The sequence below is a fragment of the Haemaphysalis longicornis genome, unplaced genomic scaffold (genome assembly GCF_048455015.1).
Source record: "Haemaphysalis longicornis isolate Haplotype H1 unplaced genomic scaffold, Haemaphysalis longicornis Haplotype H1 scaffold_10, whole genome shotgun sequence".
In the NCBI taxonomy this organism is placed as follows: domain Eukaryota; kingdom Metazoa; phylum Arthropoda; class Arachnida; order Ixodida; family Ixodidae; genus Haemaphysalis; species Haemaphysalis longicornis.
The window spans coordinates 46,791,042-46,863,130 of record NW_027526204.1 but is presented as its reverse complement, the minus strand read 5'-3'; the positions used below and the strand labels follow the sequence as shown (position 1 = coordinate 46,863,130).

The 72,089-nt window shown below is 48.5% G+C and overlaps 1 protein-coding gene across 1 annotated transcript; it reads right to left on the bottom strand.

Annotated features, from left to right (window-relative positions):
- Positions 1–30,313: 30,313 nt before the first annotated feature.
- LOC144159816 (uncharacterized) lies at positions 30,314–58,251 on the bottom strand. Its single transcript, XM_077691495.1, has 4 exons — positions 58,102–58,251; positions 43,095–43,218; positions 33,583–33,725; positions 30,314–30,514 (listed from the first exon to the last, which is right to left on the bottom strand). Exons 1-4 carry the CDS (start codon positions 58,249–58,251, stop codon positions 30,314–30,316), a joined length of 618 nt encoding a protein of 205 aa, XP_077547621.1.
- Between the last annotated feature and the right edge of the window lie 13,838 nt (positions 58,252–72,089).

Sequence of the window (72,089 nt, the reverse complement as noted above, 5' to 3'; positions counted from 1 at the left end):
AGTAAAATGCGTATAATGAAGGGTGTCAGACAAGAAGACACAATCTCCCCAATGTTATTCACAGCATGTTTACAAGAAGTATTCAAAACATTGGGATTGGAACAGGTGGGAGTAAGGGTTAATGAAGAATATCTCAGTAACCTCAGATTTGGTGATGACGTTGCCTTGTTAAGTAACTCGGGGGAGGAAATTGCAAAGCATGCTTACCACACTGCACAAACAGACTAGAACCGAGGGCCTGATAACTATTATGCAGAAAACTAAAGTCATGATCAATAACCTCGGGATAAAAGAACGGTTTGTGATAGGTGGCGGGGCCGTGGAAGTAGTAAGCGAATATATCTACTTAAGCCAATCGTGACCCCGGATTCCAATCATGAGGCAAAGATAATTCGAATGATAAGAATGGGGTGTAGTGCATTCGGCAGGCATCCTCAGATAATAAATGGCAGCCTACCATTGGCCCTTAAGAACAAAGTGTATGACAGCTGCATCTTACCGGTACTCACCTACGGGGCAGAAACTTGGACGCTCACTAAGAGGGTTCAACTTAAATTGAGAACGACTCAGCGGGCAATGGAGCGTAAAATGATAGGTATAACATTAAGGGACAAGACGAGAGCGGAGTGCGTCAGAGAACAAACACGTGTTAAGGACATATTAGTAGAGTATAAAAAGAAGAAATGGACGTGGGCAGGGCATGTTGTGCGAAGGCAAGATAACCGCTGGTCATTAAGGGTAACAGACTGGATTCCTAGAGAAGGCAAGCGTTGCAGGGAGCGGCAGAAAGTTACATGGGCAGATGAGATTAAGAAGTTTGCGGGGATAAATTGGTCACAGTTGGCACAGGACCGAGGAAATTGGAGAATAATGGGAGAGGCATTTGCCCTGCAGTGGGCGTAGATAGGCTGATGATGATAATGATGATGATGATGATGACCTCAGTAGCCTCAGATTTGCTGATGACGTTGCTTTGCTAAGTAACTCGGGGGACGAACTGCAAAGCATGCTTTCTGCACTGAACAAGCACAGTAGTACCATGGGCATGAAAATTATTATGCAGAAAACCAAAGTAATGATCAGTAACCTTGGGACAGCCAGCGGTTTGAGAGGGGTGGCGAGGCAGTGGAAGTGGTAACCAAATATAACTACTTAAGCCAAGTTATAAGCCCCGATCCCAACGATGAGGCAGAGATAATTAGAAGGATAAGAATTTTCTGGAGTGCATACAGCAGATATTCTCAGATAATGAATGGCAGCCTACCATTGTCTTGGGAGAAGAAAGTGTATGACAGCTGCATCTTACCGGTACTCACCTACGGGACAGAAACTTAGAGGCTCACTAAGAGGGTTCAACTGAAGTTGAGAACGACTCAGCGGGCAATGGGGCGTAAAATGATAGGTATAAGATTAGGGACAAGAAGAGAGCGGAGTGGGTCAGGGAACAAACACGTGTTAAGGACATATTAGTAGAGATTAAGAAGAAGAAATGGACGTGGGTAGGGCATGTAATGCGAAGGCAAGATAACCGCTGGTCATTAAGGGTAACAGACTGGATTCCTAGAGAAGGCAAGCGTTGCAGGGAGCGGCAGAAAGTTACATGGGCAGATGAGATTAAGAAGTTTGCGGGGATAAATTGGTCACAGTTGGCACAGGACCGAGGAAATTGGAGAATAATGGGAGAGGCCTTTGCCCTGCAGTGGGCGTAGATCTGCTGCTGCTGCTGATGATGATGATGAGCTCAGTAGCCTCAGATTTGCTGATGACGTTGCTTTGCTAAGTAACTCGGGGGACGAACTGCAAAGCATGCTTTCTGCACTGAACAAGCAGAGTAGTATCATGGGCATGAAAATTATTATGCAGAAAACCAAAGTAATGGTCAGTAACCTTTGGACAGCCAGCGGTTTGAGAGGGGTGGCGAGGCAGTGGAAGTGGTAACCAAATATATCTACTTAAGCCAAGTTATGAGCCCCGATCCCAACGATGAGGCAGAGATAATTAGAAGGATAAGAATTTTCTGGAGTGCATACAGCAGACATTCTCAGATAATGAATGGCAGCCTACCATTGTCCCGGAAGAAGTAAGTGTATGACAGCTGCATCTTACCGGTACTCACCTACCGGACAGAAACTTAGAGGACCACTAAGAGGGTTCAACTGAAATTGAGAACGACTCAACGGGCAGTGGAGCGTAAGATGATAGGTGTAACATTAAGGGACAAAAAGAGAGCGGAGTGGGTCAGGGAACAAACACGTGTTAAGGACATATTAGTAGAGATTAAGAAGAAGAAATGGACGTGGGTAGGGCATGTAATGCGAAGGCAAGATAACCGCTGGTCATTAAGGGTAACAGACTGGATTCCTAGAGAAGGCAAGCGTTGCAGGGAGCGGCAGAAAGTTACATGGGCAGATGAGATTAAGAAGTTTGCGGGGATAAATTGGTCACAGTTGGCACAGGACCGAGGAAATTGGAGAATAATGGGAGAGGCCTTTGCCCTGCAGTGGGCGTAGATCTGCTGCTGCTGATGATGATGATGATGAGGTCAGTAGCCTCAGATTTGCTGATGACGTTGCTTTGCTAAGTAACTCGGGGGACGAACTGCAAAGCATGCTTTCTGCACTGAACAAGCAGAGTAGTATCATGGGCATGAAAATTATTATGCAGAAAACCAAAGTAATGGTCAGCAACCTTTGGACAGCCAGCGGTTTGAGAGGGGTGGCGAGGCAGTGGAAGTGGTAACCAAATATATCTACTTAAGCCAAGTTATGAGCCCCGATCCCAACGATGAGGCAGAGATAATTAGAAGGATAAGAATTTTCTGGAGTGCATACAGCAGACATTCTCAGATAATGAATGGCAGCCTACCATTGTCCCGGAAGAAGTAAGTGTATGACAGCTGCATCTTACCGGTACTCACCTACCGGACAGAAACTTAGAGGACCACTAAGAGGGTTCAACTGAAATTGAGAACGACTCAACGGGCAGTGGAGCGTAAGATGATAGGTGTAACATTAAGGGACAAAAAGAGAGCGGAGTGGGTCAGGGAACAAACGCGTGTTAAAGGGACCCAGAAAAGCCTTCTGTAAAAGTTACAAAAGGCCTGTATTGTCACGTAGCACCAATATAGCGATGCAATGCCGTTGGAATTATTGATCTACATTCAGTATTAGCTGCGCCAGAAGCAATTAAATGCACCTCTCCCCACTTGCCGATCGACTCCTCCTCCCTCTCTGCCTCCTTCAAAGCAGCTAGCTTCATTCCTCCGCCTAGGCTCGCGTCAATCACTGCGGACCCGCCTTTGCCGCCTTTGCCTCGGGATCGCGCAGGAAGGAGGAAGAGCAGCCGGAAGCCAATGGCAGTGACGCCGCCGGCGGCCGACCTTGCCGGCGATTGGGCGAATCAGGGGGCGCCTTCGCCGTTGCGTCAGCAGCGATCGCCGTTGCGTCACCCGAGGTCGGCTCGCTGCGGCGTCGCGCTCATCGGCTGAGAAAGGCGATCTTCAAAAATTGTTTACAAATTATCTGTACAACGTATGGGGCTCACACTTGGCTCAAAAATCCCCCGTTATGTGTTCTACCACCTGAATGCATTTGATTGCCACCTTCACAAAGCTTTTCGGGGTCCCTTTAAGGAGATATTAGTAGAAATTAGAAAGAAGAAATCGACGTGGGCAGGGCATGTAACGCGAAGGCAAGATAACTGTTGGTCATTAAGGTAAACAGAGTGTATCCCTAGAGAAGACAAGCGTTGCAGTGGGTGGCAGGACGTTGGATGGGCAGATGAGATCAAGAAGTTTGCGGAGATAAATTGGTCACAGTTACCAGAGAACCGGGGTAAATGGAGAATAATGGGAGAGGCCTTTGCCCGGAAAGGGGCGCAGATAGGGTGATGATGATGATGATGATGATGATGATGATGATGATGATGATGATGATGATGATGATGATGATGATGATGATGATGATGATGATGATGAAGCCTTCACCGGTTCTTTGCCTCACGGGCATCGCTGCTACAGGGCGAGTGTTCACAAAACGTTTCAATGTCCTCCGTGGCGGCAAGCAGTTCTTCATCTATTTCATCGCATTGCTCATTTACATCACCATTCTCAGCGTGCCGCAGCTTTCACCGGGACGGTCGCACCCCCGGGGGGGGGGATGACCCTGGACATATAGGTAGGTAATTGTGAGCAAAGAAGCCCCTCGCAAGTTGTTTTGAGGTGTTCTCAGTGGCAACTGGTATTTGCAGCAGTGTCAGTAACTAGTCCAGGGTTTTTGCGAAGAACACAACAAAATATAGATTGTTAAACCAACACACGCACACACACACACCAAAATACAAAAGATTACAGACTTAATTAGACCCATCAGGTAATTTCAAACAAAACTTCCGCCAAATGTACATGACACTGATAACTACAAGTTCTAAAGAAAGTACACTGAGATTTTCCTACCAAAGGTTTAATGCGATAAAGCGTTGTCCGCATGGCAGCATGTTTTCTGGTGACGATGCGGGGGAAGTGTTGCGGGCCTACGATGAAGTTGTCGCGTGTGCCGCAATGTCGGCGAGGGCTATGCGTCGTTATAGTGTACAACGGCCTGCAAGGCACCTGCTCACGATCGGCCGCCCTGTAGCAGCGGGCAGAAGGCAACACCCCACTGCCGGTCGACGACGGGCAGCAGGCAGCGGGTCGTCCAAGGGTGGAGCACGCCAACCGTGCGCGCCTCCACGAGTCAGGAGTCGCGCCTCAGCCCAAGGATGCCAAGGCTCCAGGTAGACTCCTCTCGAGCTTGGATCCCGAAAACCCGACGAGCTTCGTCTTCCACTTGGACGTCGCGCTCCTCAAACCTGCTCCGTTCACTCCTTTTGGCGTTGTTCCCCGTTACAACTTGGCGTCTCCAGCTTCTTGCTTGTGGCCACTTCCAATTTCTTCACGTGACTCTCTCGTGTGTCTCACCGCTTGTTCGATCTCAGTGCAACCGCAATAAGGGCAATCCCCGCAGCCCGCATTCGCGGCGCGCGTACTGCGTGGGTATGTCTTCGCCACGTCATCGTCGTCATACCAACGAGAGCCTCACGTCACATATGCCCCCATTAGAGAATTTTTTTTACTAGAGCAACTGCACATGGAGGTCAGAAAAAACACTCGTGGACGATCGTAATGGCGTATCCAGTTCATAGCACTGTCACACGCGTAGAGCAGAATCCGGCCGTCGCATAGTTCTGGAGGTGAACCGTCACGCGATAAGTAGTTCACATAATCGCTCTTAAAACAACCCCACGAAAACATGAGTCCATAGAAGCTGATTACGCTACAATAATAACCTAACACAAAAAATTGCCGCCAATCCACTCGGTGAATGTGGTTGGAAAGCAAAGCTGTAAACGGCACCCACAACGATACCCATGCGACATCACATAGATTCACTCACGTCGCTCTACAAATCGCGAAACCAGAGAGAAGTGAAATCCACTTAACCACACCATTTATTACTTCAAAGAGATATTCTTCCTCAGGTTAAATTATTGCATGAGGCATGAACGGTGGTTGTTTGAGTTGTATTGGTGTAGCGCATGAGTGGAAACTTTTTTTATAAAATCAATGCTCAACCCCGGTGTCAGACGATCTCAATTCTCCGTCTCTGCCGTCGCGGACGGAGGCGATGAGATCGGTGGCAGAGACGGTCGAGAGGGAGGAGGAGGAGCAGCAGGAGGAAACACTTCTATTCAGATTTCTGAACGGCCCAGAGTACGGCCTAGGGGAGTGGTTCCTTCTTTACTGTAGCCCATATTCAGTCCGCGCCGCCTGTGCCCTGTCCACCATGTCAAGTTGGGTAGGTAGAGAGAAGCTGGACAGCAGCATCTCCTATTGCTCTTGTTAGGTAGTTGATAGAAGGAGAGGAGGGTGCTCAGGGCTAAAGTAACACACCCCGATTATGTGGCAGAGTGTTCCTACTTAGGAGCAAAATTTACATGCAGCGTCGTAGCCCTTTGGGTGCATTAAGTCAATACGCGTCCGGTGTAGGAAGGAGCAGGATTGTATGAGCCGTAAGGTAGTTTGTTGTTCTATGGAAAGTTCAGGGTAAGGCGAAGGCAGAGTCTGCCTCAGAAGGCGATAATTCTGGGTTATGTCCCTGAATAAGACAAGCGGGTCACTGTCCTCGTGCAGCTCCATAGCAGTGGGGGTGAAAGTGCAGGCTTGGTGGGCGTATTCGTTGCACTCCATGGAAGCGTGAGAAGGTGTCCAGATGAGCTGAATGGAACCATTTGGGGAATGGTTTTTTAGCACACGCAGTGAAGGTCGGGACCCCAAATCCGACAGGTAGTTCCGGTAGGCTTGTTGGGAATTGGTGACTATTATACAAACCCCTGGTTGAGATCCAAGGCGATGGCTTCCTCTTCTGCAGCCATCATGTCTTCGGTCTTGATTGAGGCACAAGCAAGCAGGTTGGTTATCGAGGTATCCACGATGATGGCGTACTGCTTCCCTCTGTGTTTGGAGGCGTTTGTGTAGATAACTGCATGATCCCCACCGAGGGTGGTGTTGAGCGCTTGAGCCTGGGCTTGTCGGCGACCCTCGTCGTCTGAGGGGTTAATATTTTTAAGAAAAGGGAGCAGACTTCTTGTCGCCAAATGCCCAGGAGTACATCAAGTGGAGTGATATTATGTGCTGCCCAGCCAATCCGGTGAAAGATTCGGTAACAAGCCGCAGTTCTGCTCAAGCAGAGCTCCTGGATAGAAAGATGACCCACTCTCAGCTTTTTAGAGCCCCGTGCTAAGCAGCCTCTCTGGGGGCACTCATGGGAAGACAAATGGCTTGCTCAACCGCCTTTCTAATCATTATATAAAGCATATTTTTGTCATCCTTGCCTAGAAAAAGACAGGGGGTTGACGTAAGTGATTCTGTAGAGGACGAAAGCTAATCAAAAGGTATCGGATTCCTTGAGGCCTCGCTTCTTGTGGCAACTCGCCGAATCATGTGTATGATTTATTGATGTTGTGTTTGACGCACTGCAAGGATGCGTTACTCTTGGTGTTGGCCTGAAGACGTAGGCCCAGGATTTTGATGCTGGGGCTTGGAGTGATGGCCTGGCTATCAAGAAATATTTGAATGTTTTTCTTGAGGTATCGTTTGGCGTGAGGGCGGACGACAAGGAACTGATATTTTTTACGCGAACACTGGAAGCCACAGGCCTATTGGCGTATTAGAAGTGAGATGCCATGGGTTAGTGTGAGCTTTGTTTAACCGCTATCGCGTGGCATTTAGCGAGAATGCAGGGGTTAAACCCATACATTTGCTTGGTCAGTGCACCACTTGTCTTCCCCCCTCTCCGCGTGGGCTCGTAGCTAAATCGTTAAGACTACGGGCTCTTGCTTTGTTACTCTGTTAGTTCCAGGTTCGATTCCTGGTGGTGCTGTAAATTTTTCTATTTGTTTACGGGAGATTTCTGATGACACCAACGGTCGCGAAAGACCCTTGGGGAGGTAGAGGTAAAAAGCTTTGCTTTAAAACATGGTAACTACCATTAAACAGGGCATGCAGAAGAATACACAGGCCAGAAATAAACCAAACAAAAAGCAAGCCAGGTACTTTGTTTCTTTTCCGCCAGTGGCTGCAGTGCCACTCTGTATCCTTTATAGACACTTCTATCAGAGTAAGGCCTACACTTCCCATTTAGATTACCGGCTACGCCAGCCGATGGGAACGCACTGGTATTCTGTCAGCACCATGCGTGCGGGTTTACACCTCTTTTGGTGAAACCCTTCAGGGAACAGCCAGTGGGGTGAGGTGAGGCTCTTGTTGGGACGACGACGACGACGTCGACGTGGCGGGGACATACCCCCGCTGTACTCGGGTACGAATGCGGGCTGCAGGGATTGCCCTTAGCCCTCTCGGCCCTGGCGTCATCATTTGACTACACAACACATGATATCATCTAGCGCTTTAACAACAACACGAAAACTACTAGTTTTCAGTGCGAGGGTTGGTCAAGGGTGCATCTTGCGGCAGACGTCTCCATTGGTGAGTTTTTGCAGAGCTGGACGATATCAAAAAAAGAAGCTTAAGTGTACACAGGGTATGACGACGGCTGTGTCTAGAGTGCCGTCTGACGGTATTATAAGCATTCCACTATATCGACGTCCTCCGGCGTTTTGTAACAAAATTGCCGCGTCTGGCACTACATCGCTCTAGATAGCGTTGTTACGAATGGACCAGCGCCGCAGTACTTCCCCGCATCACTCCTCGGCTAAGGTGGCTAGAACCACCTTACCTCGGCTGTGCGGCGAAGCCACTCGTGAGCCTTCGAAAACAGGCGCAATCATGTCGGCAACAAGTTGCGACAAAGCCTCGTCAGACGCTTCGCTCTCTGCGCATTCGGCGGCTGCCTGCGGCGGCTGAACTTCGGCGGCTGCCTGCGTGGCTCGTCTCCACGCTCTTCAAGGACACAGAGGCCCCGTCGATCGCAACGGAGTCCTCCTCTCTCCCCTCTCTCGGACTCAACGTGCCCGAGGCTATGAACGGCTTACGAACTTGTTGTGCGTGTTCCAGCCTGTTGGCGTTTGACCGTTATCGCTTTTGGGTATAAATAGAGCTGCCCAAGCGTTGTAAACCATTCCTGTTAGAGCAGCGAATCGATGTTGTCGCTCTGCTCGAGTTCTGCATTGTAACCTCGCCCGTCGGGGCATTGTTCTTTGGCTTCGGCTCACCTCTCGCTATGAAGTAAACAGTTACGTTAGCCTACGGCTTCTGGACTTCTTCACGGCTGCAACAGCGGCTGGCCGCTCGCATCATACACGCTACCACTCGTATGTCGGAGGCCACGGAGCTCGGATCGGGTGCCCCCGCCCGGTTGCAACAAGTGGTGGCAGCGGTGGGACGCCCGGTTGCAACAGCGTAAAGAATAGCAACCTAACCTAAACATAACATAACATACCCTAACGCAGACAAAGAAATCGTTTAAAACACAAAAACTAACCTAAGGCACAAAAATTATAGTTCGATTTAGAGATGAAATAAAAACCAAAAGTGTCACCAACCGGTCTCAAACCATGGTCTTTGGAACCAAGAAGCTAAGACGGTGTTGATGCTACACTACAAGGCACTACAAGGACAGGCGCTTTACTCGTGCTAGCTTAGTCTTTAATATTCGAATGGCGTCGGACGGCGCTCTAGCAATGCTGCAGGGATCAGCTAGAGTGCCGTGGGACGGCACTCTAGGCACTGCGTATGACGACAGGGCGCGTAAGAGAATACGAATTTCGGTTTTAGAGTGCCAGAAGACCCCAGGCCTTGCCCCAATAACCTCCCCCTCCTACAAGCAGTGGGTTCACCGCCTGACGAGCCCGTACATAACATACCCTAACGCAGACAAAGAAATCGTTTAAAACACAAAAACTAACCTAAGGCACAAAAATTATAGTTCAATTTAGAGATGAAATAAAAACCAAAAGTGTCACCAACCGGTCTCAAACCATGGTCTTTAGAACCAAGAAGCTAAGACGGATCCTCTGCACTACAACGACAGGCGCTTTAACTCGTGCTAGCTTAGTCTTTAATATTCGAATGGCGTCGGACGGCGCTCTAGCAATGCTGCAGGGATCAGCTAGAGTGCCGTGGGACGGCACTCTAGGCACTGCGTATGACGACAGGGCGCGTAAGAGAATAAAAATTTCGGTTTTAGAGTGCCAGAAGACCCCAGGCCTTGCCCCAATAACCTCCCCCTCCTACAAGCAGTGGGTTCACCGCCTGAAGAGCTTAAACCTTGGGATCCAGCGTGAACTGTTGAAGAGGGCCTGGACTGCCAGCCGAGCTCAGGGTATCCCGGAATAGGGAAGCCCCCCCACCGGGCGGGTGCCCTAACATCTGCACCAGCTTGGCAAATAAAGATTTCATCATCATCATCATCATCATCATCATCATCAAAATGTCAGCAAATCTGTGAATACTTGAATAACCAGTTTTACATTTTTTTCTGTAGGATAAGGCTGTCGCGGGTTCTACGACAGGAAGAAAAAGAAATCATCGTTACGAGCAAAAAAAATTTAATTTCCTTACGAGCTAATAAAGTGTCGCGCCCGTAAATTAAAAACTACTTCCACTATTTGCGTAACTTTCCGTTTCGGTACTTCTGAGGCCCAAAGGTGTACAAAAACCCTCAGACGAAGAATTTTTGCTTGAAATAAAAAATCCAGAAAGGGTTATTGCGGTTGCGCCGCGAAAGAAGCAGCAGCAAGCCACACGAGGGAGTGACGTGGCCCAATCGGAAGCGGCCACAAGCAAGGAGCGGGAGAAACCATGCTGAAACGGGGAAGAACGCCGGGAGGATTGACGGGGCAAGTTTGAGTAACGCGACATTCAGGTGGAAGACACGGAGCTTGTCGGGTTTTCGGGACCCCAGCTCGAGACGGGTCTATCTGGTGCCTTGGCATCCTGGGGCCAAGGCGCGACTCCTGACTCGTGGAGGCGCACAACGTTGGCGTGCTCCTTCCTTAAACGACCCGCTGCCTGCTGCCCGGTATCGACCAGCAGTGGCCGGTTACCTCCTACCCTCTTTTACATGGTGCCCTATCGTGAGCGGGTGTGGAGCAGACCATTGTTTATGAGGACAATGGTGCGTCGTGCTCAACAACGTTCCGGCCCGCGCGACGACTTCTAACCGCGATAACTTCTTGATCTAACTAGTGATTTACGTAGCGGTTTTTATGCCTGAGAATTCCACAACTTGTAGTTCAAGAACTGCATCTTCTGGTCGAAGGAACTCTGCCACATGATGCCTTGGGGAGTGATCCCGTCTCGGGGCGCCACGTTGTCGTACTCACTGTGAAATTGCCGCACAACTGACAAACCGGTCGAAGCGACTTCTTTTTTACATGGTCTTGATAAAACTTTTTTTTTTACTTTGAGCGTATTTTTGGTAAGCGCGATGAATGGCTGACTTGTGCGGGACATTGGGATTTGTGAAGCCACAAATGCACGGCGGTTCCAGGCCCCCCTGGAGGGCAGGAACATGCGTTTAGTTTCAGATACCCTAATATTTTTGTGCGTATACTACAGTCAATTACGGCTGTTCTACTATTATTTTTGTTATGTCGACAAATAAGAGATAGCAGACCCGCCGAGTGCGTTATATCTAAGCACCCTTTCGGGTCCAGTGATTACGACCAACATATGAAAATTAGTTTCATTCGACAAATCTCGAGCTTGAAACAACTCCAAGCTACACGCAGTTGCAATATCGCGGTGCCTGAGATGTTTCTATGCGCGTGAATCAATGCTGAGTCTCTGCAATTCTTGCACTGTTCCTCCCAGTTTCACTGGCTTTAACAGTGCCTTCATGTGTACCCAATAAGTTTTTTACACATACCCAATACTGCAGTTTAGTTCATGCTTCTACTGATTAAAATAGTAATAAGTAATGCTATTGAATTATCATTTACTATTTTGGTGCACCGATCAAGGTATTGCCTCTCTATGCGGGCGGGATTTCGTTAATAACGCGATTAATTATGTACTATTATGACGAGGCATAACATAGGGGGGGGGGGTAAAAATGTGTTGGATATATTTCAATTTAAAAACTAACACAGTCAAGAGCGGCCATGTAACAGGAAGGGGCAGATAAACGAAAAAAAGTAAATAGAAAAAGAAATAGAAAGCAAGTGCACATTGCACATGGTTTGTGGCTCAGATAATCTATGCATAAAAAGCGTTTCAAATGGCTTACAATGAAATCGTTAATATGAATTGTTGCAATGTCCTATGGTAATCGATTCCAATGAAAGATGGCCGAAGACAGCGCAGATTGACGGAGATTAGTACATGCAAACAATGGGACGACATCTAAACGCTCAAAAATGCGATGGGTACGTTTGGTATGCGATGCAGCAAATGCCGACGGACTATGATAGAGCCGGTGGAAGTGACATAATAATCCTAGTAACGCTCGTTTTTCGAAGGAGGCAGCTGTAGAGAATCTTTAATGGCAGTGATTCTAGGTGTTCGGTAATAGTTCTTAGGAATGCAACGTGCCGCTTTATTTTCCAAGGCCTCCGATTTTTTAAGTATGTCTGGTTTGGATCTCAAATTTCTGCTTTATTACACTGTAGTATTAGGTTACTTATCACTATTACTACTTTTATCACTGAGCAATTCGCTCCCTCTTTCAACTTTCTCTACGGTTTCGTTTAACCAGTTGCTAGCTGAATGCTTTTGAAACTTCTGTTATTTGTCAGCCAGTTCTTTTTAGTGTGCAGCACATAAGCGCCTGCTCCTATGGTTCCACTGCGCCTCCATCCCTCACTGTAACCAAGCGAAGGATACAGACACCGAAGACGGAAGATAGAAAATCACCAAGAAAGCGGTGGGGGAAAGTATGGCAAAAGTGTGAGGGGGGAGCAGTATGCAGAAACGGCCAGAGACATTTTTTCAGGCGGCGACGCGTTGCGATATAACCGAGGGAACGAACAGTCCGCCGAAGGCAGAGCTAGCACGACAGCAGAGAATGAAAACTTTGGTACGACCCCGCGGCGACGCGGTGCGAGGCAATATCAGAGTATATATCGCGCTCTCGTGCGTCCGACGATGCGGCGGTCACTTCATGAGGTGCAGCAGCTATGCACCGTGGCCCATAAGACTGCCGTTTACCCTGAGTAGCAAATTACGCAGTAGGGAGTATCGCAACCATCAGCCTGTTTTTTTTTTTTTGCTCAAAATATGCCGTTTTATGCCGGGTTGAGCACAAGAAGTTCTTGAAATGGGCACAAAACTGTCACCTTTGCAAAAAATGACGTGTGACAGAACTGTGATAACCTGATAAAAGAAGCCGCATGCAAAAGTAACTGTTTTTTTTACTGCGAGAGGTCGTAAGATTTTCTGAAGAAATGTTGTGTGTCGTAGTACCCCTTTTCTTTGTGGCACAATCAATAAAATGTCAATTTCAAAACTTTTCTGGCGTACCTTGTTAAGAGTGCGTTGCCTTCTGCTACACGTTGGCGTCTCAGGAGCATTATCTGTCGTTGCTGTGCATGGTTGTGTGAATTCCTGGATAAGCGGCGCGAAGAGGCCGCGCGGATACGTTGGATACAGATTTCCCCCAGAGACGTGACCGGATGCTGTTGTATCCTAGAATATAACACATCCGATGCGGTTAGTTAACCAACACATCCTCCCAAGAAGCTGTGAATAGCAAGCCGGACTTGCAGACACTACAATGGGATTGTGCTGTTTTTTTATGTAATAGAAAATTGTAACATACGAGATATTTGGGTCTACCTGCAACAGAGTAGGGAATGTGAATGTCCAGATCCATTATTTTACATAATACTAGAGAGCCATTCAATGATATCAGCAGGACAACTGCGAGAATAATTACACACACGGATGTATGCATACATAAACGAATAATATTTTTACTTGGCGGCACAGCAGATTACAAAAACCATGGTTGAAGATGAACAATGTATTTACAAGATGAGACAATCTTTTTCCAGAATTTCGTGGCGGCCATATTGAAAATCGCGGTGGCTGCGCCCCACACACAGCTTTTTCTTGTCGCCATCGTTGATGGTGGTGGGCCTGCGAGCCATGTGGATTGTCCGCCAGGTCCGGTAACTGCATATATTATACACTATACCGTGAGAAATACAGAAGATTCGAACAAGACGTCTGCAAGAAAAAGTAAACCTTTAACGTGTGTGATAATGAGAATACTCTGAAAATACTCTGATAATGAGATAAAAACAGTAGAACAACTGTTGCTTTAGGGCAAACGCACACGCCAGTAATGTTAAAATTGTTAAATTCAGTAAGGTTCCTTCAGTTCCACGAATTGAAGAAACAGCCAAACAGTTTAAACTGGTTTTTCAGAAACACCGTTCTGGGCTGTAGACATAAAACTAAAATAGTGCTTTTTGTTTATGCTCACTAGAAATTGGTACCCAGACTTCCCTCGTAACTACACATTTAAATTCAGCACGAAGGCATACATTGGAGCAAACGAACAGCGATAATAAGATCTTCGAAGAAGACATTAAGTGGCTTCGCAGAATTTCTTGTCACACTCCTCAGTAACTACTTCGCTGAAGCAACACAACAGATGAGGGGTGTTCGCTGTGCCATCATGATCGGAGTACGGGTACGTCGATCCCTCATTAGAGCAAGCCGACAAAAAGCGGAAATCTTTAAAAAGAGGGAGGCTAAGTATCGTAGAGTAATCTTTAAACAACGTGGATACCAGAGATTAATTGCGAAAAAATGACGAAGCTTGCACTAGTTGGGCAAGACTAGCGAAACAACAAACCTGGCGGCCCTGTTCCTTCGTCGGACAATCGGCAGTTGCATCATCCTTCATTCATTCACTTATTTTGCACTTTCTTAACAATAACAACAACAGAAAATATACAGGAAGCCGGGCAAAAAGCTGCTCGCGGCCAGCTTGACAGGGACACAACTCCCTTTACAAAGCAGTGGGGCACATAGGGAACAATTCCGGAATTTCTTATTTGCGGGTAAAAAAGCAACACCAAGCGAGGAAAATAAAATTGGATTGAATTTCTTTTATCGTACTCTTTACGTTCACAGAACAAATCATGACACTGGACAGTTGCAGTGCAATGAAAATAAGAATAAAGCAAAAAAAGACTATCATCTATTACATAGTTACAACTTTGTAGCATTTAGCTTCGGGGAAAAAAGTGCGAGATTCTGCACCATAAAGAAAATAAGAAAACAGAAGTGCAACACATTGGGGTACCGTAACAAACGCAAAATGGCAAACACAAACGTAACAATGCGCAGTAATTCAAAGAAAGGAATAAAAACAACGGTGTTTACAAATGATTGTCAAGGTAATAATGTTTGAGTTGAGCAGGTGTAATGCTACGTAAATTAATTCCTTTGGAGGCGAATTCAGTTAGATTTCGTGGTACACGGTTGTTAATCATATCAAGGCCGTGGTTGGTCGTACAAAACGGAATCAGCCAATTATCCCTATTCCGAAAAGTATACCCAGTTTCAGGGACACACTGCAAACTGGTTAGAGATAAAAATGTTGTGCTATTGTGCTTGAGGCTGTGTTTGTACCTGATGATTAGATTGAAATGGTATAAAGAAGTAAATGGCAAAACTTTTATACGGATAGAAAAGGTGGTCAACGGGTGAATGGTAGCTTAGGTTTGCTATGTGCCGGAGAGACTTTCTTTGGGCTGAGTAGATCTTATTTATATTTTGTTTTGACGCAGTTCTCCAGACCAAAGTGCAATAATTTACCTGGGAACAAAAACGTGCTTTGATAACTAATACCTTAAATTTCTCAGGTAAAACATAATGGACTCTGGACGAGCACCTAACATCTTAGCCAGAGAACTAAGTACTTGGTTTACATTCGAAGTCCGTGACATATTCTGATTACAGATCACCCCAAGTGTTTCAATTTCTGACACTACTTCGATGTTGTTAAAGCTAATGTGAACAAAGAACTGATGATATCAACGCTTCTGGGAAAGAGTAAACACAACTGCTTTGGTTTTGGCAGTGTTTATTTGAAGTGAACTAGCCGTACTCCATATATTTAGATTGTGCAATGTAGCGTTCGCAATTTGGCAAAGTTCATTCTGATCTTTAGATTGTATAAAGACGGTCGTACTATCGGCATAGATAATAAATGTAGCTTCAGTGGCTATGCTAACGACATCATTGACATATAAATTAAAAAGTAATGGCCCGAGTATAGAGAGAGAGAGAGAAAAGGACTTTATTTACAGTAGCCCTGCTCCAGGGGGATCACCGCACAGGGTTCCGCCCTGGTCGTGAAGGCAAGAGCTGGAGCACTATCTAGCCCCCGGAGCGTGACCGGGCGGGGCACGAGGGACGACCCGGCCATCACTAGGACGTTCGGCGCCCGTCTCGGCCCGCCGCTGTCTGCTCAGGGCTGTCACCAGCAGCTGGACCACCGTTCGTTGTTCGAGAAGGTTCGTGGACACCAACCCAGAGTTTATCCTCTCGGGTAGAGTCTGTGGGTACCCTCGACGTTCGTGTTCATTACACCCCCACAACACATGTGGCAGATCTGCCAGCACTGCACAACACACACTGCACGTTGCCGACGCGTAATGTCCGGGCCGCACATGTCTCGCCAGCGCGGGAGTAAGCACTGTGCCTGTCTGAAGCCTACGAAGATGGACTTCTTCTTCTCTGGAGAGACGGTGATGCGGCCGAGCCATGCTTCGACGCTGCTCTCTGTACCATACGAGCAAGTCACTATAATTAGTGATTGGGCAGGGATCTGTCGCCGGAAGTTGTCGAGACGGCGGAGTGCCGGCTGCACGGTGCGTGAGCTCGCGTGCAGTCGAGTCTGCCTCTTCGTTCCGGTTAGGCCTGCCGCCTACTGTGGCGCCCATGTGTGCTGGAAACCATCTGATGTAGATTTTCGGGCCAGCGACAGCGGTGGCTGATGACCTACTTCCTCCAGGTAGTAGGGCTCGCGCCGTCTGACCGACATAACCCTTACCGAAGTTAGCCACGGCACTCATCGAGTCGCTCAAGATAGTGACCGTGTTGTGCTTGCTGCAGCCGATCGCAAGCGCAATTGCCGCCTCCTCCGCGCGGATGGCCTCTTGCGTTCGGACACTTGCCGCAGTAACGCATTCTCCATCGCTAGCGCGGATGACCGCCAGTGTGTATGCTCCACCCGGCGTTGAGTATCTTGCCGCATCGACGTAATACGCCTCTGCGTCCGTTTCGTGCGCCAGTGCCAAAGCTCTGGCCCTGGCCCGTCTGCGTTCCTTGTTTTCCTGCGGATGCATGTTTCGGGGTAACGGGTAGACTGTGACCCTCCGAGCCACCTCGCCCACGTGTTGTAGTCCGTCCTGCAAGGCCTCCGCCTCCAGCTGCGCGATGCGGGCTCTGTGCAACACGGCTCTGCCGGTTTTGGTCGTGCCAAGGCGGTTGATGTGGGATATTCGTTGCGCCTCCCCAATTTCCTCAAGTGTATTGCAGACGCCCAACTCGGCGAAGGCTGCATTGCTGGTTCCTGGGAAGAGTCCCATGATTGCTTTGTATGCTTTGCGTATGGCCGCGTTGATGCGTGCGGTCTCATGTTGGAGCCAGCGATGAAAGGCTCCCACGTAGGTGACGTGACTGACGATGAAAGAGTGGGCCAACTTGAGCAGGTTTTTCTCTCTCATACCCGTCCTGCTCGTGGTCACCTGCTTTACCAGTCGCGTGGCAATACCGATTTTGCTCACCAGGCGGCTAGTCGCTGTGGGATTGCCGGGTCCTCGATCTACGTGCATCCCGAGTATTCTTAGCTGTTTGACGTGCGGAATGATTCCCCCGTCTCTCGTCTTGATGGTTATCTCGGCGGCTTGTCTCTCTATATCCTTCCTCCAGTGCCCCGGCGGGGGCAACACCAGAAGCTCAGACTTCTGCGGCGCGCATTGTAACCCAGTGCCGTCCAGCTGGCGTTCTATGACCTTTACCGCTTCTTGCAGTCTGTCTTGAACGTGCCCAAGAGGTCCGCCTGCCGTCCATAGGGTAACATCATCCGCATATATCGTGTGGTGCACCTGCGGGAGTTTCGCGAGGCTTTCCGCAACCGGTATCATCACCAGATTAAAGAGTAGAGGTGAGATTACCGCCCCTTGCGGGGTCCCCTTGCTACCTAGCTTCCTTTCCGGTATACTACCTCGAGGAACACCAGCAGTTATTTTTATAAATATATACATACATTGATTGATCAGAACACACTGTTTCCTATTGTCAAGGTATTAGCACCGCGGAAACATAGTGTTGAAGTTTTATAACAGTGAATGGTGATTCAGAAAATCAAAAGCTTTTGAGAAATTAACAAAAATACCCAGGACTACTTTATTTTTTTTAAATGATTGTAGGATAGTCTCTTTTTGTGTTAGTAGTGCTACCCCTGTAGATCTACCTTTCCTGAAACCAAACTGCTGAGTTGATAGTTGATACTTGTCACAGAAAGAATTGATTCGTACAGATATAATCTTTTCAAAGGATTTTGAAAGTGCAGGAAGTATAGAAATTGGACGGTAGCTTGAAAAATAGTTTCGATCTCTGGATTTGTATATAACTACCACTTTAGCCCGTTGGATTTTGTCTGGAAACACTCCAGAGTGCAAGCATAGGTTATAAATATGCTCCAATACTGGTAAAATACAGTCAAGAGCATACTTTATCGGTATAATGAAAATACCATCAACATCCCTGGACTTCGAGTTGTTCAGCGACATAAAAACCGTAAACATTTCCTGATGCGTAGTTGGCTCGAACTACGGTATTTTCATTAGGCGTTGTGAGAAAATGTCTAATAAATTCGTTGTGGTTGCTTTTAACTAGGTTAGTAAAATAAGAATTGAACTCATCTGCTAGGTGTACGCCTCTAAGAGCACCGCCGTTGTGTCCGATTTGGGTTATCCCGTTGCGAGTTCGGGACCGGTTTAAAAGTCTGTTTAACAAACGCCATGTTTTATCGGGATGTCTCGCGGTGGCCTCTTTCAGTAAGTTTGTGAAGTAGTCCCGCTTTACATTTCGCAACGCTTTAGTTTCAAGGTTTCTGTATTTTTTTTTTACTTTTAAAATCTTTTGGCTTCCGGAGTTTTATAAATTGCGCGTACAAGACATTCTTCTTGCGAATCATCTCGAGGCATTCTGCGGTGACCCAAGGTTTCAGTATTTTTTTAGACTTCAGACGTTTTTTTTTTTTTCAATTTAAAGCACTCTTGAGAGACATAGGTACATTTGTCGATAAAAATAATGTAGGCCTCATTTGCGTTGTTCGAGCTTATTAGATCATGCCAGTTCAATAAAGTAATTCGTCCTTTGAAAGTATTCAGGGTAGTATCACTGATGTCCTCAATCAGAACTGTGGAGGATGAAGAAATTTTCGTGCATTGGGGATTGGCCTTTAGGAACATATAAATAGAAATACGGTCACTAACGGTTGTTTCGACAAATCGGGCTTTTATATTTCGTACCTCAGATTGTGTACTAAATAGATCTAAAAGAGTTTCATCTTCCACCGTAATGCGCGTAGGTTCAGAAATTACATTCTTGAGATTATTTGATTCTAGCTGCAATAAAGTTCATTAGTCATTGGGTTCACTTCTAACATGTTACAGTTGAGGTCACCACAAATGACCATTCTAGGTTGATTTTCGGAGGCAAAACTCAATAAAGTTTCCCAGAAAGAAAAAAAAGCAAATCAAATTGCCATATGGTGGCCTATATATAACTGTAAACAAGTAGCCACCGCACGTTACAGATAGCACTTCGTAGTTTACTAAATATACTATAAATGTAGGTAGCAAATTTACAGAAAGTTGACTTCTTATGAGCTGAAGCACTCCTCCATCTCGCTTTCGTTGCCAATTAAGGAAAAGATATCTATAACTCGGTAATGCAAAAATTTCATCGTCTCAAGTATATACCACGTTTCGGTTATCATGATGACATGAAGGTTAAACGAAAAATCACTGAGAAGCGCAGTTATACAGTCATGTTTGTTCCTGGTGGATTCCACTTTGCAATGAAAAAAACTGAGGTATCTGCCGTCTTTAGAGCAGGCAAGGTCGTTTGGGGCTATCACTTTAGATAGAGCCGTTAAAGTGGATTAGCGATACAACAGAAAAAACAAAAACTACAAGGCGAAGTGCAGCATTGAAATACGTAACATACTACGCACACTCAGCCTGTTTAAGACGCCTGCACTGAAATTCAGGTATTACAAGATGTCGAAGTCGACAAACAAACATATATCTATGTTGATGGAACACAGTTATAACTGAGGAATAGCTGATTGTTGTACATTTTCTGGTTCTGATTAACATTTTTCCTGCTTTCATCAAAACAAACTTATTTACTCAGAGTGGTAGTACAATTTTATTGTTTCCCACTGCTGCTAACCCGTACCCTCCGGGCCTTTGGGGTGGCCCAGTGATTACGTTGCCGGTTTCACGGCGTAGAGGTGGCGGGTTCGATTCCCCTGGTCTCGCTAACCACGCTTTTTTCTTGGGGCTTGGAGGCGTTCTGTCTACGCCGGACGGATTTGTGTAGGTCTAAACAGCTCGGCTGTTGAAAATGTGATACTGCAGTAAAAAATTCATGGCATGCAAACGCGAGCGTGGACTGCTGTGCGCTTGCGGGTAGAAATCAATTGACCATAATTACGGAGAAATCTGAAACGCCGAGCTGTAATTATTTCGTCTCATTCGCGTGTTTGTATAGGTTGAGCCAATGCGTATTCGTCCTTACAAAAAGCATTAACGAAAACTGGGCGCTTCTTCCCTGAACATATAGGCGATAAGGTTGTAACGCTCTTAGCAGAAGTAAAAAAAATATGTTATCATGTTTCCAGTGCTGATCACGGTTTATGCGCGCAGAAATAATATCATATATTTTGAGTTTCCGCAGCGTGTGACAACGCCCATTGAACTTTTATCCTGTGCGTTCCTTTTGTATTGTAATTTTGCAAATCAGCGCCTGAAGAAAACGACGACGGGGCGCGCAACTCTTCACCGATTAGGTTATACCACTCCACCGGTTAAAGATCAGAAAGCAAGCATACCTTTGAAGATTCGACAGCACATACGAGTGGCCCCAACACCAAGAAATATGCATCCAGAGTACAACAAGGCCACAAGAATTGCCCGAGCACGAGCCATGTCCGCCAGATATGCAAACGACCTAAATACCTGTTATGTGGATGCATCTCCTTATCCGCACCATCCCGCCCACGTAACTTGTGTAGTGAATGCACGGGGCCAAGAGATCACATCCTGCACCGTCAATACCACAGCGATTGATACTGCCGAAGAAGCCGCGATAGCCCACGCCATCATCACTGCCCAATACCCAATCACCATACTTACCGACTCTCAGGCAGCGTGCAGAAATTACTTAGAAGGTCGAATTTCTAAAACGGCACTTCGTCTACTTTTAGCAAGACAGAGCATTCCCGAAGTTTATATAGTTTGGGTGCCAGGACACGAATTCCTTGAGGGGAATGAGGCGGCTCACGCCGCTGCCCGCGATTACATACACCGGGCCGTTTCTCTCACGGGGCAGTCACCACCTCATCCACCTAATCCGCAACCTCTCTTGCGCTACACAGATATATTGGCGGGCTACCGACCCAAACGGCAAATTTTCCCCATTCCACACCACCAACTCACAAGGGATGAAGCAAAAACGTTCAGACGACTTCAAACTAACACGTATCCACACCGTACCCTTCTTCCTGCCATTTATCCGACAGACTATCCAGCCACCTGCCCCTACTGCCCAGCGCCCGGTACCCTATACCATCAGGTGTGGGAGTGCCAAAAGACACCGGACCTGCACCCAATCCCCAACCCCTCTATACAACAGTGGACGGCGCGGTTGACCAGCAAGGACCCTACGTTCCAGCTTGACCTGGTGCAAAGGGCCCGCGCAGCCAGCCGCAGCCAGGGGATCCCGGACTAGAGATCCCCTCCACCGGGCGGGTGCCCTAACAACTGCACCTGTTGTTTTAATAAAGATTTGTTTCATTCATTCATTCTGCTTTGCTTCAAATAAAACGCTACCCATTTTGGGTCGATCACACCGCGACAAAACTGGCCGCATTCTCGACGTTGGCTAGCAGAATATTTACACTTGATCTGCAATTAATTCTGGAAGGTCTGTGCATACCGGCCAACGTTGCTCTGCGGGACTGTGTACGTTGTAGTGACAATTTTTTTCGAAGGCATCACGCCTCCAACTTTCCTTCACTTACCTAAAAAGCGAGTCCCTACGTTTAAACTTAGCATAAACAGTTCGCGGAATATCTTACGCTTGTAATGGTGCTGGCGTAAAATGCGATCTTGAGAAGGTTAATTGTGCAGAATAAAGCCTGATCCTCTGGGCCGTGTTCAAACCAGTGCGGTCGCGTTTACGTAAATTTATTTATTAAAGCTTATTCTAGTAAAGCAATATGCGACATTCTTGCAAAATATATATATGTGCCGCCGTCGTGAGTAACATTCAGGGCACACTGGCTGAAAATGTTAAATTAAAAACTATCGTAAGGGTAACAGGGGTTTTCTGACAAGTTTTTCACACTCGAGCAGTGCCTTCTGTACTGGTGTAGGCGGTGTTTATCTCTAAATGAGTAATGCAGAAAATGTGCAAATACCACTTAAAATATAATCTGTTCAGAAAGCAGCCGCCCCCGGATGCTGCTAGAAGTTAGTTAAGCGGCTTCCTGCCATAACTTTACTTATTTTATTCTTCCTGATTATTGCGGGGGGCAAGCCACACTGCAAGCCTGAGGAATAATGTCCGGCATTTTTCCATGCTGAGCAAATAGATAACACCCGTTCTTTGAATGAGTAGAAATTAAGAAGAAGAAATGGACGTGGGCAGGGCATGTAATGCGAAGGCAAGATACCCGCTGGTCATTAAGGGTAACAGAGTGGATCCCTTGAGAAGGCAAGCGCTGCCGGGGGCGGCAGAAAGTTAGATGGGCAGATGAGATCAAGAAGTTTGCGGGGATAAATTGGTCACAGTTGGCACAGGACCGAGGTAATTGGAGAATAATGGGAGAGGCCTTTGCCCTGCAGTGGGCGTAGACAGGCTGGTGATGATGATGATGATGATGATGGTGATGATGATGATGCCAAACTGGAGCCGTGAACCCCATGAATTAAAAAATCAATTTACATTGGTTTCGTGTTAATGTATTTCAACTCAAGTATACCTCAGCTTATTGGCGCTCTAAGCATCGCAGACATGTATGAGCCACGCTACAGTTTTAGAAGTTACCAAGTTAAGTAATAGCCATCATAGAAATATTTCTCAAGTATTGTTTTACTTTACTGGGGCGGCTGAAGTTATTGGTGTACATGCTCAAGGTCTTGCAAAGATTTTCTCATTTAGGTCGTCCAAAAAGAAAATTGTCTTTAAATTCAAGACGACCCATTCAATATTACTGTTTCATGGGTATGAAAAAATACACCCATTAAAATTCATCAACCAAAAAAAGGATATAAGTATATTTCCCAAGTTATCACTAGTCATACAAATTATCGCAAGGATTGAAGCTGTGAGTAAATCTTCGTTATTCGCACGTCACGTTCTCGGCGGGCAGGAAGGCTGCAAGTTTTGCGATATTAGGCTATCCTTTGTAGACTTTCGAGTCTAAAAAGCTGGTTCTTTGGTTCTTCTTGACCCCTACGCACGGCTGTAATTGCCAAGAATAATAAGTCCGTCCACATATTTTACAGTGAGGCTGTAGGCCCTCGTTGGCCGGAAAATATCGTGTCGTAAACCAAAACCCCGGGCACGTCGAAGCAGTTCTCACCCAAGGATCCGAGCACATGCGTAACCATGTAAAGAAAAATACACAAAACAAGCATCGAAATATCAATGATGGATTATTATGCGCCGATGAACAATGGGAACCTCCATATGCGTTCCGGTAGCGGTTCGGTTTACAGCTTCTCTTGGAACAGGAGGGATTGACGTCATTCGAGGACTAGCGCATGCGTAAGGTTAAGAGAACCCAGCAGCTCTCGCCCAAGACACCGAGTGCTTACGTCAGGACCCAGCATTTCTTGCCAGAGGTGCAGAGTGCAAGCGACAAGGCCGCCGAGACTATGAGGAGCATTTCATACCCCCCCCCCCCCCATCAGCATGTGTAGTGGTTCACAACCACCGCACTGGTCATCGACTTTAGCAGGGCGGGATGGCGTACATCTTTTGAACAATCTTCAAAGGCTGTTGATGTAGGTTCTCGTAGGTCTTTATTTGTGTCCCTGTTAACAAATACAGGTCAAGCTTTCTCAAAGACGTGTCGTTCAAATCCTCAGGGCCTGCTTCGCAGAATTAAGACAAGGGCATTATTAGGCTTTGGCGCCCCTCTAAAACTGCAATACGGGGGCATGAACCGCTATGCATGCAAATAGGACAAAGGCGCAAAAGAAAAATACTTATTCTTGTAAAGCGGAAAGGTTAAACAATAGAGTGCGAAGGAGACCATAACCTTTTTGAATAAAGCAAATAAAAGACAGGGCATCCGACAGCAAAGTAGGGCTATTTTGCCAACGAAGGTAATTTTAATGCAGGCGTATGGAAATGAACTCATACTATTTGGCTGCTTGAGCCTATTTCTTTCGGGGTGCCGTTTTTACATAAGCATAATGCTAGTTGTGCGTTTTATTTCGAAAAAAAAAAACAAAATAAATTCAGCGCTTTTTATACAGATTTACTATGCTCTATATTCAAATCAAGCGTTATACCACGCGGTGGGTCGACTAGGAACAGGATGAAGATGCGGTAACTGGCAATGTTCGTCGGTGTTGGGGTCGGCCAGGAGAGAGGACGTTCCTCGATCCATTTCTGCGGACAGCCTGTTCGCTTCTGCTAGTGTTCTCTGCGGCAGTTTCAGATGTTTAATAGCGTGCATACATCTTATATCTCGCTTTGTATCCTCCAGCCATCTTCGTTTTCATGACTTTTGTGGCCAACGCCATTCTGGCCTACGGCAGATTTACCGGAATCAACAATAACCACCACGGTGCTACGTAGCGGATGCCACATTCGCTGCAGCGCGGGAGCTGACACTGAAAGCAAGGACACCACCACGCCCATGGTGGAATGGGCGTGGTGCATGGTAGCACGGATAGTGCGACATCGAAAACTGTATCAACATATATGCACGTCCTAGCAGCTTCTCCGTCGTTTTTCTGGTATTCTTACTCGGGTGCTTTACACTGTATCAACTAGGGTGGTGGACACAGCTTGATGAGGAGCATTTTTGGCGGCTAAGATCATGTGTGGGTGGCGACAATGCTTGCGCCGGTCTAGAGTGGCTGGGAGACACTGCTTAACGGAGGACACTCGTCTCCCGACTGTAATTGCCCTCCCGGAATAGCATTCCGCATTTGGCCATTATTTTCACGCCCCTTTTTGATGTCTTTCAGCATCAACTTTTCCTGTGTTTTGAGGACATGCTACCTCTTCCGTCTTAAGCTGCGTACATCTTCAGTCCTGACATGTAAGACCCAGCAGCGATATTCCCATGCAGTGCGTCTTTAATACTTCACCATGAGTCGTCTAGAAGAATGCCGGCGGCCCCTCTTGTCGCCAAGGCTAAACATGAGGTGTAAGCCTTAGGTTTCTGTACAGGTTTCATTAACTCTGCCGCAGGTTGAAATGCGATGCCTGCGACGTGACGACATAGTGGCTTCGCCTTCAGCAATTGAGTAGAAATTTAGCCGCCTTTCAGAAATTAATGTGCAGCATTCTTTGCGGAATACTGCCCAGCCGGTACTATGTTACACCCCGCATTTAAACAAAAATGCAGATTAGGCGGCAATTCTATTTTTATACTTCATCGTAATCATCAGCCTATCTACGCCCACTGCATGGCAAAGGCCTCTCCCATAGATCTACCATTATCCCGGTCCTGTGCTAACTGCGACCAATTTACCCCCACAAACATCTTGAATTCATCTGCCCATGTAACCTTCTGCCGCCTCCTGCAACGCTTTCCTTCTGTAGGGATTCACTATATTCCCTGCAGCCTGTACCGCCAGCACTACGAGGTGTGTAGGTGCTGCTGAAAGATAGGTCACCGAACGGATGTGTGCCCCTTCCCGGAGGCGAAAGTGTGTTATGCATGTAACGTGCTGAATCCCGGCCCCGACCACGAAAGCGACTGTAAGCCACGATGTAAACTATGCAACGGCCCACACAACACCGGGGCGGCGGGGTGCAAGAACCGGTTCAAGGTCCCGTACGTGGTCACGCGCCGCCGGTGGGAACGAAAGCACGTGGAGCAGCAGCAGCGAGAATTGGGCTTAGCGGATTTTCCGCATCTGCGTAAGAGGGAACATGTGAGAGCGCCGGCGCAGGGGCCGGGGCAAGCGAAGGAGCCAGCTGCGGACAGGCGCAGCCGCTCACGTCATCGCAGCAGCAGCCGCCGCCGCTCCAATAGCTGGCGCCGCAGCGCCAGTCGCAGCGCCAGCCGAAAGGGTCGGGAAGCACGATCGAAGGAGAGTGTCGCGTGGGCCGACATATTTACGCCGCAGACTCCCAAGTCAGCGCCCTCTATGCTGCAACCTAGCCCAGAGATGATGGCACTAAGGAACGAGAACGAGCGCCTGAAGAAGCGTATCGCCGAACAGGACGCGCGAATGTACGAGATGAACAGGAAGCTGGACTTGCTGATAGCCGCCCAGTAAAGACCACAGCCACCAGTGCAAGAGGCACCCACCGTCGTGGAGATGGTGGAAGAGGAACCAGAGGTGGACGAGTCGGAATCCCAGGCCAAGCGACGAGCAACCGCTCACCAACAGACGGCAAACGAATGACGGCCCTACAAAGACCAGAAGAGCGCTTCAACAGACATGAGGAACGATTCAACAGGTTCGAGGAATCGACTAACAGGCGCCTGGCGGCGCTGGAAGCCACAACGGCAAACATCAACGCCCGCCTCACGAAACTCGAGCAAACGTGCCAGGCAATGCAGGGCAGTATCCAGGCGATCCAGGAGATGCTGGTACAAATGCAGGCAGCAATCGCAAGACTCAGCGCCGGACCTCACCACCCGCAACCCAGTCAACGACCAACATGGCCAGAGCAACATTAGCCCCCAATCAAGAACTGCTGATTTGGCAATGGAACTCGAACGGATTTCACAGCAAACGGGCATCACTACAGCAGTACATCGGACAGCTACCCAGTCAACCGGACGTTATACTGCTGCAGGAAACACACAGCGAAACCCCTCCGACATTGCCGGGGTACCGCTCCTACGCCAGCCCCCCCCCCCCTTTCCCCCAAGGCGAGAGCAGTTGGGAAAGGTGCAGGGCAGGGAGTGTGTACCCTGGTGAAGAAGGGGATCACCTACATGGAGCACGGGCTGCTGGGCAACAGCGCCATCGAGCAACGGGCGGTCGAGATCGTCACGGGCAGAAGACGCAAAGAGAGCACGTTTGCAATTAACGTCTACAGCAACCCGAAGCACTATCAGCAGAAGTTCAGGAAACTCGTACACAAGGTGGATCAATTGGCAAGGGACAATGTCGTGTTGGTGTGTGGGGACTTTAACGCCCCGCATACGGCGTGGGGATACCTGAAGACGACGGCGACGGGGCGAAACCTGTTCGAGGAGACCACGGACGCGGGGTACCAGTTGCTTAACGACCCGGCGGTGCACACAAGGCACGGCACGTCGGTGCGGCGGGACACCAACCCCGACCTGGCATTTTGCAAGACGACCGACGGCGGAGCGATTGTGCGGTGGCGGAATACGGGCGAAACGCCCGAAGCGACCACTGTATATTGGAGATTGTCGTACCGCTGAGATCCAAGGCACCGACACCTAGGGCGCAGTGTATCACGGACTGGAACGCGTACCGCGAGGCCCTGAGTGGCATCACGGAGCGTATCGACGACATCGACGAGGGGACACGATGATGATGATGATGATGATTCCTATTGGTTTCCCCATTGAAGCGGGGTGATGACATGTCATCTTACCAAAAAGGACTAATATAACCATGTTTTACACTCTTGGTTTAATACTAGCGCTGCTTAGGGCAGGCACTAAAGCTTATTAGGCCCTAAATACTTTCTTTTCCCTGTTACAGGTGGTAACTGTCCTAGGCAATATTCCCCTCTCTGCTTTTCGTCCACCAGCATTCTAATCTTCTTTTCGTCCCCTCGACAGCCTTGAAGTTAACTTCCTCTCTGATACCCTTAAATCCTAGGGCTTCTGAAAGCCCAATATTCCTTCATGTAGATTTGGATGGATACCCTCACATTCTAACACTATGTGCCGCATAGTTTCTGTTTCTTTTCCGCAGACCACACATACCCCATCATTTTGTGAATACTTCCTCACAAAACTCTTAGTTCGCACGCAACCTGCTCTAGCCTCAAAAAGCAAAGCATTGCCCTGGGAATTATCGTAGAAATTTTCCTTTCTGATGTTCATCTTCTCAGCCCTGTACATCTCTAACGACGTTTTAGCTTCCATTTTTCCCCTCCATCTATTCATTTCAATCTGCCTTGCCTCTTTTTTGGTTACCTTGGCTGTTTTGGATTCCCCACTGTTCTTTCCGTATTTCATCGTTAGCCTTCTAGTATTTCTTCACCACTGCGTGTCTACGCTTTTCAAGTATAGGTACCTAAAAACCTCAGCTGCCCACCTTCGTTGATCCATTGCCATCAACCTCATCTCAAAGCATATTTTACTCTGAGCTTCTCTAACTTCAAACGACGCCCAGCCCATATCTCGGGCCCTCTCGGGACACGGGCCCTCAATGAGGCGGCGCGAACGGCAACCATGGAAGTCGAGCTGGAAGACACGACTCCCCAGGACGATAGCCGGCTTGCACACCTCCTCGAGGCGAGGAACTCCGTGCGCGAACGATGGAAGAGGCAACGACACAACTGCAAGCTCCGCAAGCGGGTCGCCCAGCTCAACAGGGAGATCGAGAAGCATTGCGCCGTACTCTGCAGACAGCAGTGGCACGCGGTTTGCCAGGCGGCCGACGGTCAGATACACAAGAGTCGCACCTGGCAGCTCCTACGCCACTTGCTCGACGAGTCCAAGACCAAGGGAACGCAACACCACGCTCTCGCCCGCACGCTACACCTGGCGAAGCAAAAGCTCGGCGAGCCGGAAGTCTGCCGGAGCCTAAACAACAAGTACCTTCCGTCCACACCGCCGGACCCCCTCCCTGGCTACGCGGGGGCGGACAACACCCGACTCGGCGAAGACATCGAGGAGTGGGAAGTCCGCGCGGTGCTCCAGTCGATCAACTGTAGGTCGGCGGCCAGTCCCGACAAGGCGACGAACAAGGCCCTCCGGAACCTCAACGAAGCGGGCATCACGGAGTTGACACGGTATTACAACGAGTGCTGGCGTGCCGGCAAGTTACCTAAGAAGTGGAAAGACGCGAGGACGGTGCTCATACCGAAACCGGGCAAGCCTCCGCACATCGAAAACATGCGGCCGATCTCGCTCACGTCGTGCGTGGGGAAGGTGCTGGAGCACGTCCTGTTGAATCGCTGGCAATCGTACCTCGAGGACGAAGGGCTGTATCCAGACACGATGCTGGGCTTCCGGGCCAAGTTGAGTACGCAAGACGCCATGTTGCTCATCAAGCACGAGGTGATCGACCAACCAAAGCGCTCCATGGACAACCGTGCGGTCCTGGGTCTGGACTTACAAAGTGCGTTTGACCGGGTCCGTCACTCGGCGATACTCGAGCAAGTGTCCCGCCTGAACATGGGACGACGAACGTTCGCCTTCATCTAGGACTTTTTCACGGACCGCACGACGACGATTGTGGCCGGTGACATGGAGCTCCCTAGCAAGACGCTGGGTAGCGTCGGCACGCCGAAGGGGTCGGTGATCTCACCCATACTCTTCAACATGGTGATGATCGGTGTGGCCGACCGGCTAGCCGGCCTCCCGGACGTCAAGCACACCATTTACGCTGACGACATAACGCTCTGGACAACGGGTGGCAGCGACAGCCACATGGAGGCGGTGTTGCAGCAAGCGATTGATGAAATCGAGAGTCAGCCACAGGGGACGGGGCTGGTGTGCTCGCCGGCGAAGTCGGAGCTCCTGACAATCCCGCCGCGTGGGCGGAGCAGGAGCGACGCGACCGAACCGAACATCAACCTGAGGACGAGGGACGGGACCGCCATCCCGCACGTCAAGACGTCGCGAGTGCTGGGCTGGCACATCGATGCGCTCAGGCACAACGGATTTACGATCAAGAAACTGGACGCGAAGGTGGCGACAGCCATCCGGCTCGTTAGGAAGGCGTCCACCAGACACGCAGGAATGAAGGAGGCAAGCCTCCTCCGGCTCGTACAGTCGGTTGCAGTCAGCCACGTGGCGTACGTTGCAGCGTTCCACGAGTGGAAGGTGGCGGAGCGTCAAAAGCTGGACGCCATCATACGCAAAGCGTACAAGGTGTCGCTAGGGCTCTATACGCACACCAGTACGGAGAAGCCTTTGAAGCTAGGGGTGCACAACACGCTCGATGAGATAGCCGAGGCACAGCATACGGCGCAGATGGCGAGGCTAGCGCAGACGAGGACAGGGCGCTCGATTTTGAAGAGGTTAGGATACCGCGAAAGGAGGTTGCACGGGGACGGGGGCCGGGCGTCGATGCCGTGTAGGCTGCTCTGCCAGTTGCAGGTGCCGCCGATCCCGAAGAACATGCATCCCGAAGTCAACCAAGAGCGGAGGAGCGCGAGGGCGAAGGCTCTCACGGCAACACACGCATCGGACAACGGTACTTACTAAGTCGATGTGGCCAAGTACCCGGACAGGCCGGGAACGTATGCGGCGGCCATGGTTGCGGCTACCTCCGGGGAGATGTACACGGCCGGCAGCGTCCGGGCGCGGAATTCGGAACAGGCCGAGGAGCTAGCCATAGCGTTGGCGCTCACGAACCCGAGGTGTGCAACGGTGATCAGCGACTCGCGGTCGGCGATCATGTACTACGCTACGGACAGAGTGTCCCCGTGCGCAGTGAGAATGTGCGGGGCCCTACAACCACGACAGACGCCGGCGACGCTGAAATGGTTCCCGGCACACGTCGGCCCGGTCAGCACGGGCGAGAACCGCAACGAAGGGGCAGGCCGAGCTGCGAGCGCGCTCACCAGTCGCGGCGCGAGCCCGGACCCCCCGCCGATGGAAACGGAAGACGACGAGGGGAGCCGCTCACCTCGTATAAGGACACTCTGGAGTGGTACAGGGGCGACTGACAGGTGTTCCCGCCGCCCCACCACAAGCTTACGAGGAGGGAAGCGGTGACGCTGCGACAACTACAAACGCGCGCGATGTGGACTCCGGTGATAGCCAAGCACGTGTGCCCGGACGTGTATCCGAGCGATGTGTGCGCGGTGGGTAGGAAGGACAGGGCCACGATGGCTCATATCCTGTGCAACTGCAAAGAGAAACGACGGTGCTACAGAGACGTTACCGCCGCACCTAGCGGATGCGGTGGCAAGCAAGGACTACGACGTGCAATACATGGCCGTCCAGCAAGTGTTGGAGGCTCTCGAGCGTCAGCGGCCGAAAGCACTGTCCCCTCGGGAGCTGGGTGCATGTAGGTAGCCGATGCCGAGGGACCGACTGACACGACGTTAGGCAGCGTCAATTTTCCGGACAATAAAGATGTTTTATCTCTGTCTCTTGCTTTTGTTATACATTCCCTGCCCACACCGATTTCTTCTTCCTAATTTTTACTAATACGTCCTTAACACGCGATTGTTCTCTGACCCACTTTGCTCTCTTCTTGTCCCTTAGTGTCACACCTATCATCTTCAGTCCATTTCTTGCTGAATAGTACTGAATTTAAGTTGAACCCTTTCAGTGAGCCTCCAAGTTTCTGTCCGGTAGGTGAGCACCGGTAAGATGCAGCTCTCACACGCTTCGTTCTTCAGGGACAGTGGTAGGCTGCCATTAATTATCTGAGAATGCATGCCCAAGGCACTCTACGCCATTCTTATCCTTCTAATTATTTCTGCCTCATAGTGGGACTCGCTGTAACTGCTTTGCCGAAGTAAATATATTCGCTCACCACTTCCGCTGCTTTGCCACCTATATCAAACCGCTGTGCTCTCCCGAGATTATTTAGCATAACTTTAGTTTTATGCATAATTTTCCGGCCCACGTACCTACGAGGTACTTAGCAAGGCAATGTCATCAGCAAATCTGAGGTTACTGAGCTTTTCTCCATTAACCCTTACGCCGCCTGTTCTAAATCCAATGTTCTGAATACCCCTTGTAGTTCTGCTGGGAATAATACCCCTGTCATGCGTGCCTATTTAAGTGCACTCCCACGGAGCGCACTCATCTAAAATGTCATTCAGGTACAGGTAAACCGCAAACGCGAATGACAGTTACCTCCGAACGCACTTTAAGCTGAGTTAGTTCCCGAAACACGCTTTACCCCGGCCGGCTCCTGGAGTGAGCTGTCTCAACCGCAGGGTTCAAAAAATCAGCAAAAACAACATAACAAGCGTTTAAGAGTATATGAGTTATGTTAAAACCTACATATGGATATATTGTTGATTTATTTCTACGAAAACAAAAACACCGACGAAAAAGAAGGAAATAATCCCTCTCTGGTGATTGCTATTGGTTTCCCCTTTCTAGCGGGGTGATGACGTGTCATCTTACCGAAAATGACTAATATAGCTATGTTTTATACTCTTGGTTTAATACTAGCACTCCTTAGGGCAGGCACAATAAACCTATGGGTCACAAAATACCTTTTTTTCCTGTAGCTGTCCTAGGCAAAATTCCCCTCTCTGCTTTTCGTCCACCAGCATTCCAATCTTCTTTTCGTCCCCTCGACAGCCCTGAAGTTAACTTTCTGTGTGCTACCCTTAGATCCTAGGGCTTCTGGAAGCCGAATATTTCCGTCATGTAGATTTGGATGGACACCCTCGCATTCTAGCACTATGTGCCGCACAGTTCTTGTTTCTTTTCCGCAGACAATGCATACCCCATCGTTTTGAGAATACTTCCCCACAAAGCTCTTAGTTCGCGAGCAACCTGCTCTAGCCTCAAAAAGCAAAGCACTGCCCTGGGAATTATCGTATAAATTTTCCTTTCTGATGTTCATTTTCTCAGCCCTGTACATCTCTAACGACGTTTTAGCTTGACTTTTTTTTCTCTTAGTTTATTATTTTTGTTGCCTCTTTTTTGGTTACCTTGGCTGTTTTGGATTCTCCAATGATTTCCGTACTTCATCGTTAGCCTTCTAGCCTTCCTTAACCACTGCGTGTCCGCGCTTTTCAAGTATAGGTACCTAAAAACCTTAGCTGCCTACCTACATTTATCCATTCCTCTCGACCTCCTCTCAAAACATATTGTAGTCTGCGCTTCTCGAACTCCAAACAACGCCCAGCCCGTATCTCCCTGCACTGCTTCGTTAGTTGTTTTTCCATGCACTCCTATGGCCACTGACGCTCCTCTCATAATAAAAGGCGTGGAGGTTTGTTCGATTCAATTTTCTCGCGTACGCACGTATACTCGCATGCTGTCTATTGGGGAACAGGGCGTTGTTTTTTTTCGGTTTCTTTAAATACAAATTCAATTTGTATTCTAACTGAAATAACGGTGGTACCCTCTGTTATGTACTTATAATTTGCCTCAAATATTCCGAGGTTTCCACTGCACTGAATAACGTTGACATATATCAGCCATGTGCATTTTAAGCATTTTAAAGAAGTGCGATCTTTCGTGTAGATGCCTTTTTTTTGCTGGGTGCATGAATCGAACCAAAGACAGTAAGGCAGGCAGGCAGACAAAACTTTTCGCGTTTGCGTAGCCCTAAAAAGACTAATGACTTCGAAGTACACAATCTTTCAGCCTTGCAACGTTTCTCGCGTCTGCCTGATTGCGAAACGTAGGACTCCGCTCACATGCATAGACGCGGGATTAAATTTGCTTTGTCGGTTGGATTTGAAGAAAAAAACGCGTCGTATTTTAAATGTTGCGGTCATAGGCCCTGAGAGCGTCTGTTTAAAAATATTTACCATGACGCGCAATGAACGCAGAACACATGTTCGGATTTATTCGATAGATTATTGAAAATACAGAAACGCTGCACTACAGAGTGCAAGGAATCGATGAAGTCAGGCGTCGGTTGTCCCGTTATTTGACTGCGTGGGAAGGCTGGTTCCGAAGTCGTCCATCCTGCAGCCAAAGGGGCACTTAGTAAGGTTTGTGAAAGGAGCGACGGGGTTGTGCGACGATAATTGCAACACTTTAAAGAAATTTCCTAAGCGAACCGCCACTCGGTTCGCGCTCAAACTTCACAGGAAGGTCGCATTTTGGGATCTTTTTTGTTTGACTCCGGGACTAATGATGGTACTTACCTGTTTATTCTGAAAATCAATAAAAACAATTTTCGCCTATGGGAAAATGGCGGCCGATTTGGACGTGCGAGCCAGCGCAAGCCTGTCTTGGAACGACGGTGCCACCTGGCGTACTCAGAACGAAACAGACGTGTAGGATTCACGCTCCTTCCACCGGCAAAAAGAAGCCGAATGGGGTAGCTAGCAGACGATCAGAAAACGTAAAATCGTGTTTTCTGATTGTCTGCGACCTGATTTGGCTCCTTCCACGGTAGGAAGGAGCCAAATGACGAACAGGAGATCAGAAAATGTGAAAGCAGGTGAAGAAACAAATCTAACGTTTATTGGCAACGATGAACTGTGGGAATATTTTATTATGATTTGTATCCGCTGTTATGCATATAGTTGTGATTATTGTAAACTAGGGACGAAAGAGATTTGCTGATCGTCTGCTCCACCATTTGGCTTCTTCCTACCGTGAATCCCAAACGAACGTTTCGCTCTGCATACCTCAGGTTGCGCTGTCGTTCCAAGATCAACTTGCACTGGCTCGCACGTCCAAATCAGGCGCCATTTTCCCATAGGTGAAAATCGTTTTTATTTATTTTCAGAATCAACAGGTAAGTAACGTCGTTGTTCACGGTGTCGAACGTCGTTGTTCACGGTGTCGAACAAAATATACCACAAAATGCGACCTTCGTGTGAAGTTTCAGAGGATTCCAGAATGAGCGTTCTCTGTTGTTCGGATCTACCATTTTCCCCCCTATGCTGTCACATGCACCTACTTCCCGACATTAATGGGCCAAATTGTAGATTTATTTACGATACAAGTTTGATGTCTTAGTGCCCCCAGCGCTTGTTTGGCCGCAAAGGATGTTTTGTTCACTGAGAAATGCAAGATTTTACGCCAAAACTTTAATTTTGCCGCTAAATCATGTGTTTCGTGACTTCGGCGATGGTGTATTCAGGGAAGGTACTTAAAACGAAAGTTAGTGTGTTGACTACGGTTGCTGAGAACCGCGCAAGTTGTCTTTTGTTGCCTTGTTGCCTTCATACACAGCGCGACACTACCGTTCGACGGCCGCTGTCCGCACTTGCTCTGTTTCTGACCGGATTTGTACCTGCCTTTGTTTTGGTACGGTTTATAGTAATCGTGTAAAAAATTTCGGTTTGCTCGACAAATAGGGTCACGTAAGTGTCGATGTCGCTTACGCCACTTAGCCCCTGTCGTGTCAGACAAGCCAACAAGCTTGACGGCTGTGCAGCTCAGCTCCGGCCGGCATGCGTGCTGTATACGCACCAACGTTTACAGTACGCCCTGGTGCTTCTGCGTTTGTGTGTTCGTTCATAATTTTCATTGCTTGCCCTTCCATTCTTACTAAAAAAATGTGCAGTAAATTTATACCGAATTAGCTCGTTCAGCAAGCTTATAACACTTGGTTAATTTGAGTTGGATTTTGTAGGCCTCATCAATCAATCGCACCGAGCTGACACGCGTCATAAGCTCAGTGCGGAACAGAAGCTAGGGTGTCGCATGCCTATTCCACAGAGCAAGAATTATTTCGGAGGCGCAACAGGGCTTGCTCCGACGGCGCGATGAGGTCACGGCGTTGGGAACGGCACCGACACGCCCTCTGTCGCGAGGCACCAAAGGGAAAAGGCTCGCTGGTTCAAGGTCAGTCAGTGCATAGCCGGCTGCCGTCGTGGGCAGGTGACGCCGACGAATCCCTCGCGTGACTGGACTTTTATTAGAGTCGGTTTGCGGCGGAAGAAATCTTCGCGTTTCAAACATCGTTGTAGCAAGACGAACGGACTTCGATTTTTTTCATAACGCGAAAACTACAATATAAAAAAACCTAGCTGGAATCTGCGTATGATTAGTTCCAGTGAATGATGGTTCTTATCCTCCATGGAATTAGTTCATATTTAGAATGTCTTAACTTCGCCGCTCTGCCTGTGAAACATGAAAAATTACCCCACCTTCCCTGCGGAGATGCGAGGCATCTTGGGGATTCACTTGGTGTTTCCGTCGGGTTGATTCTCTGATTGCGTGAAACGTGTGAGGAACACGTATGATGTAGTCTTTATTTCTTTGGCCGGTGCTGGAACGACCGCGGCTATGACGCAACGTGGCGCGGCTATGACGCAACACAATCCAACACAATCCACTTTAATCCAATCCAAATCCAATCCAAGCCAAGCCACGCCAAGCCAAGCCACGTCAAGCCAACACAATCGAATCCAATCCAATGCCCCTCGCGAGAGAGTGTTCGCTATCGGAGAGGAGAGGGGGTGAGCGGCGGAGAGCTCAGCTCGCGCGGCGAGGAGAATGGGGGAGCGGCGTGGACGGACAACAACAACGCCGTATGGAGGGAAAGGCGAGTGAATGAGATGCAGTCGCATCTATAAGCGCGAGGCGAAGGCAGAGAGAGTGAACCACTCGTGGCGGAAAGGCGGCGTCGGCAGACGTCGTCTGCTCCGGGATTCCTTCCATACTCGGTGACAACTTAAGAACGGCACCGGGAGTTGCCGCTGTGCTTTATCACTGTAGCCGGATTTTTCTCCGCGCGGCGCAAGTAGAGCGTTACTGGGAATATTTTGAACATGGCGTGAGCCGTTCCCGTGATTTTTTGGACCTAATATGCTTATAAACGACTCCAGTGACGACAAACAAACTGCGTGAGACAAGGCAGACGATATCACGCATTCATAGCAAACCCCTTTCAAAACGCGCGCGCACTGACGCCACGGGTATGGCGCTATGGCGGAGTGATACACTACATGACGTGGTGCCGTTCTTGAGTTGTAACCGAGTATAGTGCTTCGTTTCAAGCGCGGTACGGCTTGAAACTAGGGCAGTATTAATTATTAACTGCTGCTAAAATGTCCCCAACTTCTATTGATTTATTTCACAGAAAGAAATCTGGCAATTTCTACAATATATTTGATGATTTTACGATTTTCGTGCGTCGCGTGCATAGACGTACATGTAAACTATGGCAATGCGCTTGACGCATGATCTGTTTTGCTGCTCCACAAGCTGCATTTTCTCTTCGCCAGACAGTGACATTAACGCACCGCCCGCCCGCGCTGTCCCAGCCCAGATGATTCCCCTCCTCAAATACTTCTTTCTTCGTGGCCTATTCTCAGTGGTCCTCATTATACAGCTTATTCGATTGAAGTATGCATAAAATGTGTTGTCAGTGTAATTCTAACGAGGCAATCTTTCGAATGAACCAAACTTGCACTTTGTCTTCATGACCCCTTTAACTGTAGACGAGTTCTTTCAAACGAGAGTTTCGGCATTTCACCGTTACGAAGAATACGAGAGTTGTGGCTGACAACAGGACCCCAGCTGATACTTTTGTTCAGAAAAAGATGACACCTTGGCCGGTGAGTGAGTGAGTGAGTGAGTGAGTGAGTGAGTGAGTGAGTGAGTGAGTGAGTGAGTGAGTGAGTGAGTGAGTGAGTGAGTGAGTGAGTGAGTGAGTGAGTGAGTGAGTGAGTGAGTGAGTGAGTGAGTGAGTGAGTGAGTGAGTGAGTGAGTGAGTGAGTGAGTGAGTGAGTGAGTGAGTGAGTGAGTGAGTGAGTGAGTGAGTGAGTGAGTGAGTGAGTGAGTGAGTGAGTGAGTGAGTGAGTGAGTGAGTGAGTGAGTGAGTGAGTGAGTGAGTGAGTGAGTGAGTGAGTGAGTGAGTGAGTGAGTGAGTGAGTGAGTGAGTGAGTGAGTGAGTGAGTGAGTGAGTGAGTGAGTGAGTGAGTGAGTGAGTGAGTGAGTGAGTGAGTGAGTGAGTGAGTGAGTGAGTGAGTGAGTGAGTGAGTGAGTGAGTGAGTGAGTGAGTGAGTGAGTGAGTGAGTGAGTGAGTGAGTGAGTGAGTGAGTGAGTGAGTGAGTGAGTGAGTGAGTGAGTGAGTGAGTGAGTGAGTGAGTGAGTGAGTGAGTGAGTGAGTGAGTGAGTGAGTGAGTGAGTGAGTGAGTGAGTGAGTGAGTGAGTGAGTGAGTGAGTGAGTGAGTGAGTGAGTGAGTGAGTGAGTGAGTGAGTGAGTGAGTGAGTGAGTGAGTGAGTGAGTGAGTGAGTGAGTGAGTGAGTGAGTGAGTGAGTGAGTGAGTGAGTGAGTGAGTGAGTGAGTGAGTGAGTGAGTGAGTGAGTGAGTGAGTGAGTGAGTGAGTGAGTGAGTGAGTGAGTGAGTGAGTGAGTGAGTGAGTGAGTGAGTGAGTGAGTGAGTGAGTGAGTGAGTGAGTGAGTGAGTGAGTGAGTGAGTGAGTGAGTGAGTGAGTGAGTGAGTGAGTGAGTGAGTGAGTGAGTGAGTGAGTGAGTGAGTGAGTGAGTGAGTGAGTGAGTGAGTGAGTGAGTGAGTGAGTGAGTGAGTGAGTGAGTGAGTGAGTGAGTGAGTGAGTGAGTGAGTGAGTGAGTGAGTGAGTGAGTGAGTTTTTTTATTGAAATAGAAAGTGGAAAAGAAGTGGACCGGGGATATTCATAACTACAGACCGGAACTTCAGGCACGAAAAATGAAGGTTTAGGCGACTATAATATGTACCAAAAAGTGCCATTTAGGTGATCAAAACTGTAGTTTAGGCATATATAGAGGCCCAGGTTGTATTTACTTCAGCGGCCTATTTTAGGACGGATTTTTTTTGGCAATAGAAACAGCGGAGAAATAATGTACTATGGAAAAGCAATTTTATTTTCTTCGTGAAAATGCGCCATAGAAGGCTCACCATTTCAACAAATTTACGCAAAATTTGGGTGATTCGGCAATAAAAGAACGACTTGAAATCCATGACAAACCAGCCGTGACGATGTTGTACGAAATAAAGTCGTACCTCCTCTCAGTCGATATTTGCTAGCGAAGAGAAAGAACACTCAACGTCCACTGGAATTGGGGGAGCGTAGTTGTAGTTTGGAACGATTTGTGAGCTAATTACACATGAAATATCAATGTTTGCTGCCAAAACCCCGTGGAAGCTCTTTTACCGCAGAGTATCCACAAGCATTGCGATATGCACGAGACGGATTTAATATTTGAGCAACGGGTTTAAGCCACCGGTCCTTCAGGGATGGCGGCGGACCTGTCCCGTACCTTCGAAATAAGCTCAGATTCTTTATTCCTCATTCAAGGTTCCCAAGTTTTCCGCTGCTGATTGCTTTCTCCTCAGAATGGGAAATAAGCACACGAATGCGTCAAGTGACTCTCGAGTGTAGACGCTCTTGTCTACTGCAAAAGCTGTGAATAACCTACAAGTGTTCGTTGTAGACGTCTTGTACCCTTAGCCGCGTTCCCAGGGGGTAAAAACAGGCTCCGGTGGAAGAGGAGCAATCGGTACCTGCCCCTTGACGACAGCACCAATGAATCCCAAGAATACAATCCCACAACACCGATGAGTTCCATGGATAGCGCAGTAAACGGCAATAAGTTCGGATAAAAGAAAAATTCTCGCATCTCCCCGAAGTGAATCATGACGAGTGGGCGAAGCACTGGGAATCGTTCTTACCGAAAATCACCCGTGAGAGTGCTCACAGCTGCTAAAACGATTTCCAATTCAATTCAATACAATTGAAATCAATTTAATCCAATACAATTCATTTCAATCCAATCCAATCCAATTCAATCCAATCCAATCCAATCCAATGCTCCTCGCTCATGTGCCGGATGGCTCTCAAGGAGCAATCTCTCGCTCTCTCTCTCTCTGTCTCGCTCTCTCTAACCTTTCGTGTACCTTTTATTTTGTTCTTGTTAACCTTTTGTGAACCTTTTGTTCAGAAATGTTTCGATTTACACGGTGCTGTGCAGTGAGCACGGACGCCGAACGCCAGACAAGCCTCGGCCTTAACTCTTTCACGACGGCGCCATAGGCGATCGGAAGCCGGCGTCCGATGATTTTAAATCTCCCGCAAAATCTGAAACCCGCGCTCCACAGACAACTATCGCCATCTGGTGTGTTCATTGGCAACGTCTCTTTCAATTTCGGTTTCGTTTGTTTATGTGTCTCGTGTGGTGGCGGCGTAGCAAGAGTAATTTGAACCGAAGGGGGAGGGAAGGAGGAGGAAAAATGGCGTTAGGTTCGCTCCGCGCTCCGCACAGTCGGACTGCTGTAGCAAGAACTTCGGCTGCTCCTGCTGTCGATTTTTCTGATTCCAGCAGCAGTGAGGGATCAAGAAATGATGTGGGATCTTCAGATTTCAGTTAGGAAGACGAAGCTCCGGTTCAGGTGCCTCGAACTTCAACAAGCGCTGGCAGGTAATTTCGTTGTGACTCCGCGCTGTATTTATAAACAAAACGTGCTTCTTATCTGACGACTGCGGTTTTGATTTCGTGTTTAGGGTCTCGAGAACGTACGGGCGGGATATTTTGCCAAATGCACCGCGCCGTATCGCGCTATCACCTTCAAGATAACCTTGCGCTCGTGTCAGATTAGCGCTGCAGGGTTCAGGTGCGATGCTTGTCGAGAGCGCTCGATTTTTTTTTCTTGTTTTTTACCACCGAACTGATAAGGATTTTGTGCGAGGTCACAAAAGAGTATACCGTAATTACCTGATTCTAACGCGCACTCAATTTTCCTGACAAAAAACCGAAAAAACTTGCACCTCCGATTGTAACGCGCACGGAACTGTGTGAGCAAGAAAAACAAATGCGATAGAAACGGGTGATTTATTTCCCGAAGTAATCTCACTCATCTCACTCCTTGTCGCTCTCCGCTGACCACAAGATCTCGTCCTCGGTGCCGTCAAGCACGTTCGCGATGCCACACTTCTGAACGAACGTTCAACCATGGTCGATGGGATCGTGGCCCACGCCTCACACGCCCATCCCGCGAGCTTCTCCAGAGGCGCACGCTTCAGCCGACCGCTCGTTTTGAACACGTGAGAGCCGCTGCTGCCATTGCTGTTATCAAGCGCGCAAGTGGAACGATCTGACTATTTGTATGAACTCCGATGGAAAAGCCTAGGCGCCTATGCGTCCTGCGTGCGAAAAATTGTTGCTAAAAGCTTCAGCGCCATCTTGACATGGCGATGGTGATGGGTGGGACGAAATTTTCGCTGTTTCGGTTTCGGTTTCGTATCCGATTAAAACGCGCATGTGATTTTTCGACCTATTTTTCCGGAAAAAAGTGCGCGTTAGAATCAGGTAAGTACGGTACTTGGATGCACATTTTACATAGACTGACTCACCCTTGAGTGCCCTCGCGGCGTGGCACAGCCGTCAGTTGCGCTAGGTTGACGGGCCCTCAAAAATCCAAAACTTGGTGTAGACTGTTGATGTATATATTGAATCATAGCCAAGGAACGTAGGAACAATTTGTATATCTTAAAATACCTGAAATAATTTTTAGTCTCGGTAAAAGTGCCGATTTGTGTTTTTAGTATACTTTTCTTGGGGGCTTTTTTCTGATTACTTGACAAATAAACTGTAAGTAATTGTACTTTTAACAAAACTGATGCTTTGTGTTTGGAAGAGCAATCTATAAGCTACAATTTCATGCATAGCAAGATTACGTGTGTCCAGTAGCTCAAGAGAAAAAAAACGTTTTCTAGAAGCACTTAAAATCGGCCGTTTTTCCGCCGTAACGAAAGAGTTAAGGTAGTTCGCCTCTAAAAATCAAGACTTCCTATCCTGCAGAAGTGAATCCCCAGCAAGCTGCCGGGAATAACACCACTTAGTAGCTATGTTCTTTATACAGATTAACAACACAAAACAGCACGCCAGATTATTTCAACTAACCCTAGAGCTACATGTAAATGACCTTGAAAGTTGTCCGATACTACAGATTATGGTTGTTGCAACCAGACTGAAGGAATGGTGAAACGCTTGTTCTACAACCCCTTCTCTCGTTCTCCGTTGCATACGTCCTGCATCTTCACGGCTGGCGATGCTCCCTGATCGGGTGCTGGTTGTGCACGTGTTCATGGCGCCATCTTTAAACTTTCGTGTGCCAGATGTTCCCGTTGTTTTCTTGGTCGGCGTCTTTGACCTTGAGCGGCACATACGCGGTTGTGTCGCGTTCATTTCCTTCTTTGCTTGTTTTTTGATTGCGTTAGAGATGGGCAGGGCTTGTCGGCAAACGTTTTGGCCACTGAGACCCGGCAAACAGCGCGACAGAATTGCGCAAAACGAAACGCTCCTGCTGACACCCGGAGGCGACGTTCGCTGCGGTGTCGATGCGTTAGAGCCTCTGGCTGCCTAGTCTAGCCGCTCGGGGCAATCTCAGTTAGAGTGGCGGCGGTTCGGGCAGGGGTTTCTGCGTCTCGGCGTGTTTGGCAGTGCGCGTGGACTCTCTTTGCAAACAGCGTCAGGCAAACGCGAGGTTGCGAGCTTTTGAAGCGCGAACAGTTTTCGTGGAATATGTACGCGAACCATGCCATTCCACAAAGTAATACATAAGCCAAAAAGGGCACTTTTAGGACCAAAAAAAGCCAATGTTGGCACGAACCTCAAAGTAGGACTGATAGGCCCAATAAAGTATCGCTTAAAGTGTTCCATTTCTCTCTGTTCGTGCATATATGTCAAATAGGGTTGATACTAAAGCAAGAAAAAAATAGAAATTTTGCCTAACGTTCCGGTCTGTAATTATAACATTTAATTTAGGGTAACTACAGTGGATCACCATTAATCGCGTTTGTGTTACGATCCTTCGCGCTGCTTTCTGCTAAAGTAATAACTGGCTATATACGCCTGCCATAACCGCTCCCCGCCCGGTCAAAGCGGCCATGAAAGCAAAATACTACTTTGCTCAATTTGAAAGAACTAGCCTTTGGTAATTCACTCAGCTCAAGTACAACCATGAAAGAAATTTGACACAACTCAACAGAGATTAAAAAAATCAAAGTTGGTGCCACTCTGACGTGATATGGGCAGAGGTGACGTAATATGGGCTAGCATTAAAGCACAGTTGTCAGTGTGTTAACTGCACCCTAGCATTCAGGTGATACGACCGAATGAAACTAGGCGGCGCTGTACAACCACCCAGTCATGTTTCTAATTGGCTGCGTATTAAGTGGGCGGCGGCCAATCAGAGAAAGATGATTCTGTGACGTCATGGAGACGTCGACCGAAAGTGGCTCGAGATTTACACTGCCTTGTCCGTTTCCCTTAAATTCTGCAATATTTGACTGAATTTCGCGAGAAAACTGGTGTAATGTTTCTCTAAAAAAAGTATTTTTGATGAACTAAAGTTGTACCTAGTCTTAGCGCGCACGCTTTTGCCAGCATACCCGATGGAGTCGTCTTCACTGGTTCCGCCGGCCGATGACGACTCGTCTTTGCTAGTGGCTTCCACATCCTCGGCCTCGTCAGGGAGAAGGGGCCACTCTCCTTCGTCGCGGAACGGCTCCCCGGCTGCGCAAACACAATCCGTACATTCAGTTATCCAGCCCACGAGAGGCACACGCGCATACACAGAAACGAAATCAAGACGACGCTTCCTAGACCTTGCAGTGGCACGCACTGTGGTTTGCAAACGCCCTGTTAGAGCGGACGATGTATTACTCGAGGTGAAAACCCAGAAAACGTCTCGTTCGTCAACCTCATTTAAAGCTCAGCCAAGGACAAGTCTTGCGGTTTCCGAGTGAAAGCGTCTAATCGCTCCTTCGTTCAAAAATTATTCACGGAGGTGCAGGAGGCATCGCAGTTCGGTCTTCGCTCGCACCTACAGAGCCCACTGCACCGAGTGGCGCCTGTGTTTTCTCCTGCGGTGTTTTTTCTTGCATTCTGTGAGTGCCGACTGCTCGCTCTCGGAGCGAGAACCGAGCTATCGCTCGACAAACTTCGTTTCACCGTATTAGACCCGTGCCACACGTACAGGGAAAATGACACCGAGTGCCTAATATAAGCCTTAAGTTTTAATGCCATTAATTCGCTGCGACACGCAAAAATCTAACGCCATTCGCTCTAATGTCTATTTTGGTTTACGGAGTTCCGCACAACTGATTCGCCTTCACGAACGCCGTAAATCTGCCTACCCCAGAACGCGATGACCACCAGATGAAACCAAGGACACTCTCAGCCCCAGAGTGTTGACGCTGAAACGTAGCTGAAATTTAAAATAAGATGATTTTTTGTGCTCCTTCAGTAGTGAAGCTCTAAAGAAGAAGAAGTTCAATAAAACAGCGGCAAAACAAAAACATTGTGTTACTCGTCGTTTTGAATTTTTCTGATTCGGCTGCCGCTGGCAGTCAACGGAAGCTGCTGAAGCCACTTCTAGCTCGCACCATCTGTTAGAAAACACCATTTCCCATAATGTTTTCCCTCACAAAAACATATTTAACCCTTGTACGACTTTTTTCTCTACGTTTAAACTTCAAAAATGTGAGTGCATTTATCTTTTTGGTCATTAACATCATCATACCTAACACGTTTAACGCCTTTGCGTTTTCACGTGTAGCACCACCCGCCCAAATAATGTCATTCTCTATCTTAAAGACTTGAACACTTAATGTCATTTTTCGTGTATGTGTGGCACGGGTATTAAACCACGCCATATTTAACAGGAGCTGTTCTAGCACTGTCCTTGACTTCCGTCTGTGCTGATATCGTGTCACGCTCTTTGGAGCAGGTTTCTCTGCCGCGCAAAAACCGCTCCCCAGCATAAAAATATCTATAAATTAAAAAAAACGTTCTTGGAACTTCATATTTCGATATAAGACGGCTGATATTTCCCCTTGGAAAAAGAGGTCGTCCCAACATAGCATTCCTCTTTGATGTTGAAGGGGTACTGTAACCAATTTTAGGCGTTAATATTGTTTCGCAGTTCGCTTCCTTTACTCAACAGAATACCCTGGCTGAAATATGAGCGCCCTGCGACGCGAAGAACATACTTTAATTGGATCTCATTTATTGGGCCGACGGAACAGCACGCGGCGCGGCACTCACCAAATGGCATCAGCGTGACATCACCCCGTGGTGTCCAAAAGAAGTGACGCGGACACCGCTCGTCAAAAACTCGTGACGTCACATCACGCGCGCGGCCCACGAGCAGCGACTGGGTGACGGCGGTTTCACAAACAAAGCTGCAGGCATAACCACTGCCCAGAAAGGCACTGCTGGCAAAAATGAAGTTCCACACACGGGAAAGGAACTTAGAATATAGCCCGGAATCGCAATAGAAGTCGCCATACGGATTTTTATTCAAAGCAGTCATCGAATTTCCGCCGCAATAGTATGCCTACACCTTCAGGCAGCTCAGCAGCTAAGCCGTTAAGCTCCGACGGCGGCGTAGTCGAAACAACACCCCCGCCGGCTTCCGCAGTGTTTTGACGTCCGCACAAAGCCGTGAGGTCATGCCGGGATTCTGTCATATGCGCCTTTCGGGCTAAAAGCACGGGAAATTGAAACAAACGATTGTCAGGCCATTCAGTGTGATTAATTATCGCACGCTGAAGTGTTTAAAGTGCTGTTTCGGGTTCACCATACCATTACGCATCGATAAGAGCAATAAAACTGGAACATAAATTTTCGTGTCACCACTCCTTTAAGCTGACTTTAATGACAGCAGTGTATGCTTAGTCTTAGTAAGCTGACTTTCCAACAAGTTGTTGCAGAGTGAAGTTCGTCGACTACGCAGGGAGCATTACTACTGAAAACGGCTAAACTCTTGTGTTATGGGAAGTACCCTGAAACAAATTATATTAACATTAGCCGATAAGATGACTATACCAATGCACCGAGCTTCATTTACTTGTCACAGTTAGTTCACGCCGAAGTTGTAAACGTTACAGAATTATTGTCTGCTTTCAGCACATGGCCATCCACGAAGGGTGTATGGTTACAGAAAACGGCTGTTACTGTTGTTTTGCCAGAACTATCTGGAAACGAATGATATGACAATTATCAGCTAGGACGACTCCGACATCACGTACCGCAGCTTCGCTGGTCATCCTTCTTGACAGAGTGGAAGGGCAATCAATTTTATCTTATTGGTAGCTGTAGTCAAGAATTTTCTCTAAGCCATAAGAATCAATTCCCGTTTCTCGCGTAATGGGCCTACATTTACCAGTATTATATGCATGCAGCATTTCCAATGCGCACGGTAGCTATGCTATGATTGTCTCCAATACATACGGGCTTGTGGAAGAAGTGGAATTCCTGGGAATTTAGGTAGCAATCCGGAACATTGGCGAACATTCCTCCAGCCTCTCCATTAAGAAGTTCAGAATAATCACGGACTCCCACGTCGCACTTCGGGAGCTGAACCGTGTGTTCTCGCCTAATAGCACGGCGACCCGCATTCTGACTTCGGTACGCGTCCTAAAAGAAGAAGGCTTCACGATTCGCATCGCCTGGACACCGGGGCACACCATGAGTGCGCATGACAACCTTTCGGCACACGCTGCTGCCAGGGAGCGACTTCAAGCCCATCCCGCGTTTCCCAACGCACCAACCTCAGTCGGATTGACAACTTAGGCTTTGGCATCTAAAAAAACTAAGCAGACAACGCCTTCAAGATGCGACGCCGGACGGAGTCCTCAACCTTCTCAAGCCTCTTTCACGCTCGGGGAAAATATTCGCGAACAAAGTCTACGCTAATGCGGCCTACACCCCTCACGTTATTTACAAATGGACAGCCCCTGCAGGGTCCCAGCTCAACCACTGCCCACACTGTGGTTGTGATAGCACACCAAATTTATTTCATCTAATCTGGCTCTGTCCCGCCTTCGACAGAGGCCACGCGCAGCTTTTAGCCATTGCCCTGGTACCTACATCCGTTTCCGAACAAATACGCCGGGTTCGGGAAGATCCACCAACCGTTGAAATGATTACTCAATCAGCTCTCGAGAATGGTCTCTCTAAAATGGTGTAGAGCTTGTCCTACTCCTCTAGACAGCTCTAAACACGCTCCATCTGCCCGGTGTATGTGCGGAAAGTGAGAAGAAAAAAAGCTAGTGGACTGTGATCCCCATATGAACAGCGATCATTTGCATTAATATGCAGAGAACTGTGTCAACAGGGAGCATCGGCTGAACTGCTCTTTCCCCTACCTATTCAGCTCTCTCCCCACAGGGCATCTGGCCTCCTTACCTCGATAAAGTAATTCTCTCTCTCTCTCTAGATTTCATTTAGCTACGTGTACGCGCTGTTATTTCTTATAAGTACCTTTTCTTGTCCCACAGAAAACTTGTGCTTCATTATCCACGCAGAATCCATTTGTTTCCCACGCAAGTTCACCACTACGACTTGGCCGCCAACGCGCCCAACTGAAATTGTATCGACCGTAAGCGCTATTCACAGTGAGAGTGGTTTTGACGCCTCACTCAACTTTTCGCCGTCAGCCAAACAGCACGCGTAGCAACACCTCAACAATACACGCCTCAACGGAGAGAAAAGCAAGGGAATATGTACCAAAAGTGACGGCACGTGTAAAGTCCGTTACGCCCACTGGCCTGTCAACTCACGTGTCATACCGTCGCAGCAAACACTCAAGTAGTTGTATTCAAGTACTCAAGTTCGCGTTTCAAGGGGCGATCTCGCAACTCCCTAGCAGTTTACCAAACTATCGCCATCTCTTGACTACTTTCGTCATCGACGCCAGGCTGATACTGAAACTAGTCAAAAAAGGGCTCCCCAGCCCCTCTTGGTGGAAGAGGAGGAGCAACCCCGCCTGTGTCAGGCAATGTTATACAGGCGGAGTTGCAAAAAACAACAGAAACACAACGTACTGACAAGAATAACACAAGAGAAACACTGGCGATTCACTGCTCTGCACTTCGGACAGCTTTCAGGTTGAGTGTAACTGCTTTAATTGGTTTCATTCAAGGACCTTGCCTACTTCGACAAATATTGTTTCGCCGTCGTCTGTAATTGAGGGCTGAGTTGAGCGATCCATGAATAGCGATAAGGGAGAACAGAGACTCGAGGAGGGCACAAAGATGCTTGATTGATTGATTGTAGTGTTTAACGCGCCGACTCAACGTGGGCGATGAGGCGCGCCGTAGTGGAGGGCTCCGGATTAATTTTGACCACCTGGGGATCTTTATCGTGCGCCGAAATCTCGTACACACGGGCGTTTTTGCTTTTCACCTCCATCAGAAAAGCGGCTGCTGCGCCCGGGAATTGAACCTGCGACCTCGTGATCAGCAGCGCAACACCTTAGCCACTGAGCCACCACGGCGGGTGGCACAAAAATGGCTTTCAGATTGGCTTGAACTGGATCAGATTCAACAGGTTTCCTGTACAGGAGAATGGTATGCGAAACGTAGAAACAATCACGTGATGCCAGTGCGCAGGGAGGGGAGGAAAGCGAGATTGTCTGAGCAGTGACACCATAGCCGAGGAAGGAGGCGTGAGTGGCGTGATTGGAGGAGCACTGTCATCACGCGCGCGACATAGTAGGAGGCACGCTACTGTTTTTTTTTTCGCCCCTTTTTTTTAGTTACTGGAGAGGAGTGTCGCGAGGCCTGAACGAGCTCATCGTACGGCTGACCGGGAACGTTAAAAAATTACTTCATCAAGGCTTAACACTGAATGAACAAACTTTTCGCATTTGCAATTGAAGAAACCGCGATCGTTTCACTAAGCTCTTTGAATCGCTTAAGGGTATTTTACTTCAGCAAAAATACCAAGACTTTTTTTCTACTAATTTGCCTTTCTGTTCTATTTTCATTCGTCGCTGCACCAACGTCGAGAAACATACAGAACAGTATATTTCCTCAGGCCGCCATTGTGAACAGGTCTCTCGTCTTTCCACACTCTCAGATGCGGTTGTTCTAGGTAACGTTTGCGTTCTTCGACTGGTCACAAAACTTACGGGTTTGACAGAATCATGCTAAGGGGAGGGGGGGGGGTGGTGAATACACACACAAAATGACAATAAGAAAGATGTCTGCCTTCTTGTTTCAGCCAACGAAACAAAGCCTTGACATGCTTGTACCTGCTTAGAGAGCAAATACGAGGAAGGAGGAAAGTGTTAGGCCGACAGCACGTGCACCTGACTGCCTGCAAAAACCAAACGCTGTTAGTTTCGGTTAATTAGCCACATGAATCACGGGCCTCTGCGCTGACACAGACACGCGCAGGCTGTGGCGAGTGCTGCTTTTCGGCTCTTTTTGCCGCGCGCAGTGATCACTTTTTTGTATGTTTGTGTACTTTGCGACACCCGACTGATCGAGACAGAGAGAGGCTCCGAATGATGCTGAGGGATTCTCGCCTTACGCTTTGGCGTAACACAATTGCGGCCCGACCACCTCGGCTAAAATTACCACATTTTCGATATTCTAAGCACCCTCCCCTACTTTCGAAAAAAAAATACTTAAAAGAAAGTTTGCATACGAATCTATAACCCCTCTTTCTAAGGAACCATCGCAAGGCGGATTTGAGAACCGTGGAAGCGGGTCCGCGTTAACGCTGGGGCGGAGTCATTTACGGACCTTTATAGTATAAATACTTCAAGGGAACAGAAGACGATTTGTTGGAGGTGCCGAAAGTGGCGGCTCAAGCGGCACAACGGATTGTAATGACATACGTGAGCATTAATTGATTCATTGTAGGTTTAACGCGCTAACGCAACGGAGGCGATGAGGCGCGCCGTAGTGGAGGGCTCCGGATTAATTTTGACCACCTGGGGGTCTTTAACGTGCGCCGAAATCTCGTACACACGGGCGTTTTTGCTTTTCGCCTCCATCTGAAAAGCGGCCACCGCAGCCGGGAATCGAACCAGCGACCTCGTGCTCAGCCATACGTGAGGATTAGGCGTAAGCGGCCTGTTCACTGTCTGTAACTATTTTTCTTTTGAATGTTTGCTAAATAAAACTATTCCTTCCGTTCGTCTCTTCGAGATACAGCCGCGAGAAAAGTTGCGAGGAGGGCGGGGGGGGGGGGGGGGGGTAATCAAGTTTTTTTCGAATCTAAGCACCCCCATCACTTTGGGCATCGCGTTCGCGGAAAAAAGGGATGCTTAGAATCGAGTAAATACGGTATTTCATCTAAGGATGCGAGAAAAGCTAGTTTGTATTAATATCTGTATCGGGGCGACAAATAAGATCTGCGTAGGACAAAAGCACTCGTTATGGGTTGTGAATGCGAAATCAAAAGTGTCAAGAACGCCCAGGAGGCGTTGCTTTCGCCACGCGCTCTTGAAGGGCTTTGCGGTCTTGATGCTTGAGCCGCTTTGCTTTGCGATCTGCATTAACGCTTTCGAATGGCCTTGAGCTGTCTCCTACGAGTGGCGCCGCTGCTCTTTTTGCCGCCGCGTAATGGGAGAGTTGGCGACGATGGCGAATTTCGTTGCTTCTCCTTCTGCTCCCTTCAGCTGCGGGGTGGTGACGTGGATGGCCACCTCTGGCTACTGTTCAGTTTAAGCACGTGCTCTGGAACGCTACATAAGGAGTTATTTTTCTGTTAGCCGCCGGACGCCGGCTTCATCGCTAAATGGGCCATTCCGCCTTGATAAAAAAAAGCATGCCTCTCCTCGTGCCTCTGCACAAGCTAGCGCAGTCGCTTCCGGGTGACGATGCACAGACGGCGTTGCTTGTATATAGTGTAGTGGGGTAACGACTAGCCCTTCCACTATAAGGAAGGCTGACTTTCATATCCGCTGGAGGACATGGACTGCACAAAAAAATTAGCAGTGGCTTAGCTCGGGTATGCCAGGATATCCGTAGCGTTAGCTAAGGTTCAGCTGGTTATACTTAAAGGGGCCCTGAAAGGCGTTTTGAGCACACTAAATTGACTAGCGCAATCGTTAGATTGGGTCGTCAACATCATCTGTGCCAAGTATTACTCTTTTACGCGCAGCGGAAAGCTCACACTTTTGTTGCAAAGTTTGTCACTTTTTTCTCACCCTTTCCTTCGTGTTTTTGGACGCCGCCATCTTCACATGTCTACATCATCGATTCCCAGATGTTCGTCATGAGCTAGACATCCTGCTATTGGGCGGCTTTTTCACGCACTTCCGGCAAAGAGATGAGTCGTCTGCTCAGCGTCGGCTCGCCGGCTGATCTATACCAGCGGAGTGCCGGAGTGCTTGGACATCTTACGACAAACGAAACAAGTGTAAACAAACGCTTAACCGTTTGTATTGAATGCAACAGGGCCATAACACGACATGAATATTCTCTTACTTGAGTGCGTTCCATAAAGAAAGCGTTGAAGCCCCGTGGCACTTCTTTCTTGCAATCGCAGAGAACGCCCTGAGCCGAATGCCCGGGTTTGACGCATACATTTTATTCAACTTCCAAACAACCCAGAGATGCGTTTCGAACGAACACAACGTCACAACATGCGTTGCAAGTCCGAACCGCGATTGACAGACGATGGGTTGCCTCCTCCTGCCCCTCGTAAATTCGGCACGCGGTTTGCGGGGACGAACAGCAAGTCGCTTAACTCTGGCTGGCGCACAAGCCGAGATGGCTTTTAGCCACGCGCACTGCACATACGCCATGCAAGGTTGAGTCGTACGCCACTTTAGAAAGATAATCCAGACCATGGGAAGCACTATCTACCCGCAGAAGCACAGCGTCGCATTTCATCGCGAAACAAAGGCGTCCACAACACACACACCATCGCCTCCTGTAATGCCAAACGCATCTCGCACTTCCAAATGGGAGTGAGTAGTATGCCTGCAGTGCCCATATGCCGCGAGGTGGGGCCCCAAGCTGAACCGGGATCACGCAACCGTAACTGACTTCTAGAGCGGTTTGTGCCTTGTTTCTAGGGCAACCGATGTTTGATATTGTCAAAGAAATGGTGCTCCCTCCAGCGCTAGAAAGCTCAGAGCCGCGGAGGAGCATGTTTTGCCAACGTTGCCGCTCTCCACCACGCGTCGCCCCAAGCTGAACTGGCGTTTTGTGCACGGGTTCTGTATCGGTTTAAAATGTCTTTTTCACATGCCGCCGCCAGGAATTACCACCGCCACAAAATAGACCCGGCACCAGCGGGGCCACATCTGATACGGCGCTTTTTGGATAAACAGTGCGCTGTGCATCCAAGGGAGCGAGCGCAGGATCCTCCCCGTGCGGCTGCGAGTTCGCCGCCGATAAAGAGTCGCGTGCCGCCGATAGCAAAGTTCTGCAGCAACGTACACCGCGAAAGGGCAAGGCCAGGCCGCCGCACACATGCGGCCAGATTTTTCGTTGGCTTTTCCAGCCTTGAGCGGAGAGCGGGATTCATGGTGTCAACAAAGCTTGCCCGTAGCAGACGGCTGTGTGAGCAGCGCAATAGCGGAAGTACGTCACCGCCGAGGAGCGCAGCATCATGGGAGGGAAGGCTCTCTCGCCGTCAACAGCGGAGAGTAAGTTGAAAGGAGGAGGAAACGCGGCGCGACGATAATACGCGGTTTTTGATTTACGATTTCTCAGCTAATACTCATCGCTTCAACAAAATTTTTGCGGGAGGAGATTGCTAATACATTGCTTTATTTGGTTACATGTACATCCACGCATCGGCGGAAGGTATTTCAGGACCCCTTTAAGTTTCCTGGTTTTCTAGGATTATCTGTTTATCATGCTTACTGCTGCTTAAACTATTTCCAATCCAATCCAATCCAGTCCAGTCCAGAGTAGTCCAGTCACTGCGCCTCGTGCTTGCGCAGCACGACTCTGCAGGAGCCACGCGCAAGTGCTATCAAGCGGCTCCGGCACACCGTCAGACTTGGCTAGTGCGCACCGGAGGTGCACGGCTGGGCACGCGCCTGCGCCAGTACGTCTGCCGCGGCTATGATGTCACTGCTCTGGAATGCGCAGACCGGCGAATGTGCAGACCCAATTCTCTACACACCGGTACTGCAATTGGATTGGATTACCAATCCCAATCTAATCTAATCAAATCCAAGCCAATTCAATCCAATCTAATGCTCCTCGCGCTTCAGCAGCATGGCCCTTCAAGGTCCACGCGAAACTGCTCAACCTCGGACAGTGTAGCTTGCGCTACAAAATCTGTTGTCCGTCCCTTCGAGAAGGTCCCCCCTTTGAAGCGAAGGGGGGATACGTACGGCGCTTGGCCGCAGCGGTGGAGGTGAGCTTGTCGCGCTGCCTGCGGGCGGCCCACTCGAGGAGCACGACGCCGACGATGGTGACCACGATGACGAGGCACACCATGGCCCACAGCGTGTACTGGAAGCTGGCAGGCTGCCCAGACTCGTCTCGGCTCCGCATGGCGCGGTCCAGCAGTAAGCGGAACGCCTGCATGCCGAACACCGCCACAAGACAACTATAGGCTGTAGAATCGAACGCCGCCTGTATTGCGTTGCCTCCCGTGTCAGCTGCTTGACAGCTACGCGCGTACACAGTTCGCGTACGAAAACGTGAATATTATACGTAGCGCACGCGCATGTTGTTTGAAACATTCATACTTACACGTACGCGACGCACTCCGTGCGTACGGCGTTTGGATGCACGCGCTCTCCGCCCATAGCCGCGCGTTATACTCCTGGCGCCATCTACTAACAGGCACAGACACTGCTGTACTCGTGATATCGGGAGTCCGTTGCTATGACGACGACAAACGCTCATTCCTCACGCTTTGCAGCTGAAAAATCTCCCTAAGAATGGGCGAATTGAAGGCGAAATCAACAGCTTCGAACACGATATCGCACCGACGGATTAGCGACCAACCTGTTACCGCTGCGAAGCGGGAGGGCAGGGTGCCACCATGTTGATCAACTCTAGCACAGAAGAAACGCAAAGACCACAACGTAAAAATTTGAATCTCACGCACGTCCGTAAGATTTACGGCGGTCCTTTGCGTTCTGCGCAAGCTAAAACTGTCTACTGTCCAATGGGAGTGGTAGGAACGCCTGAGACGTGTCCGCCGACGCGCGCCACACCACGGATCAGTGAAGGAACTGCGCATCAATTGGACCCTAAACATGAGGGTGTAGTACGGCCACATTGCGAAGGCTGGAGACCCTTGTAAATTGTTTGTTTTCGTGAAGCGACGCTGCCGGGCGGACAGTATTCAGGCCGGCAGCAGGAGGAAAGGCGTAAGAGCGGGGAATGGTAGGATAGAGCTACAGGAAAGTAGCTGCTTCGCCATTGTTAGCTGACGCGCTAGGCAATGTTAAACAGAAAGGGTTCCCGAGCCTTGGCTTTGAAGAGCTCCAAACTTAATGCAGCCTTTGACATCAGGGAATGCCATGTGAATACCTTCTGGTAGCCCTTGTACGGGAACAATTTTAAAGCGGCCGAGGAAACAAAACACAGCTTCGTTAAATTAGAGAGAACTAGCCTTTGGCAGCTCACTCAGCGTCATTCAAGCCACGAGACAAGTTTTCTTAAACAAAAAACCAGAGGAAATGCCATAAAGCTTTCAAATTTTGCGTTACAATGACGTGATATGGGAAAGCAGAAAAAGCACAGTTATCAGTTTGTTAACTGAGACATTGAACTACGAGACATTGTAGAAATTAACGATGTTAATTTGTTTCGCTCTGCATTGTGTAGTGTTACTTGAATAAGTCTTGTTTTGTGCACGCGCGATTTCTTACGCGTGAACTGTATTTAAATTACTGTATCACTCCCGAAATATATGTACGTGTACAAATTTGTATGTCTGTAGAAATGTGTTAAGCATTTTCTTCTGCATATCTTGAGCCAGCTTGGTAATTTTTTTTTAAATATCTGCCTGTTTTTATGCTTTTTTTTTTCCCTAAACCCATTCCCCTCTGTAATGTGTTACCCTGAGGGTACCAATAAATAAATAATAAACTGCACGTTATAACATTGAAGTGACGCGATCAAACGGAACTAGAGGCCCCACTTCAATCACCCAGCCTTGTTTCTTGGCGGTAGATTAGGGCGGCGGCCGGCAGACGAAGGAACTAGATTCTGTGAAGTCATAGCTACAAGTCTCCGGAAAGGGGCCGGGGAGTGACCATTGCTAGATATGTTTTTTTAATATATCAATTACTTGTTTCAAGTATGCGATAAAATTGGTATCATTGTTATCAGGAAAAATCAGCATTTTAATGAAATAAAGTGTCTTCATGGCCCTTGAGGTTCATTGAGAGAGATTAGGGTGGATTAAGATGAACTCAGACGGGTGAAGTAGGTTAAGGCAGATTAGGGTGGGTTGAGATGGATTAATTGAGGGTGTCCTTCGACATCTTCGATTGCCGTGTTGTCGACAAAGTGCAACATTCTCATTATTAGTTCGAAGCGGTTTCCGGACATTATCTCGCCAAAAGTCTTAATCAGCCGATTCCGAGACCGGTACATCCTTATTAGTAGACATATTAGTAGAAATTAAGAAGAAGAAATGGACGTGGGCAGGGCATGTAATGCGAAGGCAAGATAACCGTTGGTCATCGAGGGTAACAGAGTGGATCCCTAGAGAAGGCAAGCGTTGCAGGGGGCGGCAGAAAGTTTGATGGGCAGATGAGATCAAGAAGTTTGCGGGGATAAATTGGTCGCAGTTAGCACAGGACCGGGGTAATTGAAGAATAATGGGATAGGCCTTTGTTCTGCAGCGGGCGTGGATAGGCTGGTGATGATGATGACATCGTTTTTTTTTTGTTTTTGTACAATGCCCTGCAGCAACAAGAGGCTAATAGAAGCGCGAAGTTCTTCTCGCGTAAGTGTATGCCGTTTTCGGAAGCGAGAATGTTGTCCCAGCTTGCTAGAATTTAGAAGCTGAGAGTCGTATCGCTTTGTCTTTACAACGATAACATCAAGCAGTTCATCATCAAAGTAAGCCTCGAAAAGCTCAAGTGGTTGAGGCGGAGAGCGTACTGTGATCTTCAGTCTCATAAAATCCTTGAAATCAAACCATGGATGTCTGGCTGGAATGATGTCGGGGTCTATCCGGTGCCATTCACGGGAGCTGGCCATCGTATCATCGCTGCTGTCTTCCCCTTCAGAGTCGCTGTCCTTAAAAACGTCATCACTATCTTCTTCACTTGAAGAATGAAACACAACGCCGACATCCTTATCACGTTCGCTTTCATCATTTGAAGAAGAAATATTTCCCGCACCAGAACGCCGCACGGATGAGGCCATGTTTGTAAAACGCGCGGGAAACAAGCCACACATTCCGCCATCTGGTGTGCAAACTCTCATTGAATACAAGTGCGAATGACGGATTGAGAACGGTAAAATAGCGTGGCTGCTTTGTCAACGGGAATACGTGTATGTAAAAAGTACACGTCGGAATAGTATGCGCCAATGATACCAAGCTTTCGGCTTGAAAGCATTGTATTTTGTATTCATGGCCCCCTTAATCAAGATAACCTGGTGCAGCATGACGGCAAGAGGAAGACGATGCTCCACTCGAAGCACAGCACAAGGTCTCCTTGCGCGGCTATGCTTTGGCAGCAAACCGACAACTGACAGAATATGCTCCGTGGCTGTACAGCTTCAGAACAACCCTGAAAGTTGCCCTTGCATGAAATAATGTATTGATACGGGCTAGTTGGTACTTCATCATGGGAACAGGTTAAGGGCAAGGCAAAACTGGAGGAAGGAAAAACAGAAAGGAGAGGGGCGCACTAACAACAGAGCCTTATTCGCTCCGAAAGCGATTATCGATTATAAGGCACGAAGAAACACCATGTAGTACTAGTTGAACCACGTGTGAAAGCGATTGCTCTGCAGCACCCTCGTTACTAATCGTCCAGATAATCCACTTCGCTGGACAGAAGATCAACTGAAGGCTAGCTGACACATCGGTCCCCCATCTTGTTTATGACAGAGGCCTCGAACACTTCCAGTTCTTCTTTTTTGCGGTATGAAGGTTGCCCTCGGGTCCTATCGAACGCTGGCACGCAGCCCCTTGGCTTGCATTCCGTCGTACAGTGAAGCGCCAGATTCCTTCCGGTTCCCGTCTTCAGCGTCGCCGCATGCTCACGCAACCACTGCGGAGGAACCGGAGCCGCTTTTTCCTCCGCAGGACGCAAAAATTACCATGAATGCGGTGCGAGTCGTTTCCGTGATTTTTCGCGGGGTCAATCTGCTTATAAATCACAGCAGCAACGACAGATCGAAAAATACAACACATCCCGTTACACACATCATTCTTTTTAGGAGACGAGCCCATGTGTTCAATCAAGTGCGTCTCTTTTCCGTCTGTTTACTCCTTTCACCGTTTGCAATACCTGCTCAAACACAGCTGAATTGGTATTCATCAATTTAGAAAACGGAGTCCCATTAGTGGCAAGCAGTGCGCAAAAGGTAGCGATTTTCTAGTGGCCAGATGTCTTTATGTGGTCTCTACATTTTGTTTTCGTGCACTGCACACCAATCCTTAACATATCTTTGCCGTACGACCACTTAATTCCGTCGTGTCCCGGTTACCCGGGAGGTGCTGTCAAACAATTTAATCAAGCCGTGCGAAGGAAGAGCGCAATGGACGCAAAGCTGCGCCAAAACAGGCCCAAAACAACCGCCGCTAAACCAGACGACAAATCCGGGTCGCGCCTATGCGTCCGCCGTAGTAAGTGTGCGGGCAACGGTGGGTAAATTCGCCACTCCATCTACACGGTGCTTCGTGAGTGAAAAACGCCCTTCCCTCTGCAGCCCTTCCCTCTGGTGGTTTCTTGTCCCGCATACCACGAACGAACCGTTGGTTGTTATAAGTAGAAAGCTTTGCTTTAAAAAGCAGGGCACGAAGGTACTTTCATCGTCAGCCTTACCCTGATAGCTGAAGAGGTCCCGTAGCTCCCTGCCTGGCGAACAGACAGGGAGCCCATCAACGGAGCTTGACCTGGGCTCCGACGGCCATCGTTCGTGGTTTCTAACCTTTAAACACATTGTCACGGTTTGTTACAACTTCTGTTAGGGAGCTCGGGTCCGCGGTGTCCCCAATACCAACTGAAATTCAAAACAGCGTTAGAACGGTGCTTTGGGCTAGTTGGTGCACACTAATTGAAATTAAAAACAGCGCAAAAAGGCGGAACAAGAAACGACGACATACGGCGCTGACAGGGCCCGTAGTACGTGCACTAAACTGCGTTAGAACGTTGGTTTGGGCTAGTTGGTGCAGATACCGTTCACAAGATTACGCAAGGTGCCCCGTGCGAGGAGGTTTGTATTATCAAGTACACAGAATAAACCCGTTTACCACGAAACTCTCGAGACCGGGATCTGATTCGTTATAATCAGATTCGTTATAATCATTGCAATCAATCAATCAATCAAACAATCAATCAATCATGCAGTCAATCAATCAATCAATCAATCAACCAATCAATCAATCAATCAATCATGCAGTCAATCAATCAATCAATCAGTCAGTCAGTCAGTCAGTCAGTCAGTCAGTCAATGAGGCGCTAGAGACCAGTAGGGAGGGTATACGCACCTGCTTGGCCATGCCGCCAGCCCCCTGCTCCTCGGCGGCCGCGTCTTCCTCAGGACGCTGCAGCGCCACATGCTTGCCCACCACGGGGCTGAGGAAGTTCCCGGCCGTGCTACGTCGTTTACCGCTTTCGCGAGCCTTGGACTCAGCCATCACGTCCTGCGTTCACAGTGCGCTCATTTAGCTGGTACGCAAATGGTTGCCTTTGTAAAGCACACTGGAGCAGAAACAAAAATGGCCGCTCCCCGAGTCGCTGCAAATGTCGCCGAAAGACTCTTCTGCCTCCTCTGCCACGCAAATTCCTCTCTTCTGTCCCACCTCTCATGCTCTTTCTCTCCCATTCGCTTCCACCACGACAAATGCAGAGGAGGTTTGCTAAAGCTAATTCAATTTTCCCGCGTTCCACTGCTCGCGCGCCATCTACTGAAACCTCTTGTCACTCTTGGAATTCTTGGAACGCCGCAGGGTAGGGCGCGAGCGCGTTCTTGTATTTTCAAGTCGAGCCATTGTTTTCAGCACGTGTTTTTTTTTTTTATTTTCTTTCGCAAATATCAAGCAGCCACACATTTTAAAATAAAAGAACACTGCAGAGCCAGTTCTGTATTGATGTTTTGACTCCAATGCGCATATATTTTCTACTTGAAAAAAAATTAAAAGTGGCTTAGCTCGGCTATGCCAGGATATACGTAGCGTGAGCTAAGATTCAGCTGGTTACTCTCAGCTTTCCTGGTTGTCTGGGATTAGCTTAATCGATGACACACACTTCGGTATACGCATTATGTGACACATGTATATTTATCAAGCGGCTCCGGCGCAGCGTCACCAATCGCCCCAGAGCTAAGCTGGTTCCACAGGCGCACGCCGGTGTTGCTGCAACGCACGAGCCATCGGTTCCACACCCGGCCACCCCTCGCATGATCATCAAGTGGACCGGGCCGCCATGTGTGGTACGGAGGTCGGCGAAGACGCTGGGCGCGTTGTGTGTGTGAGATACGCCGGTCAGCGAGTACGTTCTGTGCGCCATGTGACGTCACTGCTCCTCGTGCATGCGCAGCACGGCTCTCCAGAAGCTACGCGAAACCGCTGAACCTCGGCCAGTGTAGCTCACGCTACAAAATGTTGTCAAGTATGAGGCACACGCGTCCAATCACGCATACGGTGGGGCCTATAGATTTAGCCGTAACCGGAACCGGCCTATTACGTTCTGATTTCGGAAACTGATGATGATGATATCTGGATTTTAATGGCGCAAGGCCAGCTAAGGGCAAAGAGCGCCAAACAAAAGTGATTTCATGACAGCGATGTGAAAGTAAAAGTAGAGAGGGTTTCAGTAAACATACACAAACTAAAACAAGCTAATGAAGATGACTGGTGTAAAGGGCCAGGTTGTCATGATGCATGATAAGAGATGAGATGTAAAAAATTGACATCGGTGAGAAACTTAAAAACAAGCTTGGTGGAAAACATGGGCTCGTCTCCTAGAAAGTACAATGGGTGAAACGGAACGTGTTGTCTGTATAGTTGTGGGAAGTGTTTGCGTCGTGTTGTGTCAAGTGCCTTGCATTGGATGAGTACGTGGATTACGGATAGGCCCTGTCCACACCTGCTGCACATGGGTCTTGGAGATCCAGTGAGCAAGTGCGAGTGTGTTGCATGTGTGTGGCCTATCCGTAACCTTGCTAGGGTCACTTAGGTGTGTCTGTTGTGTGAGTCAGTTGTGTATCGTCCCAAGTGTGGCTTTATTACATGTAGCTTGTTGTCTGACTGTTCACTCCAGTGTGTTTGCCATGTTTTACGTAGGTGTTGTCTGATGACTGGCTTCATGTCAGTGTACGGTACTGTTGCTATGTCTAGAGTGTTTCTCAGCGCAGCAGCAGCGGCCATTTCATCAGCAAACTCATTGCCCGCGATGCCAGCGTGTCCTGGAACCCAGCAGATGGTAACATTCAGACGTGACGCATACGCCGACATCAAAGATTTAAAAACCAGATTGACAATGTAATTTTTGGAAGACCTTTGGGATGATAATGTACGCACGACGCTTAGTGAATCCGTGAAAATGATGGAGTTTGCGATATTATGTTCATTGATGTGATTTAAAACAAGGAGTATACCATATGCCTCCGCTGTAAAAATGCTAGAATTCACATTCATGGTTTTACAAGCACTGAAATTGGGTCCGTGTGCAGCAAAAGACACCGCAATGGATGTTTTTGAAGCATCAGTAAAAAATTCTGTTGACCCATATTTCGCCTGGAGATACATGAAATGCTGCAAAACGGCAGTTGTGGGCACCGTGTTTTTCTTTGAGTAAACGACAAATCACACAATACAGGACGAAGATGCCATGGGGCTATAGAATCAATGAGAGATGTAAAAGTGTCTAAAAACTAGACAGAAAGTTCAGAGGCTTTCTCCCTCGCCCTGAGCGAGAAAGGCGCAGAAATAGATGGACGATTTAAAAACAGTTGGGATGTAGATGTATCGTTCATTATAGACTTAATGGGATGGTGAGACATTGATGAAACTTTAAAAGCATATAGCAAATCGACATACTCGCGCTGGTACCCTAGGCACCATCTGTCACACTCGACGTACAGACTTTGCACGGGGCTAGTCCGGAAAGCACCAGACGCAAGTCGAAGGCCCAAGTGCTGCACTGGGTCGAGCATTTTCAAAGCAGTTTCCCTTCCTGAACCACACAAAACACTCCCATAGTCTAACCTCGAGCCTACCAAGCTGGTAAACACTCGTAGCAGAAGTTGTTTGTCAGCACCGTACGAGTGATGCGACAACACCTTTAGAATATTCAGTGTTTTAATACATTTTTGTTTTAGTTGTTTGATATGAGGGATAAAGGAAACTTTTTCATCAAGAACTATACCTAGGAACTTGTGTTCTTTTTTGACCGGAATCGAGACACCATTCAGTTTGATGTCTGGATCTGGCCTGATCCCACGCCTTTTGGAGAACACAACACAAGTGCTCTTAACTGGGTTTAGCTTAAAACCGTTCTGATCAGCTCAGCCAGCTAGCTTATTAACACCAAGCTGGACTTGGCGTTCGCAAATTGACATATTACACGACTTAAAAGATATTTGGATATCATCTACATACATTGTACAGGAAATGGTTCGGGGCAACGCCTTTCGAAGTGACTTCATCTTGACTATGAACAACGTACAACTCAAAACGCCACCTTGAGGCACACCATTTTCCTGCACAAAAACATTTGAAAGGGCAGTACCAACTCTTACACGAAAGGTTCGTTCTTCCAGGTAGCTATAAAGAGTGTTAAACATATTGCCCGAAACACCGAATGATTTCAGGTCGCTAAGTATCCCGTATCGCCAAGCAGTGTCGTAGGCTTTCTCACGATCAAAAAAGACCGTAGCACAAAACTGTTTGTGGACAAAGGCATCTTTTATATACGACTCAAGGGCCACGAGTTGGTCGTTTGTGGATCGCCCCACCCTGAAGCCGGCCTGGCAGCTCTCCAGAAGACCATTGTATTCTAAGAAGTACACGAGTCTCCTGTTAATCATCTTCTCGAGAAGCTTGCACAGGCAGCTTGTGAGGGCGATGGGTCGGTAACTGGCGGGAGAAGACGGGTCCTTACCCTCCTTCAGGAACGCCACTACAATAGCCTCCCTCCAAGATTTCGGAATGTGCCCCGAAAGCCATATGTTGTTGTATAAGAGTAGGAGTGTTTCAAGAGTATCTGGGTGTAGGTGTTGTATCATTGTGTATGTAATCTGATCTGCGCCTGGAGCTGAAGGTTTACATGTGCTCAGGGCAGCCTTCAGCTCATAGAGAGTAAATTCAGAGTTGTAACCAGATTTTGACCTGTTATTATCATGTAAGGACTTCTTCTCACAAGCGGTTTTATGTCTCACGAAAGTGTTTGTGTAGTGTGCAGAGCTGGAAACGTGTTGAAAGTGTTGTGCAAGTGTGTTAGCCTGGTCTTCCATTGTGTCCCCTGTTGTACTAACCAGGGGCAGGCTGTGTGTCTGTTGTCCTTTTAGTTTTCGTATTCGTGTCCAGACCTTATGTGTGTCTGTGTAGGAGTTTATGGATGTTATGAATGTACGCCAACTCTCTCGTTTTGCCTCACGGCGCACACGTTTTCCTAATGCCTTGGCCCGTTTGAACAAGAGGAGGTTTCCCGACGTGGGGTACCGACGAAGGATACCCCACGCCTTGTTCTGGGCCTCTCGCGCCCGCCTACAGTCCTCATTCCACCACGGCCTCCGCTGGTTGCGCGGGGCACCAGAGACGTGGGGAATGGTCTTTTCGGCGGCGTCGAGGATGTGCGCCGTGAGCAGTTGGGTAGCTTCTTCAACGTGTAGGTGTCCTATGGATGTGTGGTGTAGTTTGGATGTCTCTGTAAATGTATTCCAGTTAGCTCGTGCTTCATTGAACCTATTAGGGGAAGATGGACTGCATGGGCCTTTACCTATATATGTTAGTGAAGTGGGGAAGTGGTCACTGCCATATGGGTCAGTGCCCACTCCCCACTCAAGACATGGAAAGAGAATTGCCGAACCAATAGCCAAGTCAAGATTTGAGTATGTATTGTGTCCTATGTTATGGTATGTAGGCTGTTTCTTGTTGAAAAGGCATGCTCCAGAGGATGTTAAAAACTTCTCTATCAGGCGACCTCGGGCATCCGTGCGAGAAGAGCCCCAAAGAGAGTTGTGAGCATTAAGGTCGCCTGTAAGGATGTATGGTTCGGGCAGCTGGTCGACCAGTGCCTCAAAGTCATAGCTCGAAAGTGCAAGATCAGGAGGGATGTAAATGGAGCATACCGTTATCAACCTATTAAATATTATTGTGCGGATGGCTACAGCCTCAAGGATAGTGTTCAAGGTGACAGGGTGGCATGCTAAAGATTTGCGGGCGATTATGGCCACACCGCCAGAAGAGTGTGTGCAGCCAACCCTGTCCTTTCTGTATACCAGGTAACTATTCAAGAAATTTGTGTTCTTGGAATTCAGGTGTGTTTCCTGAACACACATTACAGTTGGCTGATTAGCATGCAGAATCTCATACACGTCGTCAAGATTATTTAGAAGGCCTCTGCAGTTCCATTGAACGATATTTTCTCTTCCCATTATGATGTATTAGAGCTACTGGAGTGTGACTATTTATGTAGGGTCTTTCGGGGCTTGGACTCTTGGACGGGGTTTCTTTACCTCCTCTGGAGGTTTAGATGGAGGGACCCGCTCCTTGCGCTGCAAAGCAGACAGGAAGGGTCCCACATCCAAGTCATCATCTGATTTGGAAGGGGTACCCGGCGAACCGGACCCCCCGGACCTGGCACCCTTTGCGGTGCCCTTCGTTTTGGCCGCGACCGCCGAGGGCGTCAGGAGCGCCCCGGGTGGCACCGGCGGTACGGCGGAGGTGGGAACTGCTGCGGTTTCCTCCAGCTCCATCTCCTCCGGGCCCTCGCATGTGCTTCGGGCCGGTGGAGAGGAGGACACAGAGGGTGCAGCAGCATCCCCAACGGACGTGGATGCCACCACAGCCGCTGCTGACTGAGCAGGCGGTGCGGTGGCGGGTTGGGCCGCCGGAGGCAACCCAGGGGGGGGGGGCGGAGGCGGGACCAAGTCCGACTCGCGGTACTGGGTCCCCGCCGAAACAAGATGCCGCTCCGCCCCCCGGCGAGCTGCGTCGGCGTACCTCCCCAAGGGGAAAGAGGCGAACCTCTTTCGCGCCTCGGGGAAGGAGATGTTCTCGGTTACTTTTACGTGGATTATCTTCTTCTCCTGGCGAAACTTCTCACAGCTGCGGCACCATGCCGCGTGCGGCCCCTGACAGTTTGCGCAGGTGAAGGTGGTGGAGTCACACTTTTCAGTGGGGTGGTCGTGTGCGGCGCATTTTGCGCAGATCTGTTTGCCGCGGCAAGAAGTCGTAGCGTGCCCGAACCGCTGGCACTTGTAGCAGCGGCGCGGGTTAGGTATGTACGGACGTACACCACACCTAATGAAACCAGCATTGATGTGCTCAGGAAGTTTTGAACTGCTGAATGTTAAGATTACGTGCTTGGTTGGTATTTCTACATTGTCGCGACGGATGGTGATTCTCCTGACAGCTGTTACGCCCTGATCCTTCAGGCCTTCCAGGAGGTCGGCCTCTGTCTCACTTAGCAGATCTGGCTGAGATATCACCCCCTGCGAGCTGTTCAGGCTGCGGTGGGGTGTGACAGTGATGTCCAGATCTGCCATGCGGGTATGGGTCAGGAGATTTGTGGCTTGCTGCTGCGTCTTGACTTCAACCAACACTTCGCCGGTTCGTAGTTTTTTGCCTCGAAAGATTTGCCAATGATTCCTTCAAGGAACTTGGAGGCGAGGAATACAGATTGGGAGGAGACGGGTTTGGATTTGTCTATTGATTCAAGGACCAAAAAACGGGGATAGTTGTCATGTTTCGGAACGTTGATAGTTGGTAGGGGTGGAAAGGAAACTTCGGTGCGGCCCCTTTTCGGGGGCCGATCACGTCTGGGGGGGGGGGGGGGGGGTTTGAAAATTCCATATGATACATTGGAAAGCAGGGAGACGGGGGTACTTTCTCCTTTGACCTTACCCTGGTAGTCAAAGAGGTCCCGGAGCTCCCTGCCTGGTAGACAGGCAGGGAGCCCATCGGCCGGAGCTTGACCAAGGCTCCGACGGCCACCGTTAGAGGTTTCTACCCTTCACCTTAAAAACACATCACCACAGTAGGTCACAGCTTATGTTGGGGGGCTGGGGGTCCGCGGTATCGCCAGTACCGTCATCATGAATACTCAAGGTGCCCCGTGCGGGGATTTCGGAAACTTCATCCTTAACGATAAATTATTAAACACCCGGGCGACTGTGGGATAGTTACGGATAAATGTGGGGAGATTCGCACTTTTTCGTTAAATCGGAAAATTTGTGAAATACGGTTTCGTATATCCATGTCAAACTGAATTAACACGGGAGAATGACCAACAAAGGCCAGGCTAGGCTCATCTGACCCGGCCGGTATTCAGATAAATAAATAAATAAATAAATAAATAAATAAATAAATAAATAAATAAATAAATAAATAAATAAATAAATAAGTAAATAAAAATTTACACACATGACACGTGCCCACGCTCGGAATTGTTTTCAAGGGCGGTATTCTGAGTTTTTCCCTTTTCGCAAATGCCGATTTCGCGTCCCATTTCAAACGCGAGATAGTTGCCCTTTCGATGCCTCTTACCAAGTGTGCGTCACATCCGGGTGGTCTCCTTTCAGGAAACCAGGGCTCTCCCGAATTGGACACCTCGGAACGGACACTTTGAAACGAACAAAACTGACAATTCTTCCCCTCAAATTTGAAGCGACAGATTGAGCACATACTGTATGAAATATTTTCGTTGGATAATCATCGTGATCGCAAAACCCTATGCCAACGGCTACTGCTTTGCAAAACAGTATAACCTTAGCGATCTCTAACATTGGGGTGTCCTTCTGGAATTCTGTGGGGATGTGATGCTGTACGCGTAACTTGTATTCCTAGCTCGGTGGATACGCAAGGCCTGTTGGGATTCAGAAATGGTAGTGTTCGATATTATCACGGCCACCGTGAGAATTACCGTCAGACATTTCTCTCGGCAGTCGCCTATCATTGGCTAAGCACGCTACCCGCAGATTCCATGGGATAAATATTCCCTAAAAAGCCGAGCCCGTAGCTGCCCCTGTGGTGCTTTGGTGTAGCACTGGCTTTTAAACGAGGAAGCTTAGGGTCGAGTCCGACATTGCGGGTTTTTTTTTTTTTTGCTTTCGGAATTTCCCGGTAATTGTAATTTTGATAATGCATTTTTCTACTCTGCTTTTTGCCATATCAGGAGATGAACGCACAGGACTTCTAGAATGTGTTCGTTTACGCCTAATACAGGTTGTGTTCTATGCCGCTGGGCTGGGTTAGATTAGGTCTGTTGCAAATGGGCTGGATTGGCTAGGTTATGAGGCGTTCAGGTTAGGTTAGGTTCCGTTAGGTTCAGTGAGGTTACATTATGTTAGATTAGGTTGTGTTAGCGCGTAATATTGTTCAGCAAATTTTGGGCCAGCCAGCTTTTATTGAATGCACCATGGGAATTCCCCGGGGGTAATTCTCACGGCTGCCGTGGGATTTGACGCGGCGTTCAGAAATATAAACAGTAATTTTCATTCTGTGTCGATACCGGCCTAAGAGGTACCGCTGCAGACCAACCTCTAACATTATGTATTGAAGTTCGGGGCGAAGAAAGGACGCTGCGGTCCTCTGCTCCACCCAACACCAGTGTGGTGAACAAAAAATTAGCCGTGCCTTAGCTCGGCTACGCCAGGGTACACTTAGCGTGAGCTAAGGTTCAGCTGGTTACTCTTAGCTTTCCTGGTTGTATGGGATTAGCTTGATTATCATGCTTACAGCTGCATCAATGACACAAACTTCGGTATACGCATTTGTGGCACATGTATATTTATCAAGCGGTTCCGGCGCAGCGTCACCAATCGCGCCAGAACTAAGCTGGTTCCACAGGCGCACGCGGTGTTTCTGCGACGCACGAGCCATCGGTTCCACACCCGGCCACCCCTCGCATGATCATCAAGTGGGGCGGGTCGCCACGTGCGGAACGGAGATCGGCGAAGACGTTGGGCGCGTGGGGTGTGTGAGAGACACCGGGCAGCGAGCAACATTCTGTGCGCCGTGTGACGTCACTGCTTCTCGCGCATGCGCAGCGTGGCTCTCCAGGAACCACGCGAAACTGCTCAACCTCGGCCAGTGCAACTCACGCTACAAAAGACATGACCGACGGGCGTGCGCAGCTCGGACCATGCCAGGATGTAACACTACGACCGAGTGGACGCACGGCTTTTTGCTAAAACCCGGCAACCCCAAAGTACAACGAATAGCTACATAAATGAGTTCTGTGGGAATTTTGAACCTAAAATTGAAATTTTCGGGGTATAACACGCCTAATCGACACCTGAGCATTCACACCTGCGCATTGAGGCGCATCGTAGGAGAAGACCAGGCCTTGACTTAGACCATCTGGATGTGTTTAGGTAGTGTTTAACAGCGCAAGGGCGTTTTTGTTTTTCGTCTGCATTATCAAAATGGCCGTTGTAGCATATAAACAAGTGTATTGAGATATTATATTGTCTCCATGACGAAAGCACCTGAACCGTTCCAGTCAACTACAGGTTTGAAAAATAATGTGTATATGCATAAGAAATTTAGGAAATGATAGCAAAAAAATACCCAGTGGCAAAAGTACGAATGGTTGTGTTTTGAAACTCATCATCATCACCATGATCAGCAGCTTGCTCAGGTCCACTGGAGGACGAAGGTCTCTCCCATTGACCTCCAACCGCTCCTGTCCTGCGCTACTCAAGTCCACAGTTTTCCTCGAAGTTCCGTATTTCATCCCTCGGTAGTCTTATTGGCCTAGTGTCGACTTGATATCAACTCTGGAATCCACTCTGGCATCTACTCTTGGTATCCACTCTTAACCCTAACTCTCCACCGGTTCTCGGTTCTTCTCACTTCATGGCCAGGCCAAGTCCATTTCATTATCTTTATTTTAGCCATTATATCGTCAAATCTAGTTTGTTCTCGGATACAAGAAGCTCGTTTCTTGTCCCTGGGTGTTATTCCTGACATTATTTGTTCCATGGCCCGATCAGGCGGCCTAAGCTTGCTTTCTAGTAGTTTAGTAAGGCGCCAAGTTTCACTTAAGCGACTCTCATGTTTGCTTCTTTCTAGGTCCCTATCTTTTTTTGCTGCTAAAATGGTGCCACGTTTCAGTTCCATATGTCATCACTGGCAGTATGCACTGGTTGTAGATTTTTCTCTTAAGTGATAGATGTAGCTTACTATTTGGGAGGGCTTGCCCATGCCTATTCTGCGCTGGATTTCTCTCTTGTGAAACTAAAGCTCCGTATATCTGTGTCGTACGTATGGCATTACTATTTTGAAGCGTGAGCTACACTGTCCGAGGTTGAGAAGTTTCGCGTGGCTCCTGGAGAGCCGTGCTGCGCACGCTCGAGGAGCAGTGACGTCACACGGCGCACCGAACGTTGCTCGCTGCCAAGCGTGCCTCACACCTCACGCACGCAGCGTCTTCGCCGACCTCCGTACCGCACGTGGCGGCCCGGTACACTTGATGATCATGCGAGGGGTGGCCGGGTGTGCAACCGATGGCTCGTGCGCCGCAGCAACACCGGCGTGCGCCTACGGAACCAGCTCAGGTTCGGGCGAGTGGTGACGCTGCACCGGAGGTGCCTGATAAATATACATGTCTCACAAATGCGCAGACCGTGTGTGTGTCATTGAAGCAGCAGTAACCATAATAATCAAGCTAATCCTAGACAACCAGAAAAGCTAAGAATAAAAAGCTGAACCTTAGCTCACGCTAAGTGTATCCTGGCATAGCCGAGCTAATTCACTGCTATTTTTTTTTCTTTCTACTCACGCTAAGTGTATCCTGGCATAGCCGAGCTAACCCACCGCTATTTTTTTCTTTCTGATGGCGCCTAATAGTCGTGCGTGGCTCCCACATTCGACAATTCAGAAACGGTGACGTATACGAGGCACATCCAATGCTGCTAAACGCGCACCGTGACAATGAAGCTAGGGGTCGCATGTTTTTAATGACAGAGCGAACGAAGCGTTGCCGTCCCTGCACTCTTACTACAGCCATTGACGATGGCCTGCGGCCTGTGTCAAATTGATTCGTTGCCGCCTAATCTATTTGTTACAAATAAGCGGACATTGTATGGGCTTACCCGTGCGAAGACCCTTCTTGACGCTGGTCGCTCGTCGCCTTCTTTGTCGTCGGTTTCGGGTTGCTGTGCTCTGCTGCCACCTCTTGAGACAAAGATTCGCTCACACCAGGAAAAGAGACGAAAAAGCTTGGCTCGGACCAACAGGGTGACAGTTTAACGAAAAAGTAGCCCCGAGAAGAGTTACTCTCAACACTAGTATTTTTTTTTGTTCCCGCCAACAGCACCTGACGCATTCCTGAATACTTTTGGGGCAATAGGGAGATTGTTGCGACCTTACAAGGGATTGACACTTACAGGAAACGAAATTAGTTAACAATGAAGACTGGTTGTTCGGTGGGCATGATAGAATTCGATTTCTAATGGCAGTATCCTGGGATAGAGTGCGCTAAGAGTGCTGCACAGAACACCATCTTGAGTGGTGAAAAGCTTGTGAGGCGAGCCGGGCATTTGTTCACGTAGCGCGCGCAACAGAGAGGATTGGGCTAGTGACGTTTCACTGAGCTCACCAATGATCGGCCTTTCTACTCCGACGCAAAACTACGATAAATAAAAATTCTGCTCTCTCCCTCTCTCTTTGTTTATTCCCCTAAAATATGAGAGAACGGCAGATTTCCGTGCGCACTTCGACAAATCGGCTGGGAGAGCATAATAAATGCATGTACCACAATGGGCTACTGACCTATCGACGCTTCTGTCCGACTTCAAAGAGTCGTCCTGTGCTTTATACAATTCTTTTTGGTGTTCGCGAAGACACAGAGAGAGAGAGAGAGAGAGAGAGAGAGATATAGAGCGGGAGAGACAGATGCATATATATATATATATATATATATATATATATATATATATATATATATATATATATATATATATATATATATATATATATATATATATTGCACGGTCTGATGTTTACGGGCAGCCTGTTGCTCCAGGTGTGAGGTTGTACATTGTAACACCAACAACCTACCATTATGTTCCGCAGTCACTACAATTATCTCGTCCGCTCCCGACCCCCTACCAACACTTCCCTTCCCGTCCCCGCTATTTTTATTTTTATATTTTTTTCTCTCATTTCCTTGTCTCAACGCTCAGCAAGCATAACATGCCTCATTAATAACCAGATGGTACCCATTGCCTGTTTATGTCACCATATGTCATACCCATTTTATCCTTGAGAAATGTGAAACGGAATGTTGAAGCTTTTAGTTCCAACCGAGCGTGTAAGAAGTATTTTATTTTGGTGCCTGTTGTGGCTTATGCCTCGGGTGTTTTGTAATCACATTGTGATCCCCAATGCTGGTGTTCACGGAGTGCACGCGTCCTTCCTGTCTTTCCACTCATGTTTTGCTTTGTTTCTCTTTTTCATTGTTTCCCTCTTTTTTTGGTTGCCCCAGAGGCACGGCACATACCGACGGTCGCCTCTCTCTTCTTGTTTTCATTTTTTTATTATTATTATTATTTTTTTTAAATTGCCGCGCTCCGACATATTTTCGTGAATTGGGCCCAGGGCTCCACGCGTGCCGGCGACAGCCGAGTACTAACAGTTAACAGGCCGTACATTGACCTGGCGCGACACGACGCGACGCCGTGTACAAATGGAGGCTTAGGCGGAGAAGGGGACGCCTCAAATGGGCTCCCCCATTGGCTTTTGTGGGACCCCCCAAAGTCGTGGAGGCTGCCTGCGCTTCAGATGCAGTAATTGGCCCCGCTTGCATTCTTGACCATGCCGCTGAAGACGGTCAGTAGTTAATCCTTGTTACCGGTGACGCGCATGTAAACTCGCTGCTCGTGGCGGCGTGTGCTTTGTAGTTTTTCCCTCCCGGAGACACCGGATGTTTTTGGGCCTTTCGCCACCCGTGAACTCGTCGCATTTTCTGTTATCCCCACAACCCGCGTTCATGCAGTGTATTCCTCCTTGCCTCTTTCTTGCCTCCTCCTTGCCACCTTGTTCCTCCCTCTTCCTTTCGCCTTTTTTTTTTTTTTTTTTTTTCTGAAGGCTCTTTTTCGCCTGCCTTTGGCAGAATAAGCTCTGTATGCTGTGTGTGGTCGTTTGTGTGTTTGTTTCCCATGTGGCTTGTGTTTCGGGGCGCCGCCCCCACTCTGAATCCGTACGATTTTCCCTTCATTCCTGAGGAAGACCTGTCTCAGGTCGAAACGTTGGAAATAAAGTCTCCGAAGAGCGTACTTCTACTTTGTGCGTATATATATATATATATATATATATATATATAAGGTTAGTAGAGACAGAGACAAACGAGAAAGACGTAGAAAATAGAAATACGTTTACTGACGTTTCAGGGAGAGGTCTCCCTTTCTTCAGGACTCCCTTTCTTCTGAAGAAAGGGAGTCCTCTAACCTGAAACGTCAGTAAACTTATTTCTATTTTCTACGTCTTTCTCGTTTGTCTCTGTCTCTACTAACCTTATTTTTTTCGCGCTCTGTATGAGTTTTTATCTTTGCAGACTATATGTATATGTATATGTATATATACGGACGGACGGACGGATGGATGGATGGATGGATGGATGGATGGATGGATGGATGGATGGATGGATGGATGGATGGATGGATGGATGGATGGATGGATGGATGGATGGATGGATGGATGGATGGATGGATGGATGGATGGATGGATGGATGGATGGATATAGGAAGGGAGAGCGTTTATGGGCTGGACATCAAGTGTGAGAATAGGGAAAAGCTCGGGAAGTTTGCGGCCGTGATCACCTTTAAAGGGACCCAGAAGTAATTTGTGAACATTGTCGGATTCCTTGTGGACAGTAAGTCTGGAGTTCATAGGCCATGTTTAGACCCCTCTGGGTGTGTTTACACGATTTTATTCAGTAGAAAAATCAATCCGAAAGGGCTGCCCTTTTCGTTGCATTCTCCTTGCCAATTTCGTATAACATTTCGTATGACGCTTACTCGTGCAGGCTTGGCTTGACTGCGCCTACTACGCGGCACGCTGACCCTCCGTTAGAGGCACGTCCTCACTTGCGGCGCCGCGCGCGCCAAAACGCGCGCCGCAAAACGCCCCTTCGCGGCAAGCTTCCTCTGCCGCGCAAGAATGGGTCTGCGACACATCTTTGCGGCAAGACGCTTTGCGCCAAACTCAACGAGCCCATCAGCGCCCGGTTCCCGTGTACTGCGACGTCATTGCTCTCCTCTGGGACGGTGGCCGGCGCGGGGAGCCGGCGAATGACGTCATACGGA

Bases quoted from the DNA above. Each gene is read 5' to 3' on its own strand.
- LOC144159816 (XM_077691495.1), bottom strand. From the start codon at position 58,251: ATGGCTGAGTCCAAGGCTCGCGAAAGCGGTAAACGACGTAGCACGGCC. The intron at 43,219-58,101 runs GTGCGTATACCC...GTGTTTGCGCAG, and splicing joins CTGGCGGCATGGCCAAGCAG to CCGGGGAGCCGTTCCGCGAC. The intron at 33,726-43,094 runs GTATGCTGGCAA...CTTTGGCTGCAG, and splicing joins AGTGAAGACGACTCCATCGG to GATGGACGACTTCGGAACCA.